Genomic DNA, 72089 nt, shown 5'->3' on the forward strand with positions numbered 1-72089 from the left:
AACGAAACAAAAAGACCTCTCTCCTAAGTTCATCCAAATGAGGCCCAAGAGAGTCGCCATCAAAAGTTCAAAACCATTCATAAATATGAAATATTTACAAGTTCTGGTCTTGTGATCACTTCATTTTAGTCCAATAAAGAAATCATTCAATTCTATGGAAAAAAAGGAGGAAAAGAAAGAAAGACAAGATTGAATGAAGTTAAAGGAACTGTTTGTTACTCCACAGTCCACGGTCCTCTTTAGAAACAAACAAAAGAACATACAAGGCTGGAGATGTCGATGGAGAGTGGAGAGGTTAGAAGGGGTTTAGGTTTAGAAGGAAAAAATAAGAAAAAAAAAAGCACAATACTTACAAGGGGGGGGGGATGTCGCTGGTGGGGGTGGATGCTCGAGATGGGGGTGTCGGTGGAAAGGAGAGGTTAGAAGTTAGAACTTAAAAAGGGGAAAGGGGTTTATATTTTAGAAGGAAAAAGGGAAAAAAACACACGATACTTACAATTAGCCTAGCCGGACGCCGGTGGAGGATGGAGACTGAGAGGGAGGACTGAGAACTTGAGAAGGAGTCGAAGGACTGACGTCTGAGCTCTGACAGAGTCGCTGCAAGTCGCCACCTTGCCGAACGCCTGTGGAGGATGGGGACCGAGAGGGAGGACTAAGAAGGAGTCGAAGCCTTGAAGGACTGAGGTCTGAGCTGAGCTCTGTCGGAGTCGATGTAAGTCGCCGCTACAGTGCTTCCTTTCTCTTTCATTTTTTTTCTTTTTGATTTTGGTATGTCCCGCGAAGATGATTAGGTGAATCAAGTTTGGCATTGGTATTTAGGTTTTGGTTTTTTTTTAAAAAAGTTTAACATATGATTCCATACTTCTCACAGCATGGAACCAAAAATGTACAATCAATGACATATTTTCAATTAGAATAACTTAAAGTACATAAAAAAAGTTAAAAAACAAAAATATAAAAAAAAACACCAAAAAGCGACTGCCTTGCTCACAAGGCATCCTAAGGCGTCGCCTAGGAGACGCCTTGGTGACCAAGGCAGTTGCTTTTCTTACATGCCATAAGGCGCCCCATCGCCATACCCTTAGATTTCCGCCTGGACGCCTTGATAACTATGGGCAGAATTAGGGTTTTGAGGTTAAATTCTAGGGTTAGGTATGGGGGAATGGGGTAATGTATATCTGATTTTAATAGGCGGGCTTAGAGGAAGCTATTAAAATAGATTTTAATAAGTTTTGAATCAAAATTCAAATTTCAGAATTTTAGGGTTAGGGTTTGGGTTTGAGGTTTTAGGATCTAAGTTGAAAACTAGAGTTTAGGATGGGATTTTTGGACTGGGACTGAGGTCGAGTTTTACTGGCAAGGGGAACAAGGTTCGATCAAAGTTTAGGCCAATTCTGATGGTTAGAATAGGCTGTACAGGTTTTAGACTATTTTAGGATTTTGGGATTTTAATGGTGGTAGGGGAAACTAGGGTTTTGACTGATCAAATTGGGCTGCAGGTCTGGTCGAGTGGAGGGGTTGGTATAAGGAGGTTGTGGTCTGATTTTTATGAAAACAGATGAAGGATGAAGGCTGGACTCTAGGGTCTCGCAGAGACAATGTCAGATTATGGTTTATGGGGGAAATCAAATAAAAATAAAGGGGGAATCGATTGGGGAGGGAGGATGAATGGAAAACAAAAATTAAGATCCAAACTTACAGCAGAACTCCACTGGCAGCAAGTCTGAATAAGGGATGAAGGATAGAGCCACCTTCAAAGAGAGAACCTCCCAGCCGTCACGGTGTAAGGAGTCACAAGAGATCCACCTGTCCTTCTTCCTTGATAGATCCATAAGGCAACACTCCAAGGAGCAAGAGCAACAGCAGCAGCAATCGGCAGCCAGCAAACAGTCTTTCTTTTTTTCAAATTTTCAATTGTGGGGGAGGATCCACGATTTACTTTATTTATAATATGGCTTTATGCCAAATCCTAATACAACTTAATGACTTCTCCTTCACAAAATCATGGATGGTGGAGGTTTAAATCTAAACTAATTAATTAAAACAGAAAATGACCAAGATACTCGTAAAACTTAAAATAAAAGAATCTAACTTAAAACAACTGATTTAAAAGAGGATTCCCTACTAGCCAATAGGATTTAAGAACCTATTAGCCAATAGGAGCACTTTACTTAAATTAGACCAATTGAACCAATTGGATGCAACCAATTTAAACCGGTTCAATTTAAAAAACAGAAAATAAACTATGAAAAATGCAAGCAAAATTAACCTAACCTATGGCTCCCTAATTAAATCCTAAGTTCAGGACGACTTCTTCTTCTTCCTAGTTGGTGTTGCATTACCTCCTCATGAAGATCACCATACAAGAAGGTATTTTTAATATCCAACTGAAACAAGGGCCAATCAAAATTAATTGCCGTAGAAATAAGTAGGTGAATAGAATTCAGCCTAGCAACAGGAGAGAAGGCCTCAAAGTAGTCCACACCAGAAGTCTGTGCATACCCTTTGGCAACCAGACGGGCTTTAAGCCTCTCAACAGAACCATCCGGAAGGTATTTGATTGCGTAAACCCAACGACACTTAACAAGTTCCTTTCCAGGAGGCAGATCTACCAAATTCTAAGTGTGACGAGATAAGAGAGCATCCATTTCCACATCCATGGCCTTCTTCCAACCAAGAAGATGAAGAGTCTCAGTATGATTTTTGGCAATAGGGTTGGAAGACAAGGACAAGGCAAAAGTATGAATAGAAGATAATAAGTCAGAACGAGACACATACTTATCAATAGAATATAAAGCAGTAAACTTTTGAGTGCACGAGCGAGTACCTTTACACAAGGAAATAGGTAAGTCACCAGTTGAAGAAGAAGGTGGAGCTTCACTAGACGAAGAGGTTGGCAAAGGTAGTGAAATAGGTAGAGCCGTTGGAACCTCTTCCTATGGTACTGTCCTGTCACGCCGTTGATAAAACTGCTATGGAGGTGTAGGGAATGGGGCAAGAGTAGGAACAGGAGGAGTATCAACAAGTCACTCATCCTCAGAGACAGGAGGAGGAAGAAAAATAAGAACTGTCCCCAAAGAAAGTGACATCAGCACTCACAAAATACCTATGGGTGACAGGGTCATAACACTTGTACCCTTTCTGGGTACAAGAATATCCAAGAAAAACACACTTAGTGGATCGGGGAGAGAGTTTATCGGAATGAGCATGTAGATTGTGAACAAAACAAATACACCCAAAAACACGAGGTAAATGAAAACTGGGTTGACCAGGAAAAACAATGGAAAAGAGGGACTTGACGGCAAGAATAGAAGAAGGCATTTGATTAATCAGGTAATAGGCAGTAAGCACCCGAGGAGGTAAATGAAAACTGGGATGACCAGGAAAAACAATGGAAAAGAGGGACTTGACGGCAAGAATAGAAGAAGCCATTTGATTAATCAGGTACTAGGAAGTAAGCACCCCTTCACACCAAAATTGCTTTGGGACATGCATATGCAACCTTAAATAAATGTCTATTCTTTCGTTCTATCACCCCATTTTATTGTGGAGTGTAGGAAAAGCTAGTTTGGTGAATCATTCTATAAGAAACACAAAAGCAGAAATATCATGCTAAACATACTCCAAAGCATTATCAAAACGAAAAATTTTAATAGGCAAACCAAACTGAGTTTTTATTTCATTATAACAATTTTAGAATACAAAGATAAACTCGGAACGATCCTTCAAGAGGTATAACCATGTGAGACGGGAATGATCGTCCACAAAAGTGACAAAATACATGAAACCACTCCGATTCTTAGCACAACAAGGACCCCAAATATCAAGACTAAAGAATATAAAGACGAACTACGAGCCATAGTACGAGAAGGGAAAGAGGCATAGTGATGTTTTCCCAACTCACAAGCTTCACACTCTAACCGAGACACAAACTTAAAAGAAGGAAATAACAACTTTATCTTAACTAAAGACAAATGACCTAAACAACGGTGCCACTGGAATGGAGACCCCCCACCAACAGAAGCAGTAGCGGCAGACGAGGCAAAAGCACCATGGTCAAGGTAGTAGAGGCCATCTTTTTCACACCCTCCACCAATCTTCTTCCTCGTGTGAAGATCCTGAAAAACACAATAAGAAGGAAAGAAAGTCACAAAACAATGTAAAGCTTTAGTTATTTGACTGACAGAAAGAAGATTCAACGGTAACTGAAGGACATGTAACACAGATGAGAGACTCATGGAAGGAGTGGGTGAGATGGTATCATGCCCGGAAATTGGAGTAGAAGAACCATTTGTAAGAATAACAGATGAAGAGGAATGTGTATGTGAATAAGTAGTAAATAAAGATGACTCACCTGTCATATGAGCAGAAGCCCCAGAGTCATTAATCTAAGATGGAGTAGTAGTAATAAGAAGAGTAGGTGTACCTGCATGAGCTAGAGTTGCAGAAGAAGATGAGGGACCGGTTGATGTAAGACTGGATGTCTCCAAGTGTTGTAAAGGCCGCAATATCTGGGAGAGATCATCACAATGAGGAGTTGTAGTAGAACCACTCCATGGTAGGGAAACCTGTGGAGAATCACTATGGGCAGCACCATCACTACCTCCTTCAGACGCTGCATGATTGGCAGATTGAGGTTCCCAATCGGGTTTGCCATGCTTGTCCCAACAAAAATCAACCGTGTGACCAGTTTTGCCACAATGAGTACACTTCCGAAAAGGCTTATCACCTGACTGACCACCAGTGCCACAACCACCACCACCACCACGTCCTCCCCCTGAATTACGTCCATGACCAGCCACAAAGGCAGAATTTTCCTTAGGAGTAGAGTCTGTTTTTCAAGGAGAAGAGATATGATGTAGGCGGGAGAACGTGTCAGCAAGAGTAGGAACAGTTTCTCCAGCAAGAATATGTCCCTTGACAGACTCCAAATCAGAATCTAGTCCAGCCAGAAATTTAGACACACAAAATTCATTCCGCTGGGCTTTTAATTTGTCAATATCAGTGGTGAAGGGCTGAAAAACATTTAATTCCTCAACAAGGCCTTTAAAAGTGTTGTAGTAGTCTTGGAGCTGAAAAAGTTTCTCATATAAGTCATAGACTCTATTCATATTTTTCTCCTGTGAATAGATATCCTTCAAATCATCCCTCACCTTTAGCAGTGGTGTAAAACATCACGTTTGCAGCAATCTCTGGTTCCATGCTGTTCCATAACCAAATCAAAATAACGGAATGTCTTGCATCCAATCCTCATAATCTTTTGAATCAAAGGTAGGTGTATCGGGGGTAAGATATTTGAGTTTTTTCTTGGCCATAATGTACACCTTCACAGTTTGAGCCCATAAAAAAAAATTCGAACTCCCTTTCAGCTTGATAGAGGTAATAGTGACATTTACATTGTCAGTTTGAGATGTAACCACTGGATTATTTTTATTCTCTCTCATAGCACCAAAAAAGGGAAAAAATAAAACTAGCCAAATAAAAGTACCACAAGGGAACAGCTAGCCAACAAAGGGGACAGCAACCACACACAAACAAGTCACCAACTGTTGCAGAATTCCAGAGTAATAGGCAGCAGAGAAAATAAAAATAAAGGAGGACGCCCAATCTCAAGCGGGGTTTCTGCCTGGAACCAGCAGAACCATCCAAACAGAAGAACAATAAAAATAAAAATAAAAACAGGGCACTTCCGGCAGTAATAGGAGAGATTTTTCAGAACTTATAACCAGCAGGGTGAAAAAGCCTGAAAAAGAGATCGAAGCTAGTACCTGGATAGGGGAATGAAATCCCAAAAAATCAGCCTGAGCAAACCAGTGAAACAGACACAGGGCAGCCAACTGTATGGCTTGGAAGTGCTTAGAAAACAGAGCATCCACAGGTGTGAAGAAGAAACCCAGAAGCACTCGATCAATTCACCAGAACTGGATAAAAAAAACAGGTCGAGTCTTCCTCTAGGTGCGTACAGGCAGCCCTCAAAAAATCAAAACCGGAAGTTACACAAATCTGAAAGAAAATCTCTTGTTTTTATTTTCTGAAAATAGAAACATAACCAGGAATTCCAGAAAATAGTAACTTTCCATCCTTCAATTGAAACTTCAAGGGATGTTCTCTAAATCACCAACTACTATCACAACTAAACACTCCATTCATGTGTATATGGAGTCTTCAATCCATCAACAAAAATAGAAGCAGCAATAGGTGGCTGCACACCAGAGAACCAAAACCGAGAGAGAGATCAGCAGAAGAAGATGAAAGAAGATCCTTCAGCTGATCAGTATAGCTCTGATACCATGTTAGAAATCAGAACTAACTACCAGCAGAAGATTGAAGAAGAAGAAGAGAATAGAGGAAGAGAAGCACACTGCCGAGAGAAGAAAACAGCAGCCTGCGATGAAGAAGATAACTGCTATCACAGGCTTGGGTTCTATTAATAATGAAGTCAAACTAATTAAGGTAAGCTGGTTAGGGGTTTATTAGAAACTTACCCCTAAGTCCTCACCTATTACATCTTAACAAATAAAGACTTAAAAGATAGAAAATTATATAGAACCCCAAAGACCCAAAATAGCAATGACAAAACTACCCCTAATTCTCAATAGACTCAACTAAAACACAACCTTAACTCCTATTTGCTGTTAGTGATTCTAACAATACAAGGATTAAAAAAAATAATAAATAAATAAAAGAAAACAAATTACGTCATTATCTCTAATTAACCGTACGCCTAACTGCATCACCTTGACAACTATGATCATCATTTATCATTTTTAATCCTTGTAATTGCAAATTTTTTGAGTCATAGATTGTAAAATTTCCTGTAATTTCATATTGCAGTTGGTGTCATATCTTTACTGTGCTGCTTGAACATATTCTCATTCTTGATTCTTTGCTTGGTGTTGTTTCCTCATATGCAAATGAATTGGCTTTTGTGGAACAACAATGCATCTTTTGATTTCAATGTATGCTTGAAACTAGGCAGTCAGGATTTAAATTACATTTCTTGACCTTGAAAAGAAATTCTCTTGGCATTTCAAGATAATTGGCATCTGACAGGAAATCTAACTCTTACAATTCGAATATAGGTCTACAATACAATGGACTAGATGTCCCATCTTTTATCTACAAATACTTTCTTCTTGGCGGCATGATTCCTTGGTTCTTCAGCTCAATACAGATCACTTTTTAGATTCCAATGTTTTTATTTCTACCCCTACAGCACTGACTGCTTAGTAATTGACCAGGCCTGCCAATTAAATATGTGAATAGTCTGTATGGACAAACAGTTACAAAGTGTGCCCATAGTCTCTAATTGGTTTTATCTAAATTTGAGGTCCTTCTTCTCCAGTGGGCTATAGAAGATGGCAGATACTGAGGACATTCAGCCTCTCGTTTGTGACAATGGGACTGGAATGGTCAAGGTACCAAGTCAGAATATTCTTCGTAAATTCTGTTATTCATATTCTGTTAATTTTTAGATGTACCTGATTATGTGTTTAGTAACTGTGAGCAGCTGTTTGACTTTGATTTTGGAACTTTCATTTTACCTTATTTGAATGAACTTTGGTAATTAGGCTGGATTTGCTGGAGATGATGCTCCGAGAGCTGTGTTCCCTAGCATTGTGGGTCGCCCACGGCACACAGGTGTCATGGTTGGTATGGGCCAGAAAGATGCTTATGTTGGGGATGAGGCTCAGTCAAAGCGTGGTATTTTAACTCTAAAATATCCAATTGAACATGGAATTGTAAGTAACTGGGATGACATGGAGAAGATCTGGCATCACACTTTCTACAATGAGCTCCGTGTGGCCCCTGAAGAGCATCCAGTTCTCCTCACTGAAGCACCTCTCAACCCCAAGGCTAATCGTGAGAAGATGACCCAAATAATGTTTGAGACCTTCAATGCTCCGGCCATGTATGTTGCAATCCAGGCTGTTCTTTCCCTTTATGCCAGTGGTCGTACAACTGGTAAGCAAATCTGTTGCAGGCTAAATCTCTCTCTCTCTCTCTCTCTCTCCAATGTTTTATTACGTTGAAAATCATTAATATATTCTTCTGGGTGTTGGCATGAATACTACTATCAAATGCTTATGAACAGAAAATGAGTGTTGGGTTCTAAATCCTTGATCCCAAGTGGTTGAATTAGTTGAATGTTCAGCAGTAATAAATACTTGATCCTCCAGATTCGATGATGAGGATGAGTATGTGTGGGTGCTCATGTGTTTAAACCTTTTCTCAAGGTAATGGTAATGTTATAGTCTGTCAATGCATCATTTTTGTTTGTTAGGAATTGTTCTGGATTCTGGGGATGGTGTCAGCCACACGGTTCCAATCTATGAAGGTTATGCTCTCCCACATGCCATCTTCCGTCTGGGACCTGGCAGGCCGTGATCTCACAGATGCCCTCATGAAAATCTTGACCGAGCGTGGCTACTCTTTCACCACCACTGCAGAGCGTGAAATTGTGAGGGACATGAAGGAGAAGCTGGCTTACATTGCCCTGGACTATGAACAAGAGCTAGAAACAGCCAAGACCGGCTCTTCTGTGGAGAAGAGCTACGAGTTGCCTGATGGGCAGGTCATCACCATCGGAGCTGAACGTTTCCGATGCCCAGAGGTCCTCTTCCAGCCATCAATGATTGGTATGGAAGCTGCTGGCATACATGAGACCACCTACAATTCCATCATGAAATGTGATGTCGATATCCGGAAGGATCTGTATGGCAACATTGTCCTCAGTGGTGGCTCCACAATGTTCCCTGGCATTGCTGACAGAATGAGCAAGGAGATCACAGCTCTAGCACCCAGCAGCATGAAGATCAAGATGGTGGCCCCACCAGAAAGGAAGTACAGTGTTTGGATTGGAGGCTCCATCTTGGCATCTCTCAGCACTTTCCAGCAGGTAAATTCTCTTATGCAATCATCCAATATACTTTTCAAATATAGGGCCCTTGAAATTGAATAAAAGTTATTGTTCAGTACCCTACATTACTGATAGATATAACCCTTCGCTTCTTGCTGTAGATGTGGATTGCAAAGGCTGAGTATGATGAATCTGGGCCATCAATCGTGCACAGGAAATGTTTCTGATCACACAATACCAGGGCATATGTTGAGGAAGAGAAGTAAGCCAAATCATGGAAATGCGTCTGATTGAGCACATCTTGAGAAATGCTGCTTTCTTATTTTCTTTATTTCCCATTTCTTCTCTCTTTGTTTCTCTCAATTTAATGAAGAACTTGGTAAGGGCGAGAATTTTTCACGCCTGGGAGTCCCAATTTTTATTTTTGTTTCATCGTAAAAGTTGTGCATTAATGTGATTAATATGTTGGACTTGTATCAAGGGGTATGCCATTACTTCATTAGAGGTCCTTTTGATTTTTTTAAACCAATAAATATATCTTCCTTGTTAAATCATCTATGTAACACTTGACTGACTGGATTTCTACTCATCATAAATCAAACATGTTTTCATTTCTAAATGTTTGAATGACCTCAAATCAATAGTTGAGAACCTTGTGTATTGATCTCGTAATTTTAATGAGCCAGTATTGTCTTTCTTGGTTTGCACTGGAATGAAGAAAGTCTTCATGGTAGACGCAGGAAATGTGCCTTTCTGGTCAGCCGATTGCTGCTTCTGCCAAATTTACACCCTGTAGCATAGGCTGGATTGCCTGAACACCACTTATCATTCCTGTGAAACTTATTCTGAGCTGTACTGACTAGATTTAAGACAAATGTTGGGCATCTTTCGGCTGACCCCATTTAGTTGGGATAAGGCTTGGGTGTTGTTCTTGAAGATGCTTGGCTTAGTCAGATGGACAGAATTAGAGCAGCGGAAGATAGATTAAAACTATAAAATAGGTAAGAAGGAAATCTAATAGATGTATCATCTAACTAATTGTATGTCAATTATACAATGTTTACATCAAAGTTTGTTTGACAAGACGTAATTACAATATTCCCAAAATATACATTAATGACAAAAAGGAAAGTATAACATCAATGTATCTGAAATGAAGGTCAAGCTCTCAATTAGCATGCCCCGCAGGCACAATCATCGCGCATGCATTCAGCCTCGTGTCGATTGGGGTTTGATGCCCACCAATCATCACTAAGGTCCGCCACTAAAGGAATCTCATTAGTGCTACCCAGCTTAGGTACACCAAGATCATCACAATCTAAAAGGGGGGGGGTATCCATGTGGAATGAGCTTCACTAAGTCTAATGAGGAGTCAAAACATACAAACACACACATAATCCATGAAGACAACCACATGATGCATGAATGAGTTCATTTTATTACTTCCACTTAAGAAACAAATTCTAAGTCTGGGTAAAGTACTACTATAACACCTTAGGCAGCTTTCCTGGTCCCGAAAATGGTGGACCCCAATAATGTCAAACCCGGGTTTCGAATTGAAGCCTGCGGAACTGGACTCTACATGAGTTGACTTCAAAACCCAAACAACCCCGTCCTGGCGTTCGGTCCCGAAATACAGTCGAAACCCGAACTCACTCCGCATCCGAAAGAACTCTCATTGTACCACGGACTGGGATACCCCAGCTAATCATAATTGGGCCTACCCCATGGGTTGTCCAACACCTAACCCCCTATCAGCAAGGGGTCGTAGCACTGGGTCATATATCATCCTGTTAGCAAGACAAAAATTAAGAGAATGGCTTGAGTGAAAATCTTAACACAGCCCCTTCATTTATAACATTCACTTATAAGGCAGAATTACAATTTTGTCCCTGTATAGCCGACTATGCTTATAACAGGAAATAAATAAAGAAAAAAACCCCCAAAATACCCTTATCGGGTTACATAACTCAACACTCCCCCTCAAGTTGGTGCATAGATATCACACATGCCCAACTTGACTAGACTAGGATGAAATAATTTTTCACTTAACCCCTGCAAGTTGATCATTTGAGTTCACAAAAGGTATATAAATCTGCCCACTTTCTAACTTCTCCTTGATGAAGTGTCTGTCGATCTCCACATGCTTGGTACGATCATATTGTACTGGATTGTAAGCAATGTTGATCGCTGCTTTGTTGTCACAGTACAACATCATTGGATTATGAACAGAACCACCAATATCCTGGAGTAAGCTCTGAAGCCACAATAGCTCACATATGCCTTGGGTCATGGAACAAAATTCTGCTTCAGCACTGGACCTAGCCACCACATTTTGCTTTTTTACTTTGCCATGTGACGAGGTTACCTCCTACAAAGGTACAATAACCTGAAGTAGATTTCCTATCAGAGTTACCATCCTAATCAGCATCTGTGTAAGCCTCAATGCGAAGATGATCATGTGGAGATAAGAGAATCCCTTTCCCTGGAGCTGACTTCAAGTAGTGGCGAATACGAAGAACATCAGCCATATGGATGAAGTAGGGATCATGCTTGAACTAATTGACCAAACTAACTGCAAATGCAATGTCTGGTCTAATGTGGGAGAGATGGATTAGTTTTGCCACCGACCATTGATAGCACCCCTTATCAATAGGATCACCATCCTTCTATTGTAGAAGAGTAGTAGCCTCCAAAGGGGTGTCACATGGATGACTTCCTAACAAACCAGTCTTTGAGAGTAAGTCCAGAACATATTTCCTTTGGGAGAGTAAAATGCCTTTGGGAGAATGGGCAACTTCAATCCCAAGGAAGTATCCTAGATCTTTTATTTCAAATTCTCGTCCCAAGCAAGTCTTCAGGTGAGAAACTTCATCTGCATCATTGCCAGTCCCTACTATGTCATTGACATAGACTATGAGAAGAGTGACCTTATCTCCATTTCGCTTGATGAACAAGGTGTGATCAGCATTGCTCTGTTTTTATCCTACAGAGATCATTGCTTTATGAAACCTGCCAAACCAAGCCCTAGGAGATTGTTTCAGCCCATATAGTGCCCTCTTCAGTTTGTAAACCTTCCCATGAGTCTTGTCACAAGAAAAACCTGGAGGAACCTCCATATAAACTTCCTCCTCCAGTTCTGCATGAAGGAATGCATTTTTCATATCCAATTGTTGCAAATCCCAGCCAAGATTGACAACATATGACAGCAAGACCCGAACAATATTCAATTTCGCCACTGGGGCAAATGTTTCCTGATAATCAATCCCATAGATCTGAGTAAAGCCCTTGGCCACCAGCTTGGCCTTATATCTGTCCACTATTCCATCAGGCTTCTGTTTGACAACAAACACCCTTTTACAACCCACTATTTTCTTGGCCGAAGGAAGAACCACCAGCTCCCACGTCTCATTTTTAGATAAGGCTGTTATCTCTTCTAACATAGTTGCTTTCCACTTTGGATCTGCCATTGCCTCCTACCATTTTTAAGGAATAGAAACAGAGGAAAGAGAGGACACAAATGCATGATAGGAAGGAGACAAAGCATCATAGGAAACAAAATTGGTGATGGCATATTGGGTGCAAGATCTAATGCCTTTATGGGCAACAATAGGTAAATCAAGAGAGGGATCCTTACCAGGTAATGCAGCGGAATCTGGATCTGGATCAAGTTCTGACGGTTGGAGAAGTGGTACAGTAGTGGTTGTCTCAACTTGCTCTTTGTGCATCCGGGTGTAGACTTGATCACCAAGAATTTGACTCACAGGTTCTCGCACCCCCTGAATAGGAAGTAAACTAGAGACTAAAGTTGGAGGCTCTGGAGTTGAAGGCTTTCCCTGAATAGGAGCCAGTAGAAAAGCAGACACATTTTCAAGCACTGGATCATGCTCCCCTTGAAGAGGCGGCTGAGAATAATATGCCAGGGACTCATGGAAGACAATATCCATGGTAACAAATGTACGCTGAGAGGGTGGGTGATAACACTTGTATCCTTTCTGGGTGGCGGAGTAGCATAAAAAGATACACCGAACACTCCGAGGATTGAGTTTGCCATGAAGATGATGGTTGCGAGCATAGCAAACACAACCAAATATTTTAGGGGGACCACAAAAGAACCATGAAGAAGTTCAACAGGGGCACTTCCTTCAAGGACAGGGGTAGGCATACGGTTGATGAGGTAGGCAGCAGTGAGGATAGAATCATTCCAATATAGAAAAGGAACCTGCCGTGCAAACATAATCGCCCGAGCCACTTCCAAAAGGTGCCAATTTTTTCTTTCAACCACTCCATTCTGGTTTGGGGTATCTACACAGCTGGTCTGATGAAGGATGCCATTGTCAGCTAAGTAATTTTGGAACTGGCCTTCCATGTACTCCCTGCCATTATCACTCATAGAATTTTTAAGGTGGCATTGAATTGGGTCTGAACCCTACGATGAAATAGCTGAAAGAACAAAAAAACCTCACTCTTATGTTGTATAATATATTCCCAAGTGGTCCTAGTAAAGCAATCAATAAAGGAAGCAAACCATCTATGGCCAGAAATAGAAACACAACAGGCAGGGCCCCACACATCAGTATGAACTAAAGCAAAGGGAGAAGAAATTCTTTTATTTAATGGAGAATAAGTGAAATGAGTTTGTTTAGCTTGAACACAGGTTTCACATAAAAACTCATCCTTTTTACAATCTTTAATTAATTAAGGAAATAAAATAACTAAAGTTTGAAGAGGAAGGTGACCAAGTCGACAATGCCATAGATGGTGATTTGAAGAAGTGGCTGAAGAGAACTGATGAGGCTGAGGCGAAGCTGTTGATGAATAAGTTTGACCCATGTCAAGTATCTAGAGACCACCATGTACCTTATCACCCCCAATCGTGTTCCCCTTCACCAGATCCTGGATAACACAATGAGAGGGAAAGAAGGCTATTTTGCAGTTCAAATCTTTTGTTAGACTACTAACGGAAAGAAGATTGGTAAAAAATGAAGGAACATGCAAAAAAGAATTCAATGCAAGGGTAGGAGAGCAGCGAATGGAGCCCTTTCCATTAATAGGGGAAAGAGAACCATTAGCTACTCGAACACTATCTTTGCCAGAGTAGAGAAAATACTGGTGGAACGCATGGGAAGAACCAGTCATATGGTTAATGGCATTGGAGTCTATAATCCAAGGAACTGAGACAACCGATGCACAATGACTACTGATTGGAGTACCTGAGGCAAAGTGAGAACCATAAGAGGTAGCATGTGCAAAAGTCGTGGTAGGTGCAGCGGAAGAGACCTGTAGCATGCGACGGAAAGCCAGGAGTTCATCTTAAGTAAACCCAAGGTCCGCAGATGGGGCAACAACAGTAGAAGACTCCGCAAGATTTGCCTTGGGTTTGGATTTCACATGACCCCTTTTGACCTCAAAATCAACAGGCTTCCCATGTAACTTCCAGCATTGAGCCTTGATGTGATAAAGCTTGTTGCAATGTTCACACTTGATAGGCTCCTTGGAGGCAGCAGTACCACCATCAGTAATGGTAATGGGAGTGGGGCTGGAAGTAGTCTGTAGGGCAGATCTAGCAACAGTAGGAGCATGTAATGTTAAATCCGTGCCCAAAACCTGGGTTTAAAACCCAGTCTGACCACCAGTCTGGTTTGAATCTTTTGTGTAGAACCAGGAGCGGAGTATGCTCGTGAACTGTGGGCCATGATACTCAAGCCATCCCACAAGATTGTTGATCATGACTCAGAAAAAGTCATCGAGGATAGAAACATCGACAGAGATAGAGGAAAGTTTGTCTTCGAGGGTGCATTCTTAGAATTTCCTCATTTCGAGGATCCACATGGCCTGCACCCAGTATACCCGTTCCCACGTACAGATGATTAGGAGTAAGTTAATATCCTAATAACTCATAAGTATAGATACTAGAATGGGCTTAGGACTTTATAATCCTTCTAATCATATTATGGGCCTAGTAGTATAATGGGCCCAATAACTTAAAATAGACCTAAATACCTAAGACAACCAAACATGACCTAAGACTAAAGTGAGGTAAAGAAGGGTCAAACCACTATTCACCTCACAATAGAAACCCTAAATCGTGGAGAGGAAAGGAAAGAAGGAAAGAAAGAAGAAGAAGAAGAAGAAGAAGAAGGAAGGAGAGAGATGGAACTCAAGCTTACTCTCCTACCTTGGTGAGCATTCTCTCTCTCTCTCTCTTCTCTCTCTCTCTCTCTCTCTCTCATTTCCTAATTTATAGAGCTAGGGTTTGGATTATGATCAAGCTATAGATGCTTCACCTACCTAATGGAAAGGCCATTAATGACTAATCTTTGAAGCTTAGTTATAAAGACACCTAATCCTACTTTGAACCCCATTCACCCTTCTTCATTTATGAACTCTAAGTTGGGGATTCACCTCCATTTATAGGTTTCACCAACCCTCATGGAAGACCATAGATGTGTGATTTGTGGGTTGTTAAATAATATTGATTAAAGACACTTCCAAACCCCAATACCCAAACCCATGAGTTTCCTTCCCATATGTATTTTAATGGAGAAAAACCCAATCAATCATTGGGTTTACAAACCCATGTTGGGTGTGTGGTATGACACCTTGAATGGAGTTGTTCTCATGGCCAAAGAGACCACTAAAAACCCCTAAGAATATCCCATTTTAGTCCAACACTTTGGGGCTACAAAACCATTCTCGAAATAGCATGAACAACAAGACCGGCACATGGACAAGCACATGTTGTATGTGTCGGTCCTAAAATGTTGCAGGTGTCATGGCTACTGTCAGGGGACAAGCACATGCAAGTGCCGGTCCCTGAGACACTATTTCTATCAATGGAGTTTCTCGAGAGGGTTAGGCACATGGACAGGCAGATGACATCTACCGGTCCTAGCCTTGCTGTATGTGCCGGTCCCCTGTTTTCAACCTTGTTTGGTAACTTATGGGGCCCAAATCTTCTGGCCCTAAGACACTAACCTCTTCCCACATTGTACACCCTCTTTAGGTTGACTCACCTGACTCGGGGGCGTATTAGTGCATGGGATGGTGTGCTTGGCATCGATCGTCGATTTGAAGAATTTGGTATTGACAACTGACTGAGAATCAAGGTTAGTGAGTTAAGGAAACGTCTTAATTTATGGATTGTTTGTGTGTCTTGTTTTACGGATGCCATTCATGCATGTGTGTTATATTATATAATTATCGTTAAGATGTAGGACGATATACATGTTTAGATGTTGATAGGACTTTACATTCTTGTCTTGCGATATTATTTATTCTATTGCATTATGGTGCGAATGGTATTAGATCTAGTTATGGGACTCGGGCACCGGTTAGTGCTGGACCTGGGGTTTCCATAATGTGGATTCACTCATGGCATGTAGATCTAGGGCTTCGGAAGTGGGATCCAAGTGCCAGTTGGTGCTGGGCTTGGGATTGCCGTACTTGTAGTTGCATTAGAGTTATCCTTTGCATTAGGTGGAAACGGGATGGTGACCGACCGACTGCCTTCGATATTCACATCTCGTACTTGTATCCGTACGTATGGGCTAGAGGGGCAAGAGGATAGCCGTCCGACCGTATTTCGGTACCTATGGACTTGGCCTCTGGCCTATGCACATGTGTACCTTTTATAATAGGTGAATGCTGGCTAGGATAAATGTTTACCCAGTACTATGACCCTTACCGACAGGGGGTTAGCTGTCGGTCAAATCCGTGGGTTTCAACCATCATTCGGGTAATATCCACTTGGGAAGTTCGGGCATCGACCGTATTTTGGGTCGAACGCCAGGACGGGATTTGACTTAGGGGTTTACGTATATCTCTTGGTGGAGACCGGTACGGCAGGCTTCCAGCGTAACTCGGGTTTGTCATCGCCGATATACCATCCGTTTATGGTACCGATGTCGGGGATGCTACCTAAGGTGTTGCTATAGTACTATACCTGACTTAGTTGTACTGTTAGGTGGATAACCATAAAACTATACATCATTATTCATTCATGTAGCATGATTGTAAATTGCATGTGATGTACGGTCTACCTTGGTGGTATGGGACACCTTGGTTTCCGTCCATCATGTATGGTTTGCAGTTAACCCCATTCATTATTATTGTGCTTGCTTATGTGGTTTAATCACTCATTTGGCTCAGTGGAACTCACTCCTTGAGGAAACATATTTTTAGATGATGCAGGTACATTCGAGTAGGGTGGCGTGGAGTATGAGACTCCTGAGGCTGATTACGTTGGTTGGTGGACTCCGGAGATCGTGGAGCACGGACCGGAGTGCTACTGTGATGTGTGTTCCTTGGCAGGACAGTGATTTATGGTCGGTGGTCATCTTTTGATACACTTGATTATTCCTGTTTGATTTACAGGTGTATTCTTTTGATTCCTTTTATGATAGATGTATTATTATATAGTAGGTAATACATAGGTCCTGATTGGATTGATTTGTGATGGGAGGGTAACTTAAACAAACATTATATAAGTTATCACGTAGATTCTATAAACTCTGATATTACTATTTTAACCTGTTTTGATTTTCTGTGGTCGTGTGTATGGGTTAATCTTGTATACTACATCTGTGATCTTGGCGGTTTGGGAGCGTATTGGTACACTCTGGTTGCATTCCCCATGGTTTAGGAATAGAGGTGTAACAGCTTGGTATCAGAGCGTGATGCTCTACCATGGGACTAACTCGAGATTCACACGACCTGATTTACTCTTTATTAGGATTGTGTAATAAAAGTCTTATCAACACATAAGATGTAATAACCCAAATGGGACATTTCTACAAGCATATTACATGCTTACCCTATGTCTATACATTTTACGATCAAATAAGAGGGTCATTGTACAAGAACCCTCACAATCGAAGTATATTGTTCAACTAGACTTAAATCTATGAGAAATTACACCAAACACCAAGCAACCATTGAGCCCATCTTTCACATTTCAAAAAAAAAAAAAAAAAAAACCCAATTTCTAAGACTTAGGACTACAGAGAAATAAGATAAATACACTAGCTATCTAATATAAGCTTATGATGGAAACAGGCAAAGCAGCATTGCATTGTTTTGTTTTTTTTTTTGGTGTTTCACCAAACACGCATCACTTGTGCTTATCTATTCTATGCATACTGTCATTTAATTAGGTATCGTTTTATTTGTATGTAACTACACAGGATTGTACACATGTACTTAAACAGTAACTATACATTAAGCATAGAAGTTGTATTGAATATAACTCATCACATCTTAGTATTGTATACAGTTTCAGTTTCAGCATGTTTGCAAGCATTGATGGAGCATGCCCATCACACAATACAAAAATCCCAAACCCCAAAACCCATAATTGTTAGAAGTGAAAGAAGGTTAAAGATGAAGAGAGGAAGAAGAAGACACCATGACCAAGCAACCACTAAGCCCATCCTTCACATTTCAAAAAAAAAAAGAAAAGAAAACCTAATTTTCTAAGACTTAGAACTATAGAGAAATAAAATAGATAAATTGTCTATCTAATGTGGGTTTATGATGGAAACAACCAAAAACAGCAAGCATTGGTGGGACATGCTCATCACATAATACCAAGAATCCCAAATCCCAAACCCTACCAAGGAGGAATCGATGATGGCATAGGAAAAGAGAGAGTGCTAGGTGGAGAACCGAATGCCCAAGAACACCTTCTAACCCTTGCAAAAAAAAAAAAATAATAAAAATTTGATGGGAAGACTTACCTGGATCGAGTTGGATTGGATGAATGAGTCTTGGAGTGGCTTGAACTAGCTAGGAACACCTCCTCTAGTCGTGGATGAGAGCCTCTCCCAAGTTGGATTCTTTTGAAAAGAAAGGAATAGAATCCGTGGGGGTTTTAATATTTAAAATCAGGACTGGCAGGAACAGGCCCATCGGGACCGGCACATGCAAGTGCATGTTCCTGAGGACCTATTCATGCCGGTGGAAACCCGAGAGGGATAGGCACTTGTGACCGGCAGCAACTACTAGGACACCTTCCTGCCGGTCATGGCCATGACCCATCTGCCGATCAGGAAAAAAAAGAAAGAAGGAATAAGCTAATGTAAAATAAAATAAAATATAATATATAGAAAAATAATAATAATACTAATAATAATAATAAAATAAAATAAAATAAATATGTATTTATAAATATAATAATAATAGTAATAGCATAAAGTTAAAAAAAAAAAGTTTTACTTTAGTTTATTATTATTAGTTTAATTGTTGTTCTTATTTTATTTTATTTTATTTTATTTATTACTTTTATTTACCTTATTTTGTTAGTTATACCCTTGTGGGACCCACCCGCCATACCATGACATGTATGTATGCAGTGTTTTAATCATGTGTGATTTATACGTGTAATATGATGATTTTTAATTGATTTATGTATTATTCTAATAGTTTGAAAAATTATGACTATGCTTAGGGATTCGAGATGGTTCAAACTCGGCAACAACAAGCCGGGATCCCGCTGCGATGGGCAATGAGATTGTCATGACCCCTGACTTGAGTGATCCACCCCCTCCTCTGCCTCCAGCTGCCAGTCATGCCGCTGCGGGAACTTCAGGCATTTCCATTCCTCCTCCTCCATGGCCAGGAGTCTCGGTTCACGAGGTCACCACACTTGTGGGTGACAATCTTAGAGACTTTCGGGAGGAACAAAGACAATATATGGAGACCATGATGATGCAATCGGAGCAGCGTCAAGAGCGTCTCTTGGCCCGAATTGGGAACCAATTTCAGACTGCCGCTGCCGGTCAAGCACCTCAAGTCCGAGCTGCTCCTCCATTACTTGTGGTTCACGCAGGGGTCGCTATACCACCTCCCTTGGTATATCACCCACCTCCCTTAGGGTAGCAGGCTCTACCTTTTGTGAATCCAATGATTCCAATAGTTGAACGATTCCAAAAGCTCAAACGTTGCACCTTCGCCGGACTCAACAATGATTTGCTCCTTCCCTCTAAGTGGGTTCAACAAATGGAAAAGATCTTTGATTTCCTGGGCTACACGGACGAGCAAAGAATAGCTTGTGCCGACTTTCAACTTGAGGGAAATGCCGAGGCGTGATGGAAAAGTACTCGACCCAATCTCATGGCTCTTCATCCCAGCCTCACTTGGGACCAATTCAAGATCGCCTTTTACGAGAACTACTTCCCTAGGAACTTCCGAGAAAAGAAGGAAGCTGAGTTTATGTCACTTGTTCAAGGGTCGAAGTAGGTACAAGAATACCAACAGAAATATGAGGAATTACACCACTTTGCTCCTCCTTACCTTAGAGATGACCAAGGGAAGGCGAGCAGATTTGAGAGGCTTGAGAAACACTGTTGGGGCCATAGTGTTGAGTCATAACCTCCAGCGGTATGCCGCAGTGGTTCAAATGGCGAAGTCCATCGAGGATTGACAGAATGAAACTTCTCACCCGCAATCCAGTATCGGAAAGAGGTCTGCATCTTCGCAGAGCACTCAAGGGCCTAGCAAATATCCTCGGCCATATTATGTAAACCCTGCACCATTTCAGTACAGGAAGCCGGAGGCACCTCAGCCCACCAAATCTGGACAAGCTTCATCTGCACCCCAGTCATCTATTCCCTGTGCTCGTTGTTACAACTGCAACCAGTATGGTCATTTCTTTAAGTCTTATCTGGGCAAGAAATCGAAGTTATCACATCCTCCAGCTCGACCACCTATGCCCCATCATTTTAGTCGTGCAATTCAGCCTTACACTAGTAATAGGTTGCCCGAACAGGTGTATGCTGTCACCAAGGAAGATGCGGAAAGCGCACCAGGAGTAGTGACAGGTATGACAGCTATCTCGTCAATAATAGCTTTTACTTGTCTTTTCTCTAACCATGCATGCATGCCATGAAGTAAATCGTATCATGTGTCAGGTACTTTAATAATTTCTATTTCACCCACACATGTGTTGTTTGATTCGGGGGCATCCTACTCCTTCGTATCCCCTGCTTTTACAAAAGAGATGCACGTCTTCCCAAAGAACTTAACTCAGGGGGTAGCAGTCAGTACACCTACAGGCAGTGTTGTGTAATTAGACATAGTTTACGAGCTCTGTATGATGGAAGTATGTGGTCGAAAAATAATGGCATGTCTCATCGAACTTGACATGACCAACTTCGATGTTATCCTCGGTATGGATTGGTTGGTGGAGTACCAAGCAAATGTGGTGTGCTCCAAGAAGAATATAGTTTTCAAACCCAAAGGAGAGAAGAAATTCACATTTGTCGGGCACCAAGGGAGGCATAAGAAAACAATCATTTTCGCTCCCCAAGCATGGAAATTGATGAATTTGGGCTGTCAGGGCTACCTTGCCTCAGTATTGGATACAGAAGCTAAGACCAGGAGGCCTTTGACCTAGATTGCGGTGGTAAGGGAGTATCCGGATGTGTTCCCAGAGGATCTGATAGATCTACCTCCCGATCGAGAAACAGAGTTCATGATAGATCTAACCCCAGGGGCAGCACCAGTGTCTAGGGCTCCATACAGGATGGCCCCTACGGAATTGAAGGAGCTTCAAACCCAGTTGCAGGACTTATTAAAGAAGGGTTTTATCCGATCCAGCGTGTCCCCTTGGGGTGCACCGGTCCTTTTTGTTAAGAAGCAGGACGACAGCATGAGAATGTGTATAGATTACCGAGAGCTTAATAGACTAATCATTAAGAATCAGTATCCGTTGCCAAGGATAGATGACCTGTTTGACTAGTTACAAGGTGCAAAGGTCTTTTCCAAGATTGATTTGAGGTCGGGTTATCACCAGCTCAAGATCAAGGAAAGTGACATAAGCAAGACGGCTTTTAGGTCCCGATATGGACATTATGAGTTCTTGGTAATATCGTTCGGACTGACCAATGCTCCAGCTACCTTTATGGAATTAATGAACTGAGTGTTTCAAGACGTATTGGATAAGTTTGTCAATATCTTCATTGATGACATTTTGATTTATTTCAAGAATGCAGAGGAACACTCCCAACACCTGAGGATGGTACTACAGAGACTAAGAGAAAAGAAACTATACGCCAAATTTAGTAAGTGTGAGTTTTGGCTACCACAGGTGGCATTTCTGGGGCATATAGTTTCAGAGAAAGGCATTGAAGTGGACCCTGGTAAGGTGAAGCCTGTACTAGAATGGGAAGCGCCAAAGAATGTCGACGAAATTCAAAGTTTCCTAGGGTTAGCAGGATACTATCGAAGGTTCATTGAGAACTTTTCTCGCATATCAGCCCCGATGACTAAGTTGACCCGAAAGGGCGTGAAGTATGAATGGTCTGAGGAATGTGAAAAGAGCTTTCAAGAGTTGAAACATAAACTAGTCACTGCCCCAGTTTTGACACTCCCATCGGGTACCGATGGTATGACAATGTACAGTGATGCATCGAGACTAGGGCTTGGCTGTGTCTTAATGCAGAATGGTAAGGTAGTGGCGTACGATTCTAGACTGCTGAAGGACTATGAAAAGAACTACTCTACTCATGATCTTGAGTTGGCGGTGGTAGTATTCACACTGAAAATTTGGCATCATTACCTATATGGCGAGAAAAGTGAAATCTTTAGCGATCACAAAAGCCTGAAGTACTTCTTCATTCAGAAGGAGTTAAATATGAGGTAGAGGCAATGGTTAGAACTGATAAAAGATTATGACTGTACTATCCAATACCATCCAGGCAAAGCCAATGTGGTGGCAGATGCACTCAGTAGGAAATCACAAACCCTTTCCTTGGCAGCTTTAACAGTCAATGGGCAGCTTATAGAGGAAGCCAAAAGAATGGAGTTGGAAGTGTTGATTGGTGATGCTACTATGTTACTCGCTGCCCTGACAGTACAACTCTCATTAGTAGAGAAGATCAAAGCAGCCCAACCTACTGATGTAGAATTTCAAAAATTGATGGATGGCATTCGAAAAGAGATGTAGGAGGAATCAGATTTTACTTTGTCCGAAAATGACACCCTTCGATTCAGGGGTAGGTTGTGTGTACCCAATGATGAGAAGTTGAGGGAAGAAATTATGAGCGAAGCCCATTGTTCTTCATATTTGGTACATCCTGGCAGCACCAAGATGTACAAAGATTTGAAGCTACACTTTTGGTGGATAGGCATGAAAGCTGATGTGGCAACATTTGTATCAAAATGCCTCACCTGTCAGAAGGTTAAGGTGGAGAGACATCGACCCTACGGATTACTACAGTCACTTCCCATCCCATAGTGGAAGTGGGAGCACATCACTATGGACTTTGTCACAGGGTTACCTTGCACAGTTAGGGGTATTGATGCCATATGGGTGATTATGGATCGGCTCACCAAGATCGCACACTTCATTCCGATTAAGGTAACTTACCCAATGGAAAAGCTAGCAAAGCTGTACATGGACAATGTTGTTTGCCTGCATAGGGTTCCAGTAAGCATCATCTACGATCGTGATCCTAGGTTCACATCCAGATTTTGGGGTGGTTTCCAAAAGGCTATGGGCACATTGTTGAACTTTAGTACGGCCTTTCACCCACAGACCGATGGTCAGTTAGAGAGGACCATACAGACACTGGAAGACATGCTCAGGGCTTGTGCCATTGATTTGAAGGGTAGCTGGGACGAACATATTTCACTTATTGAATTTGCTTACAATAATAGTTACCAAGCTACATTGGTATGACACCATTCGAAGCACAGTATGGCAGAAAGTGTAGGACACCATTGTACTGGGATGAGGTTGGTGAGCGAAGGATTTTGGGGCCCGAATTGATACAAGCCACATGCGAAAAGGTAGATTTGATTAGAGGCCGAATCAAGGCGGCGCAGTCAAGGCAGAAAAGCTATGCTGACTTGAAGAGAAAGGACCTTAAGTTAACTATAGGTGATAAGGTGTTCCTTTGGTTATCGCCAACGAAAGGTGTGCTGCGATTCGGTAAGAAGGGGAAACTGAGCCCTAGGTACATTAGATCATATGAAATCTTGTCAGGGATTGGACCAGTAGCATACAGGCTGGCACTACCCCCATCATTAGTCGGTATTCATGATGTATTTCACATATCTATGTTGAGGAAGTACATTACGGATCCGGCCCACGTGTTAACCCAAGAATTACCTGAGCTCTCTGAGGACCTGACTTACGTCGAGGAGCCTGTGAAGATTCTTGAGAGGAATGAGCATAATCTCCAAAATCGTATCGTCTCTTATGTTAAGGTACGATGGAGAAACCATTATGACGAGGAGGCATCTTGGGAGTCGAGAGAGAGATTCGAGCAACGCATCCCATTTGTTCAACATGATAGGTACGTCTTAATTTCGAGGATGAAATTCTTATAAGGTGGAGAGGATGTTAAATTCGTGCCCCAAACCTGGTTTAAAACCCGGTCTGACCACCGGTCTGGTTTGAACCTTTTGTGTAGAACTGGGAGCGGAGTACGCTCGTGAACTGTGGGCCATGATACTCAAGCCATCCCATAAGATTTTTTATCGTGACTTAGGAAAAGTCGTCGAGGTAGGTACATCAACAAAGATAGGGGAAAGTTTGTCTTCGAGGGTGCATTCCTAGAATTTTCTCATTCCGAGGATCCACACGGCCCGCGCCCGGTGTACCTGTTCCCACTTATAGATCATTGAGAGTAAGTTAATATCCTAATAACTCATAAGTATAGATACTAAAACAGGCTTAGGACTTTATAACCCTTCTAATCATATTATGGGCCTAGTAGTATAATGGGCCCAATAACTTAAAATGGACCTAAAGACCTAAGACAACCAAACATGACGTAAGACTACAGTGAGGTAAATAAGGGTCAAACCACTATTCACCTCACAATAGAAACCCTAAATCGTGGAGAGGAAAGGAGAGAAGGAAAGAAAGAAGAAGAAGAAGAAGGAAGGAGAGAGAGGTGGAACTCAAGCTTGCTCTCCTACCTTGGTGAGCATTCTCTCTCTCTCTCTCTCTCATTTCCTAATTTATAGAGCTAGGGTTTGGGTTATGATCAAGCTATAAATGCTTCACCTACCTAATGGAAAGGCCATTGATGGCTAATCTTTGAAGCTTAGTTATAAAAACACCAAATCCTACTTTGAACCCCATTCACCCTTTTTCGTTTATGAACCCTAAGTTGGGGATTCACCTCCATTTATAGGTTTCACGAACCTTCATGGAAGACCATAGATGTATGGTTTGTGGGTTGTTAAATAACATTGATTAAAGACCCTTCCAAACCCCAACACCCAAACCCATGAGTTTCCTTCCCATATGTATTTTAATGGAGGAACTAATCGATCATTGGGTTTACCAACCCATGTTGGGTGTGTGGTATGGCACCTTGATTGGAGTTGTTCTCATGGCCAAAGAGACCCCTAAAAACCCCTAAGAATACCCTATTTTAGCCTAAGACTTTAGGGTTACAAAACCATTCTCGAAATAGCATGAACAGCAAGACTGGCATATGGACAGGCACATGCTGTATGTGCTGGTCTTGAAATGTTGCAGGTGTCATAGCTACTGTCAAGGGATAGGCACATGGACAGGCACATGCAAGTACCGGTCCCTGTGATACTATTTCTCCCGGTGGAGTTTCCCGAGAGGGACAGGCACATAGACAGGCAGATGACATCTGCCGGTCCTAGCCTTGCTGTATGTGCCGGTCCCCTATTTTCAGCCTTGTTTGGTAACTTATGAGGCCCAACTCTTTTGGCCCTAAGACACTAACCTCTCCCCACATTGTACACCCTCTTTAGGTTGACTCACCCGACTCGGGGGCGTATTAGTACGTGGGACGGTGTGCTTGGCATCGATCACCGACTTGAAGAATTCGGTATTGATGATTGATTGAGAATCAAGATGAGTGAGTTAAACAAATGTCTTAATTTATGGATTGTTTGTGTGTCTTGTCTTGCGGATGCCATTCATGCATGTGTGCTATATTATATAATTATCGTTAAGATGTAGGATGATATACATGTTTAGATGTTGATAGGACTTTACATTCTTATCTTGCGATATTATTTATTCTATTACACTATGGTGCGAATGGTATTAGATCTAGTTATGGGACTCGGGTACCGGTTAGTGCTAGACCTGGGGTTTCCATAATATGGATTCACTCATGGCATGTAGACCTAGGGCTTCGAAATCGGGATCCAAGTGCTGATTGGTGCTGGGCTTGGGATTGTCGTAGTTGTATTAGAGTTGTCCTTTGCATTAGGAGAAAACGGGATGGTGACCGATCGACTGCCTTCGGTATTCACATCTCGTACTTGTATGCGTACATATGGGCTAGAGGGGCGAGAGGATAGCCAACCGATCGTATTTCAGTATCTATGGATTTGGCCTCTGGCCTATGCACATGCATATCTGACTCATACAATAGGTGAATGATAGCTAGGATAAATGTTTACCTAGTACTATAACCCTTACCGACAGGGGGTTAGGTGTCGATCAAATCCGTGGGTTCCGACCGTCATTCAGGTATACCCACCCGGGAAGTTCAAGCCGAACGTTAGGACGGGATTTGACTTAGGGGTTTGCGTATATCTCTTGGTGGAGACCGGTATGACAGGCTTCTAGCGTAACTCAGGTTTGTCATCGCCGGTATACCATCCGTTTATGGTACCGATGTCGGGGATGCTGCCTAAGGTGTTGCTATAGTACTATACCTGACTTAGTTGTGTTGTTAGGTAGATAACCATAAAACTATACATCATCATTCATTCATGTAGCATGATTGTAAATTGTATGTGATGTACAATCTATCTTGGTGGTATGGGATACCTTGGTATCCGTCCATCATGTAGGGTTTGCAATCAACCCCATTCATTATTATTGTGCTTGCTTGTGTGGTTTAATCACTCATTGGGCTCAGTGGAGATCACTCCTCGAGGAAACATATTTTTAGATGATGTGGGTACATTCGAGTAGGGTGGCACAGAGTAAGGGACTCTTGAGGCTGGTTATGTTGATTGGTGGACTCGGGAGATCGTGGAGCATGGATCGGAGTGCTGTTGTGATGTGTATTCCTTGGCGGGACAGTGATTTATGGCCGGTGGCCATCTTTTGATACACTTGATTATTCTTTTTTGATTTATAGGTGTATTCTTTTAATTCCTTTCATGATAGATGTATTATTTATACAATAGGTAATACGTAGGTCCTTATTGGATTGATTTGTAATGGGAGGGTAACTTAAACAAACATATATAAATTATCACGTAGATTCTGTAAACTCTGATATTACTATTTTAACCTATTTTGATCTTCTATGGTCGTGTGTATGGGTTAATCCTGTATACTGCATCTATGATCTTAAGGGTTTGGGAGCGTATTGGTACACTTTGGTTGCATTCCCCGTGGTTCAGGAATGGGGGTGTAACATGTAACACCGCAGCTCGACGAGTCTCCTCTGTATGAACCATAGCAAATGACTGCTCTACTGTAGGAAAAGGAGACTGGTTCAACACTTGCATTCGAATAGGGTCATACTCCACATTGACCTGCCAAGAAATCATACACACGGATACTCTCGACGTATTTATAGGTAGCAATATTAGTAGGTGTAGAGGGCTGATAGTCGGAGTAATGATCCAATTGCTGCCTCAAGCTTTTAAGGGCAGCATAGTACGCAGAGACAAACAACTCGTTCTGAGTGAGGTCATGGGCCTTCCTGTGGATCTCATACACCTGAGCAGCATTCCCAACACGTCCATAAGTCTACTTGGCAGCACTCCAGATCTGATGGGTTGTCTCCAGAAGTAAGAAATCATCGGATAAATCTGGTTGCATAGAGTGGAGCAAATAAGGCATCACCATAGCATCATGTGACATCCACTTATCTTACGGAGAACCAGTTTCAACTGGCATGGTGTTAGTACGAAGGATATAGCCACTAAGGCCACAACCAGCAATGGTTAAGTAGGTAGTCCGAGACTACTTGAGGTAATTTGTGCCATCGAACTTGATAGGAGCAGCAAGGGGAAGGAACTCTGTCCGGGACTATCCATCAAGCTCATAAGTTCAGAAGAGGAGTCTGAACCTGCCATGATGATGCAAAGAATGCTCCAACAAAAGGCACCAACACAAGAAAGTAATTGCTGAAAAAGGTAACAACAAGAACTCCAAGAAATCTCCAATGAAATAGGCTGAAAACTTGATCGAGTACTCTTCAATAATAATTGAAGAAGTCCTAAAAAATTCATACCAATCAGAGAAGGAGAACTATAAGAGCCAATTCTTCAAACACCAGTTGAGCACCCTTGTATGCTGAAATCGATAGCTGAGATGTGAGATGCCTTGAAAGGGTGAACAACCAATGGCTGAAACTGAGGTCGAGGGAAGTTCGTGAGGGTAGTAAATAGCTCAAAAAAAGGTAGCACCAATAGGCAGCCCAGCAGTCCAAACCCAAAAATCGATTGGAGGTAGTTTTTGAACAAACAAAAACTGAAAAGAAGGTCGATTAGAGGTTAAGATCTGTAAAGAAGAGATGGGAAATGTTGATAGTTGCTGGCTAGGGCTGCAAAGGAAGCTCTAATCGAGAGAAGATCATCCTACAACAGGTATCAAGGCTGAATCTTCAAAACCTAGAAAACTTCAAGACCGTAAAGAGAAGGGCATCAACTATCGGGCATATATGTGGCTTATGTCATGAGGAAGATGAGGTGGTTTGAAGGGCAGCAACTAGATTGTAAGATCACCTCATTAGTGCTACCCTAAGGTGAAGGGAAAGAACTAAGAATAAGAGTAGAAAGAAGAACGAAGAAAGGAGGGAAGAAGGGAAAAATGATGGAGGGAAGGAGCTGGGTTTTTGGCCTTAGATCAGAATAGGGTTGTAGAGTCCTACTCTAATACCATGTTAGCAAGATAGAAACTAAGAGAATGGCTTGAGTGAAAATCTTCACACTCAGCCCCTTCATTTATAACATTCACTTATAAGATAGAATTACAATATTGTCCCTGTATAGCCAACTATGCTTATAACAGGGAATAAACAAAGAAAAAAAATATCCAAAATACCCTTATCGGGTTACATAACTCAAAACGTCCTAACCAACATGCATCTACATGGGTGATGGCGCATGGATATGCATATACCAGAGGCCGGGGCCATAGTACTTGATTCCCCTTTGGCCACACTATCCACCCGTCTCCTCTAGTATACACACCCACACACAAATAGTATGACAAATATAATACCAGCTATCTCCTCGATCACACCGCAACCCAATTCCCGACCAAATGCATCAATCATCTCTAATGCAACAAGTATATCGAAATAAAATACAACAGTGAGTACGGCGATACGACAATGGAATTCACACCGGCCATTCCGTACCTCGTTTCCAAGGCCTACTCTATATGCATGTATCCTACTTAACAAATGGCAATCCTGAGACTGGCAAGCCCTTTGGCGCTCGGATCCCATAATCACATCATCATCTCATTCATCACAATAATCATAATTCAAAAGATCCTAGCATCTAACAACATATACATAAATATAATAGCAAGTCTAGTAATTACAACTAACCGCAACTCGTCTTCCAAACAATCCACCCCCGCTCACCTCTTCCAATTCCCACCCACCAATCTATTCTTTGCGAATTTGGAAAACACTTTGGTCACTAAAAATCCATCCAAAATTCAAACTGTTTTGTTGGAAACTTTTCCAAAATGGAATTGGGACTAGATCTTCCATTTCGAGATTCATTCAAATTGATGATACATGTGTTCTTTGTGGTAACTCAGCTGAAACTTTATGGCACATTTTTCTCTCGAGTCATGTCTCCAAGCATGTTTGGTAGTCTGGACCTCTTGGTCTTCGGTTTGAATTCCTTCAAGCCGATTCAATTCTCCAGCTTTGTAATTCACTTCTATCTGATCTGCCTTGGCCCTCCTTCGACATTAAAGCTGTGGTGTCAATTTTTTCAATCACATGTTACTTCATTTGGACTGAAAGAAATTGGTGTTGGGTATCTCATAATTAGCCCAATCCACTTGCGATTCTACAAAATGTTAATCGATGGGTCCAAGAAATGCAAATCTTATATGATCCCACATCCGAATTGAATCCCAATCCTACATCCTCACCAACTGTGCTAAGTAAAAATGATTTTATTACCTTCATCCGGACTCACTAATCATGATCAGTGATGGTAGTTTTCTGGTAGAAACAGGGGAAGCAGAGGCTGGGCAGCAATTCTTTTCCAAATAATAACTTAATATGTGCGTACTCAAACTTTGGTTATACAGGAACAACACAAGAAGCAGAAGCACAAGGATTTCTCCTCAGACTACGGCAATTAGGAGACTGGCGAGGAGAGCATCTCAACATTTGCATTGATTGCAAGGACTTGGTCCAATAGCTCAATCAATCTACCAAAGAATGGCCTTGGGGAATGTTCACTCTTCTTTGGGACATTAAGCATATTTTGGGATCCTTCAAAACTCTTATTTATGTAAACACGACAGATCTTTTGTGTTTCTAGCTCATAAACTAGCAGTACAAGCCAAATGTAATAGGTCTAGTGTATGTATTTTAGACTTTTCTTCCCTTTAATTATATTTTCATTTATCAAAAGAAAAAAAAAAAAAAAAACTACAACTGACCTAAACTAACAAGCATAGTGAACATTATAGAAAGCAATTCTAACATTCACAATAGATCAAACAAGTATCAAATAATTATGCATGAATGCTCATCAACATCGCATGACCAAACACTCCGCAAATTAAGTCGAGGATCCAACACACTCACCTTCGGTACATAGGTGATTCGATGCACTCGAGTGTGTATCTTCGATTCGACCTCATTGGGACCTTGTTTAAGACCTATTCCATGTGTAGAATATTAGGCACCGTTTGATAACGTTACATGTGTTTCTGTGTCGTTTCTGCCCAAAAATGTTATTTGGTGTTTTTGTTTGCAGAATAACGTTTTTGGGTTGCAAAATGGTGTCTGATATATCCAGAACACTTTTGTAATGTAAAGGTGTTTGATAAAACCTGTTTCTGCAACAATTTTGTAATGTTTACTATAAATTACTGAAATACCATTAATACTATAATCCATATAAAGTAAATGATATTATGACATTAAAAATTATTAAAAATCCAAATGAAATGTATATTAAACAAAAAATAAAGACAAAGATGCACTAATAGGTTACTATAAATTACAATAATGCCATTAACACTAATACATATAAAGCGAATGATGTTAGGACATTAAAAGTTATTACAAATCCTCAACAATGGGTATACTAAAAAAATATAGAGAGAGAGATGCACAAAAAGGGTCTTGGGAAGCACACATTGTATGATGCTCATGATTGTCTCCTATGACCAGTTGAATAAAAAGGGTCTTGGTGGAAAGTACAGTGAAATACATTTTTTTTTAATTAAATATTCGAATACACATATTATAAGCGAACTAACTAAGGTCTTGACCACCATGGTTGTCTCACAACCTAGTCAGCCTGAGTTGAACAAAGCCCTCTCACGAACTACGATGGCTTCTCAGCCTAGTCAGCACGAGGCATGAAGACCTCAGTCCTGACCACCATGGTTGTCCCACAACCTAGTCAACCTATGTTGAACGAAGCCCTCTCACTGACTACGATGGCTTCTCAACCTTGTCAACTCGAGGCATGAAGACCTCAGTCCTGACCACCATGGTTGTCCCACAACCTAGTCAACCTGAGTTGAACGAAGCCCTCTCACTGACTACAATGGCTTCGCAGTCTAGTCAGGACGAGGCATGAAGACCTCAGTACTGATCGCCATGGTTGTCTCACAACCTAGCCAACGTGAGTTGAATGAAGCCATCTCACTGACTACGATGGATTCTTAGTCTAGTCAACACAAGGCATGAAGACCTCAATCCTGACCACCATAGTGGTCTCATAACCTAGTTAGCCTAAGTTGAATGAAGCCCTCTCACTGATCGGTGAATGGTCATATGAGAATTTGGATCATGTACCATTTTGGAAATGGTTTGCAAAACTTATTTCCACATACAATGATAGATGATATGTATGCTTTGATAAAAAATGCTTAATCGTGTTTTGCAAATTCCAATCACATACACAGATGCTCAGATATGGACATGTACTATGGAATGGAGTTTGGCAGTATTTATATACATGCCCTAGATTCCATAATGATGATGTTGATTAGTGGAGGGTGATGCATAATAAGTTGTTATTATGTAAGGGTAATTTTGGGATTTGCTAATTAAATAATTGATTTATTAATTTAATTGAAATGATGTTCTACTTCTTCACTAATTATAAGCACACTGGGAGAGAATCTTGGGATACAAGTCAACTTGAGGAGAGAGGTGTCAAACTCTCACAAGGAATACAAGTGGGGCTCTCAACTATTCAAACCACAAAAAAGAGGGGGAGTCGGCCAAGCATCTTGGAGAATTTTCTCTCCCCTCCCCTGTATGAAATTCTCTCTCTCTCTCTCTCTCCTCTTGATTCTCTTGCTCACTTTTGGGTTTTGAGATTTGGGGTTTTTGAAAAACCCTGATTCTTGGAAAAGATTGGATCTTTTCTTGGAGATGATTGTTGTGTTGGCTTGAGGAACCTTGGTTGCATCAAGATGGTTCAAGAATATCTTTCTTGGTGTGCTCGTTGGGAAAAGAACCATTATCTGGAGGAGGAGCAATAATTGAGACTCTACAGGTTAGCACATTTAATTTCTTTTTGTTAACAATTTTATTGTTTAATATTCATAGGATGCGAAAAAAAATCGAATCGATCACTTTCCGTTGCGCATTCGGGTATGGAATGTTTTTCTTTTTCCATAGAGATGGAAAGAGATTCTTTTTTCTTCTTGTTTTTTCTTAATTCTTATAGGAGAAGAAAAGAGACGGGTTTAGTATTTTTTATACCAAACCAGAAATTTCCTATGATCCATCTCCCATAGCTCTAACACAAGAAACACAATATTTCCCTTGGAAGAGTAGTATACATAAAAATAAGGATGCAAACGGATCGAACTCGGTTGGATAGATAATGGCATTACCATATCCGTATCTGATTATATTCGGATGGATTTGGATAATATCCTATCAGTTTTCGGACTGATTCAGATAGTTTCCGGATAGTGATTTTTCGAATACAGATTCTTCTAAATAGATATGAATGTGGATTGAATATAAATTTTCGACTACCCGTTGACATCCTTACCATTTTGTTGAGGGTTAGGGTTGAGACTTAAAAGTTCAGCAACACTGTTTCTTCTACTCTTCTTAGTCTTTGATTTTCTTACGTTTTTTTACTTTTGATTTTATCTTGTATTATTTTAATAGATATGTGATTCCATGTATCAGAGTGCATACAAAATATATATAAACCAATTGAAAACTACAAAAAAAAATCACATTATCTTAACTTGTAAAATAAGAAAACACAATCCAATAAAGTAACTTAATCGGATAGACGGACACAAAGATATATTTTAGAGATTTTATTAGCGTCAGATTGCTAAACGAATGGATAATAATCAGACCGACCGAAGGATTATCATATTCGTATCCGAATTTGGAAATGAACGTGGATTGAATATGAAACATCCTTACATAAAAATAGTGTGAACCAAAGAAATGAAAACAATATTAAACTTGGAAGAGCAGTATAAAATAAAGTGTCAACCATTTGTAGTAGGCTTTGCTGACCTAAACTATTTTCGGGGGACCATTGCTGCTGGCCTGTAACTCGCTGATTTATTAGCTTTCATAATCATGGGTGGGAATGGAGGAAACATTAATGGTAAAGGTCCAGATTCAGGCCCGCACCCTTGTCACAGCTATGCTCATGCTTTAGACTATTTGAACGAAAACATTCATAGTCAGATTTTTGTGTAGTTTTGCCCTTGCTCATTCTCTTTGAATGAGGACTTCAGTCCATCTGACTAAGCCAAGTATCTTCAAGGATGCACAACATATCCTTATCCCAACTAAATGGGGTCAGCTCAGAGATGCCCAACATTTGTCTTAAATCTAGTCAGTACAGCTCAGAATAAGTGTCACACGAATGATAAGTGGTGTTTAGGCAATCCAGCCAATGCTACAGGGTGTAAATTTGGCAAAAGCAGCTCGTCATCCGAGCAGAACGGCACATTTCCTGCATCTACCATGAAGACTTTTTTCATTCCAGTGCAAACCAATAAAGACAATACTGGCTCACTAAAATTATGAGATCAATACACAAGGTTCTCAACTATTCATTTGAGGTCATTCAAACATTTAAAAATGAAACCATGTTTGATTTATGATGAGTAGAAATCCAGTCAGTTTAACCAAATTAATGCACAACTTTTAAGATGAAACAAAACTAAAAATTGGGATTCCCTGGCATGAAAATTCTCACCCCTACCAAGTTCTTCAATAAATTTAGAGGAACAAAGAGAGAAGAAATGGGAAATAAAGAAAGAAAGCAGCATTTCTCAAGATCAGTCGGACACATTTCTGTGATTTGGCTTGCTTCGCTTCATCAACATATGCCCTGCTATTGTGTGATCAGAAGCATTTCCTGTGCACGATTGATGGCCCAGATTCATCATACTCAGCCTTTGCAATCCACATCTGCAGTAAAAGGCAAAGGGTTATATCTATCAGTAGAAGGGTGCTGAACAATAACGTTCTCAATTTCAAGGGCCCTATATTTGAAAAGCATATTGGATGGATATGTAAATCAGAATGCTTGCATAAGAGAATTTACCTGCTGGAAAGTGCTGAGAGATGCCAAGATGGAGCCTCCAATCCAAACACTGTACTTCCTTTCTGGTGGGGCCACCACCTTGATCTTCATGCTGCTGGGTGCTAGAGCTGTGATCTCCTTGCTCATTCTGTCAGCAATGCCAGGGAACATTGTGGAACCACCACTGAGGACAATGTTGCCATACAGATCCTTCCTGATATCGACATCACATTTCATGATGGAATTGTAGGTTGTCTCATGTATGCCAGCAGCTTCCATACCAATCATTGATGGCTGGAAGAGGACCTCTGGGCATCGGAAACGTTCAGCTCCGATGGTGATGACCTGCCCATCAGGCAACTCGTAGCTCTTCTCCACAGAAGAGCTGGTCTTGGCTGTTTCTAGCTCTTGTTCATAGTCCAGGGCAATGTAAGCCAGCTTCTCCTTCATGTCCCTCACAATTTCACGCTCTGCAGTGGTGGTGAAAGAGTAGCCACGCTCGGTCAAGATTTTCATAAGGGCATCTGTGAGATCACGGCCTGCCAGGTCCAGACGCAAGATGGCATGCGGGAGAGCATAACCTTCATAGATTGGAACTGTGTGGCTGACACCATCCCCAGAATCCAGAACAATACCTACGTAACAAATAAAGATGATGCATTGACAGACTATTAACATTACCACTACATTGAGAAAAGGTTTAAACACGAGCACCCAGACATACTCATCTTCATCCTGGAGTCTGGAGGATCAAGTATTTGTTACTGCCGAACATTCAACTAATCCAACCACTTGGGATCAACAATTTAGACCCCAACAATGATTTTCTGTTCATAAGTATTATTTGATAATAGTATTCATGCCAACCCCCAAAAGAATATATTAATGATTTTCAATGTAATAAAACACTGGAGAAAAAGATTTAGCCTGTAAAAGATTTGCTTACCAGTTGTACGACCACTGGCATAAAGCGAAAGAACAGCCTGGATTGCAACATACATGGCTGGAGCATTGAAGGTCTCAAACATTATTTGGGTCATCTTCTCACGATTAGCCTTGGGGTTGAGAGGTGCTTCAGTGAGGAGAACTGGATGCTCTTCAGGGGCCACACGGAGCTCATTGTAGAAAGTATGATGCCAGATCTTCTCCATGTCATCCCAGTTACTTACAATTCCGTGCTCAATTGGATATTTTAGAGTTAAAATACCACGCTTTGACTGAGCCTCATCCCCAACATAAGCATCTTTCTGGCCCATACCAACCATGACACCAGTGTGCCGTGGGCGACCCACAATGCTAGGGAACACAGCTCTCGGAGCATCATCTCCAGCAAAACCAGCCTAATTATTAAAGTTCATTCAAATAAGGTTAAATGTAAGTTCCAAAATCAAAGTCAAACAGCGGCTCACAGTTACTAAAGAACATAATTAGGGACATCTAAAATTAACAGAATATGAATAACAGAATTTACGAAGAATATTCAGACTTGGTACCTTAACCATTCCAGTCCCATTGTCACAAACGAGAGGCTGAATGTCCTCGCTATCTGCCATCTTCTATAGCCCACTGGATAAGAAGGACCTCAAATTTAGATAAAACCAATTAGAGACTATGGGCACACTTTGCAACTGTTTGTCCATACAGACTATTCGCATATTTAATTTGCAGGCCTGGTCAATTACTTAGCAGTCAATGCTGTATGGGTAGAATAAAAACATTGGAATCTAATAAGTAATCTGTATTGAGCTGAAGAACCAAGGAATCATGCCTCTAGGAAGAAAGTATTTGTAGCTAAAAGATGGGACATCGAGTCCATTGTATTGCAGACCTATATTCGAATTGTAAGAGTTAGATTTCCTGCCAGATGCCAATTATCTTGAAATGCCATGAGAATTTCTTTTCCAGGTCATGAAATGTAATTTAAATCCTCAACTGCCTAGTTTCTAGCATACATTGAAATCAAAAGATGCATTGTTGTTCCACAAAAGCCAATTCATTTGCATATGAGGAACCAACACCAAGCAAAGAATCAAGAAGAATGAGAATATGTTCAAGCAATACAGTAAAGATACGACACCAAGTGCAATATGAAATTACAAGAAATTTTACAATCTATAACTCAAAAACTTGCAATACAAGGATTTAAACTGATAAATGATGATCATAGTTGTCAAGGTGATGCAGTTCATGGTACAAGAACTCGCGAGATCTAGCCAATATCTTGCCATTTCAAAATGTGGAGACGAGATGAAGGTCGAATTGGAAAGTTACAATGTCTTGGCCGAGATCTCGGTGGTTTTGGTCATCCCGGTGGGAAATCTTGATATATAGACATCTATTTTTGCAAGCCTTGGTATACAAACACTTATTTATGCCAGAAACCAGGACATATACTTATTTATGCCTAATATCATTTAAGTAAATGTTTTTGTATTTCATTTACTTAAGATATTATTCATAAATAAGCAAACACCCCCCTAATTGAATCCAATAAAAATAGTTAAAAAATCAAATTCCAAAAGGATAAAAAGTCAACGTCCCAGTTCAAAAACAAAAATGGGATTTTTTATGGCAGGTGTAATTTTCAACTTTCTAATGCTAGGGTTTTTCTCAAATCTAAAAATTCCATAAATCTTAATATGGTAAAACATTGCTAAAAACCAAAAATGCGGTAAAATATTCATTTTTTTTATGCCCAAAAAAATAATTTCATTCAAAGCGATTTTGGCAACATTCGAACACACCAAATTATGGTTGACTGGTACATAACTCCTTCAATATAAACTAAATTCTCTTCGTCAAGGTTATTTGTCAGTTATGGAGTATATGGAGCAATTCGATTCTCTCTCCTCTCGTACGGGGATTAGGTCATTGGGGTTACGGATATGGTAAATGTTACAGACTGTTTTGAGAAAGCTCTATGTGCTGAAGAGTTATTGGCATCCACAAACAAGAGGTTTGGGTATCAAGCTAGGGAGAATAGGAGGAATTTTCCAGCACCTAAACCTTCTACAACAACCCGTACTCAACGGGACAACGGTAAGGCTCTTATGACTAGTGGCACCAAGGCAGAATGTTTCCATTGTCAAGAGATTGAACATTACGCTAAGAATTGTCCACATCATCAAAAAAATTAAAGTTGTTGCAGAAGTTGAAAGTGCACCCGATGAAGAAGATCCTGATCTATTTCCATACCCACTCGAAGATGATGACTATGGTAGGGCTGAATATGATGAGGATGATGCCAACAATGACGGTACCTATGGCATTCATGTAGTCAGACGTATTTTTATGGCTGAAACCAAGGGAGAGGACTGGCGACGCAGCTTTATTTTCTACAGCCGCATGCGATCCGAAGATAACATTGCTTTGGTGATAGTTGACAGCGGCAGCTGCGTCAACGTTACTTCAGATAATTTTGTAGAGGAGAATCTGAAGGTGGAGAAGTATCCTCAACCTTATAAGGTATCCTTGTTGAACGATAACACCATAGAGGTAAACCAGCGTTGTTCAGTACCACTGAAACTTCAGAAGTATGAGGAATAAGTATGGTGTGATGTAATTCCTATGCGACTCACTACATCCGTAAAGTTTTAGACCAGTTGGAGTCCATATGAGAGAGTTACACCACTTGAATTCGATTTGGCTTCCTTAGGCTCATGTTTTGTCGTGAGATAAAAGAAGACATATTTTTTTTTAAAAAAACTAAAGGGTGAACCCAGTGCACAAGGCTCCCGCCACTGCGGGGTTTGGGGAGGATCATAATGTACACAACCTTACCCCCACTTCACGGAGAGGCTGTTTTCAGAGACTTTAACCCGTGACCCAGAGGTTGTTTCCAACCTTACCGTGACCAATTGTTTCCAGAGGCTGTTTCCAACCTTACCATTGCACCAACGTCCACCCTAAAACAAACAGAACATACCACTTATTTGCACAAAGATCCTTCTTAAGTTGTTTCAAGTTTCAACTTTATCCCCTCTTGTCTTAAATTTCAGAATCACACTGCTCTTTGAAATCTATTTATGCTTCTATCCTAATTATTGTTTACTCTTTCCAATAGAGTTCTGAATTTCCATTTAATTATGAAATTGCCACTATTTTCTGGTTGAGTTGTTTATTGATTCAAATATCAACCCAAATTTAAGGGTTATCGAACCCAGGTTGACATCAATTGGTATCAGAGCCAAATTTCTGGCAGTTACTAACCATCACAGGTCACATCACCAACCCTGAGTTGCACAAGTTATATTGAGTACTGATTGAGAATCAACAGAAGACTAAGTCTAGTCTTGAGAGGAATGAGGCCAATCTTGACAAGTTCATGGGAGAAACTCAAGGTGCTCTTACTGAGATTCTTGTCATTATGAAGAGACCAGAAAAGCGAGATGATGTTGGACCATCTACACTAGCTCCTCATGTTCATACTTTATGAATCAAAGATACACCTCAGAGGCAGAAACCATAGATGTCAAGGCGTCGCCTAGGCGTGGCGTCCAGGCGTCATCTCGCTGTAATCTCTCTATAATAGCAAACAGAAACTTGGGTATGTGAGTGATGAAATGCATATGGATGGTTATGTATATGATGTGATTGATAGCATTGTTATTATAGCATCACTCACTAGGCTTTTAAGCTCACCACTTTATTGTTGTGAACTTTTTCTACAGATGATGGAAAGTCCGATAAAGGCAAGGGCATTGCTAGAACGGATGATGCATGATGACTTACTGTGTTCTTATTTTGAAAGATTTTGGAACAAGTTTATGCTTTGATATGAACATGATACAGTGTCAAGCTTGAAGAAGATCCTTCATGCTGTTTTGGTCTATATCAGAACTAGACCCAAACCGCAGGGCCAAGAACCAGCCCCAATTAAGCCCAGCCGTGGGTTAAGCTGGCCAGGGTTAGTCCCTGCGATATTATTGCTGGTGGGGCACATGAAGTCGACTCCAAAGAGCCACACGACCAGAGTTTAATTTTCTCAAAGTTTTTTTTAATATTCTAATGTGTCTTTTCATTTTCCTAGGCTTAGTTAATGAGTTGATTTCTTTTTCTAGGTGCTTTAATTAGACTTTTTCAGTTTTCAAGTGGGTCTTTTAAGTTTTCTATGTAAGAATCCAAAAGTTTGTGTTAAATAATTAAATTTATTTTACTTGGTATTAGTTTCTAAGTAATTTAATGCTTTATTGGAGATAGCTTCTCGATGATTAATGCTGGACTCCAAGAGTCAATTTTTATTTTCTTTATATACTCATGTAATCAAACAATTAAAGCAAGATTTGAAGAATGAATTGAATATTGGATTTCATTGGAAATCAGCAGGTGTCTTTGATCACCTTCTATCCCTTCCCCTCTCCTCAAACATCTTCTCTTTTTTCTCTCCCCCTCTCAATCTCATCTCTTCTCCTCTCTCTCACGATACTCCCTCTCAACCCCCCCCCCGTCTCTTCTTCTCTCTTCATCAAGACCAGAATCTGATCTTGAAACCTCGTCTTCTCCCTTTATCCTATCCCTAATCTCCTTATAAATTAGATCTGATCTCTCTATTACAGATGTGAACCTTCTGCCTGCGTCAGAACATTTGACCAAGAGATCTTTTTTTGTATAAACTTAGAAGTTTGGCCATGTGAAGGATGAATGTAATTAAGTAACAGCATGTTCTTACACCCATGTGAATGCATAATTCAAAAACTCGTATGTCGAAAATCTCGACAAGGACGCAACGAAATGGTACCTCGAATCAAAAAATACCAAATCTCGGTCGAGATTTCGCTTTTCTCATAATATCTTGAGATATTGGTACATCTCGCGAGATATCGAGATTCCCTTTTTAAATCACTTAGTACAAAAGGCAGAAACTCGTTAGTCTCGGTCGGAATTTCGACCTTCGAATCTACGCCAGAACCACTTGGAGAACACAAGATTCAAACTTCTTAGCCCATCTGTGAATCCTTTCCACTATTTCAGGTAAAACCATTTTCTCTAAAATTGTTTTTTTGAAAAATGCATAATCAATACATGTTTGTTTGTGATGAAATTAATATGTTAGACACTGGAGGCTGATCTACAACTTCACGGTGTCGAAATTTTTTTTGGGTACATATATTATTTTTTTATTTTTCTGCTTCAAAATTTTGATTTTCCTACAACAAAAATCTAAAAATAATAGGGGTTATGAACATTGTATGGTGATCAATTAAATATATGTTAGACACCATTGGCCGATCTACAGCCTCACGGTGTCGAAGATATTTTTCTGCTAATAATTAATATTTTAATTTTTAAAAATTATTTAAAAATTCAAAAATAGGGAAGAAATAGGGGAAAATATGAGGTTTTTGATTTAAAATTAATGAAATATATGACAGTAAATTCTACATGTATTTTAATTGCTGCCCATTGCATATTATTTTGGTTTTGTTGTGTTAGGCCAATATTTATTTGAAAAATATTTTAAAAAATTATTTTTAAATATGAGAAAAATATGAGGGTTAGCGAAAAAATACTAAATAACCATATACTTGTTTTAGTGCTCTCAAACTAAAGGAATTGATGTGCTTCAATGATTAATGAATTGTCTTTTATTCATGCAATAGTAAACAAGTCCTATTATGGCGGACCGTGATAGACGACATAACCAGAGGCAGGGGAAGCAGAGCCAAGTAGCCCAGGCCAGGGGGAGCAAAGACCACCCAGGCGCACTAGGAGTGACATTGCATGGTTGCACAACACTCCAATTGATGGGGATACAAGAAAAACACAATGCAATTACTGTCACCAGAAGTTTTTGGGAGGTGGGGCCACTAGACTCGAACAACATCTGGTTCGGAATTCTCCTGGAGTGGTCTCATGTCATATGGTCCCTGTTGAGGTATCTAGGGCCATCAATGAGTACATGAAGGGGGGGGAGTAAGAGGAAGGCTCAGAGGGAGAAGGCAAGGGTAGACCTTGAGGATGCAGTGAGGAGTACAGCAGGAGGCTATGATGATGTTGCTTATGATGATGATGATGGTGATAGTGATGATCCTGTCTATGTTCCTGATGATATAGAGACTGAGCAAGAGGATAGGGATTGGAGACGAGTGACAGGGTTGAGCAGAGGCACTTATTAGAGGAGTAAGAGAGACAGAGAGTAGGTGGTAGTGGAGGAGCTGCTACCTCTAGAGCAGGTGCTAGTGGTAGTGGAGGAGCAGGTACATCTAGAGCAGGTGGTAGGCAGCTTGGGGTGCCTAATCACTTTAGGAGATCACAAAGTACGAGGGCAGTTCCGCCTCCACCACCTCCAGTAGTACCACCATGAATTGACCCCACACCAAAAAGAAAAGCAATAAGCAACCAAAAATCAAGGGAGGATGGAAAAATCTGAAGGGGATGGTGAAGAAATCTATAGCTAAGTGGATGTTATACAATACCATCCCAGCAAACACTGCACAAGGCCCCTTTTATCAGACTATGATAGATTCCATTGCTGAGGCTGGCCTAGGGTATAAGGGGCCCACCCCACATGACATCATGGATGTGTATTTGCCCCCAACAGAAGAGAGAGCTTCAAGAATATATCAATGAAATGAGAGGGATGTGGAAGAGCTATGGGATGACCATAACGTGTGATGGTTGGATTGGTCCTACAAGAAAGTCCATCATCAACTTTATGGTGTATTGTGATGGGAGGACAGTCTTTCTTAAGTTTGTGGATGCATCCAAGGAGAAAAATGATGCAAAGTATATCTACAAACTGTTGAAGGACGTGGTAGATGATGTTAGAGTGGGGAATGTTGTCCAGGTTATAACGGACAACGGAAGCAACTACAAGAAGACCGGTGAGAAGTTTATGCATAACAGTATCGGCTGTTTTGGACTCCTTGTGCTGCCCATTGTATAGACCTCATGTTGAAGGATATGAGAAAGATCAAATTGGTACAACATGTTGTAGAAAAAGCAAGACAAATGACCAACTTTGTCTACAACCACGGGTTTGCATTAAACCTCTTGAGGGAGAAGTGTGGGGGTGGCTTAGTGAGGCCGGGCATAACTAGATTCTCCACCAACTACATTGTACTCAAGAGTATTGAGACCAAGAAGTTCAGTCTTAGATCTATGTTACCTTCTAAAGGTTGGTTTAACTGGAATAGGTCCAATACCCATGGTGGTAAGGAAGCAAAAGTTATCATTGCATCAGATGACTTTTGGTCAAAGCTGCATAAAGTGGTACATCTTTTGGACCCAATGGTCAAGGTTTTGCACATAGTTGATTCTGCTCTCAAGGGACCAACCATGCCACATCTATATGTTGCCATAGACTTGAAGAATGATGATGTTTACAATGCGAACCCACAAGATAGTAAACACTTTCTCAAAATTATCAAGGAGCGTTGGAAAAATCAACTTATGCATCTACTGCATAAGGCCGGTGAGTATATATTTTTTTTTTTATGCAATTACAAATTTTACATAGGCTTGGGTTGAATAGTAGTCTTATTGAAGCAGTAAAGCAAGTAGTTGCCAAGTTGGAGCCTAATAGTAAAGTACAGCTATATGCAACAATGAGGTGAGTCCTATAGTTCATTTGGAATTACCTCTGTAAATATTAAATAGTAATGAGTCATCACTAGTCTATTAAATATTTTCCACATGATTATAGTTGAAGACTTTTAGGGATGCATTGGGGAGTTTTGGAACCAATGCTGCAGAGCAAGGTCGAACACGCGATGATGCCGGTACTCATTCGTCATTAATCATTACTCAATTCAATATCTTATTCTTCTACCATTGTATGTATTGAAATTTTTTAAATGAACATAACGTGTCTCTTTTGTTGTAATGCAACTGAATGCTGGGTCTTGTATGGGGGTTTAGCAGAGAATTTGAGGAAAATAGCAATTAAGGTTCTCTCCTGGACATGTTCCGCATCTGGCTGTGAATGGAATTGGAGTACATTTTCTCTCATCCACTCCAAGAGAAGAAATAGATTGGGTTCCGAACGTCTATCTGACTTGATGTATGTGCATTACAATTTAAGGTTGAAGATGTAACACATACACATGGGACAAGAGGATATTAGGGAAAATATCGATCTTGCCGACATTTTCCAGGTGGAGTCAAATGATGATCCTATTGTTGATTGGTGAGGGATACAGGTGAGCCAGTGTTAGATCAGCCTGGAGGTAGGTCTGACCCCATGATAGCCGAACATATAGAAGCTGATGTGGATGAGTTCATGGCTGAAGAGGGTGAGGTACACGCATGGGACGCATCATCCATACCGTTCTAGCCTACTGATGGCAATATTGATACGGAAGAAGATTGGTCTGTGTCCTCCGGTGGCGGTGGTGGGACTCAGACTCAGAATCAGGCTCAGACTCGGACTCGTACATATGATGATGGTAGTGATGGTGGAGATGGTGGAGATGGTGATGATGGAGGTGATGGTGGTCAAGCATATGAAGGGACTCGAGTCCCATATGTAGTAGGAGAGCATGAGCCGGTCCGATTCACCAGAGAAACACAGTTTGATCATACCACACAAGATACAGACCACAGTGCACGTGCCTCCACACTGACCATACCGGCCGCTTCGACCTACTCGAGACAGCGTCGTGGCCAGTCCCGTCCTCGTGGTACTAGTAGGCAGGCTGTTTTCTGATCTTATGGGCATTGATACCTTATCTGGCTCTGTTGGTGGATTGAGTTTTGGCGATAGGGACAACAGATCGAGGGGGCATTTCCATGCCCCATCTTTTCAGATAGAGAGCAGTCCATCTCCAACACAGTCAGAGTATAGTTCATCTCATTCACATCCATATGGCCAAGGACAGTTGACTTGGGTGGGGGGGGAGCATATATCTCTCCATTCATTCCCAGTTTTGAGTACGACTCCCACTCACAAAGACATAGTGGATCATCTTTCGTGGATGACATCTTTTCCTATCCAACCCACTAGCCGTACCCGTACATGCTCCCAAAAGCATCTTATCATAGTGGATCAGTGGGTAGTACTTCTTCACAGTTTGGTGACCCATATTTTAGGATAGGTTACCTTCAGCATGTTGATGATGCAATTTACATGACCACTGTGGATGACTATACTCATTTCTTCTCCCAAACTATGACATGGCATTCATATGTCCTATAGTCGGAGAACAATGCACGTCAGCTCCATCGGACTATGAGTGGGGTCGATCTTAGACGGAGGAGTAATTATTATTAGAATATTTGAGTTCCTTAATGACTACTTGACTTGTATTGGACTATTGGGGATATTGTCATATTGATATCATCTTCTTAAGTTGTTATTGACTTATTGACTTATTGTACTTAATATTATGAGTTAAATTATGAGTCATACACTTTATGTTTCCAACTTCCAAGTGAATTTACTTGTTTAAATTGTTCATTAATTATTATGTCCTCCAGTACTTAAAGTCTTAAGCAATGTTTATGTGTAATTAACTAAGTTATACATTAGGATTCGACCGTATATTGCCAATCAATGGTGCAAATCCAAAACACCACTTTGGGTGACTATTTTTGCAATTTGAACATTTACATGTGTTTATATAGCCTAAAATAGGGTTGCCATGAAGGTTCCTTGGTGTACACTTTTTGCTACTGATATTGTTTTAGTGGATGAAACAAAAGCAAATATTAAACGCCAAGTTAGAGTTATGGAGATCAACCTTGGAATCAAGAGATTTAAAGATAAATAGAACGAAGAAGTATACAGTGTGTAACTTTGGTTATACTAGGACGGATAGTGAGGTGGTGAAAATTGATGAGGGAGATTCCGCAAAGTGATTATTTTAGGTATCTTAGCTCAATTATAAATAAAGAAGGTAATATAGAGGGTGATGTTTCACAGACAATTACAATACGATGGATGAAATGGAGAGGTGTGAACGGAGTATTGTGTGATTGGCATATTCATTTAAAACTTAAAGGAAAATTTTATAGGAAAATCATACAACCGGCTATGATGTATGATGCAAAATATTAGGTAGTTAAGAAGCATCATATAGATAAATTCAATGTAACGGAGATGAGGATGTTGAGATGGATGAGCGACAAAACTATGAAGGATAAAGTAAGGAATGGTCATATTAGAGCTGGTTTGGGAGTAGCTCCAATACATGATAAGCTAAAAGAAAGTCGTTTGAGGTGGCATGGTCATGTTCAACAGAGGCCTTTAGATGCTCCAATACGGAGGAGTGGTTTGATTCAGATTAAAGGAACTAAAAGAGCCAGGGACAAACCTAAAATGACCTTAAGGGAAGTAGTGAGGAAAGACATGCATAACTTAGGCCTTGTATGATGTATGACCTTGAATAAAGTAGATTGGCGGGCAAGGATCCATGTGGCCAACTCCATTTAATATTAGAGTTTATATGTAGTAGGGGTACTTTAGGAACTAGTTAGTTAACTAGTTGCCTTATATTGTATTTTTTCTGTTTTACCTTTTACCTCCTCAGGAAGGTGTACGTAATTTCTTTTAGCTCATTAGTGAAGTAATATAGGTCTGTTGGAGTCTATTCTCCAATACACAACATTGCACCATTTTCTCTTCTTCTCATTCTTCAACCTCCTACCTTCATCTTTCCTTTGTTCACTTGCTGTCTTCAACTGCCAACTTGGTATCAGAGCTTAATTTGTTGGTTTGAGAGTCGATTCACCTTCTTGTTCTGTTTCTATCCTCTCTTTGGAACCCTAGGTTACAAAGGGGTTCCAAGGAAGGAGTTATTATGTGAAAAGCTTAACGATATCTTACAAGAGGAATGAATGAAGACCATGGAGCCACAAAAGGAGGCGCTTACTTGAAGAAATAAGGGTTTGGAGCTCAATCTAGCTGTGCAACAAGTTACCTCCAACCATTTGGTAATTTCTCCTCATCTCCTTCATTCGGTTGTCCTTGGAGCTGAGTTATAGCTCATTTGAATCGCCCTAGGGTCTACTTGACCCCCCCCCCCATGGTCTCGGTTCATATCCTCAAGAGTAATTGCTTCAAAAATCATCTTCTTCTTGGATTTTAAGGTACCGCTAGGCTCTGTTTTCATCTGTGCTGCTGGTGTCGATGGATTATGCCGCTTCTTGCTATTTGGTTTAGATGATTTCTGTTGTTTGGGCTCTTTATGTTGATGGATGAGATCATTGTGCCTTGAGACATATATTTGGATTTTTTTTTTTTGGGGGTGGAAGTTTTGCCTGATTTGCTAGCTGAACTGTGGTTACCTATGTTTGATATCCTTTTTTTGGATTGAGCAATGACTCCCCATTTCCTTTGGTAAATAACTGGACCCTTAGAGGTCAAATCGATCAGGATTATTTTTTTGCCTGTAATAGTGATGAGCAGTGTTGTTTGAGCTTCTCTAGTGGTTGTGTGATGAAGATATGCCTTGACAGTCTTGATGAAGTTGCTTTTCTTTGAGATGATTATCTTGTTTGATTGCTGGACTGAAGTTACCAGTGTTTGAAAAGCTTTGTTTTTCATTTTTTTTTTAGCTTGTTTGGGTAGAGTGTGTACTCCCCATTGGATTGGGTATCATTCCTATTTCTTGTATATTCCTACATTATGTCAATTGTTAGAGGAAAAGGTCAATTTCCACCCCAAGCGAATGCCGGGAAAAGATTCAGTGGTGACACTGGGGGAAATATGGACACACTCAAGAGAGATGTTGGATACTTTATGGCTATTCCCTTGGTATGCATGCCAATAGGAGAGGGGGAGCTAGAACATCTTCTATAAGGCTTGAGGTTGAGCCTATGGGACTTCCATCTCGACTACAGACAAACACCATTCAGGATCATAATGCAGCCCTACATCGGATACTGCAGCCCCACCACTCTTCTACTATTCCTGTAGAGTTCAATTCTTCGGCCTCTGCCTTACTGGCTTCTACATCTTCCACCATTGGATCATTGACTCCGGTGCCACAAACCATACTAGGATGTCTCAGTGTTTTGATTCCTACTCTGGTAAAGATAAGGTTAGAATTGCTGACGGTTCTCATTCTTCTATCTCTGGTAAGGGTACTGTTCGAGTTACTTCTACTATTTCTCTTGACTCTGTTCTTCATGTTCCTAACCTTGCCACTAACCTGTTATCATAAAACATCTCACCAAATCTTAGAATTGTTGTATTACCTTCTTTCCTTCTCATTGTGTTTTTCAAGATTTGGTAACAAAGAGGATTATTAGCAATGGACGGGAGGAAAATGAACTCTACCTTCTTGATCCAGGATCATCACCCCCATCTACTGCTCAGTCCTACATATGTGGGCGTAGCAACAATAGTACTGTTGACTCTGTGATGTTGTGGCATCAACGGTTGGGTCACCCTTCTTTTAGTGTTATGAGGCAAAAAATGCCACATTTGTTTTCTTCCATTCCTTCTTCCCATGTATTTCAGTGTGAACCATGTCTATTTGCTAAACATTGTCGCTCTTCTTATCCTTACAGTGGCAATAGATCCACAGTTCCCTTCCATATTGTGCATACTGATGTTTAGGGACCTTCCCCTACTACCTCTTTATTTGGCTATTGTTACTTTGTGTCATTTGTTGATGATTTTTCTCGTGCTACTTGGACTGTTCTTATGAATCATAAAAGTGATGTTTTTTATGCATTTCATAATTTTTATCAGATGATTCTTACTCAATTTGATACTCGTATCAAAATTGTTCGGTATGATAAAGCAGGAGAATACATGTTTAGTAGCCTCCAAGCCTTCTTTACTTATAATGGCATTATCCATCAGCTTGTGTGTGTTGACACACCCCAACAAAATGGGGTTACTGAGAGGAAAATCGTCATTTATTAGAGGTCACCCGTAGTCTCTTGTTTGGCATGCATATTCCCAAGACCTTCTGGTCTACAGCTCTTCTCACTACTTCCATTCTTATTAATCGCATGCCTACCAAACTTCTTGATTTCAACTCTCCCTTAGACATTTTATCTCCACAGGTTTCTACTTTCTCTCTCCCTCCTACAGTCTTTGGCTGTGTTTGTTATGTGCATATTAACAAACCCCATCGTACTCATAGTACTATATCTCGCGATATATCGGTATCTCGGGCCTACCGAGATATCCAAAATATCCGAAATTTGGCGAAATTTCGCCGAAATATTGCATTTTTTTTGCAATATTTCAGGAGTCCATCTCGGTGGGTATTTGGCCATATCTAGGCCTGATACTTCATGGACACCCTTATTTAAGCTAAATAAACACATTTAAACCTTCATATTGCAAAAAAAATGAACTCAAAGTGGCGTTTTGGGTTTGCACCCTTGATTGACTGTATATGGTCGGACCATGTTGTATAAAATAGTTAAATACATATTGTTTAAGTACTAAAAGACATAATAAGAAATTTACACAAACTTATGCAACAAAAATAAAGTCAAATGTAGCCTTTAGTTTAAACTCATAAAGTCGTAAGTGCATAAGTCATAACTCATAAACTTCATAATAGTCAATAGTTCAATACTCAATACACAAAGTATTTCTATGAAATGTACCGAAATATACTGCTCAATACACAGTATTTCTACGAAATATACCAAAATTTCGCCGAAATTTGAACTTTTTCATTTCGGAAGCCCATCTCGTCTCGGTAGTGTCGAAATTACCGAAATTTACTGAAATTTCGGCAATATATCGTGAAATTTTGTACCATGATCGTACTAAACTTGATCCCAATGCTCTCAAGTGTCTCTTTCTTGGGTACTCTTCTACTACCAAGGGTTACAAGTGATATCACCCCTTTTCTCACAAGTGCCTAATCTCCAAAGATGTCACCTTCCTTGAGTTTGTCCCTTTCTTTACTCCTCATCATCCTCTTCAGGGGGAGAATTGTTGAAGTGAACAGGCTGCGGATTTCCTTCATTATCCTCTACTTATCTCTCCCTTTATGCTTGACATTGGAAAGCACAGGATTGTGGATGTCGATGGAAATACAGAATTGGTTGTTGAAAGTGGTTCTAGTAAGGAGAAGGATTACCATATTAAATACAAATGGTGTGAAGGCTTGTATAATGAAGGAAAAAAGACCTGCCGAGAGTTCCCTTTGGATCCAGATCCACATCCTGAGATTCATTCTCCTTAATCAGGTGACATCCCTTCTCCTCCATCTGATTTAGATCTTCCTATTGCTGTTAGAAAAGGGAAAAGAGCTTATACTAATCCTATAGCCCAGTTTGTTTCCTATGATGCTCTTTCTCCTACAGGTCTTGCGTTTAATGCTACTCTCTCTACTGCTTCTATTCCCAGGAATGTTACTGATGCTATATCTGACTCAAAGTGGAGACAAGCTATGTTTGAGGAGATGATGGCCCTTGACAAGAATGGTGCTTGGCAATTGGTGAATCTTCCCAAGGGATGTGTTCCAGTTGGATGCAGATGGGTCTACACAATCAAGTATAAATCTGATGGTACTATTGAGAGATACAAAGCAAGGTTGGTGGCCAAGGGGCACAGTCAAGTCTATGGGATTGAGTATCAGGAGACATTTACTCCTGTAGCCGAGCACAACTCTATAAGAGTTCTTTTATCATTAGCTGTCAGTAAAGATTGACCATTAGATCAGTTAGAGGTGAAGAATGTCTTTCTTCATGATGACTTGGAAGAGGAAGTGCACATGCAAACCCCACCAAGCTTCAAAATACCTACAGCTGAGGGGAAAGTGTGTCTCCTCAAGAAGGCACTATACGGACTCAAATAGTCACCAGAGGCATGGTTTGAGCGCTTTTGACAAGCTATTCTGAAGAATGAATATTCCCAGATTCAAGCTGACCACACTCTCTTTACCAAGCGGGGCAATGGTACCATCACAGCCCTCATTGTCTAAGTTGATGATATTATAGTCACTACAGATGAAATGGCTGAGATAGATAAACTGAAAATCTACTTGGCTCAACACTTTGAAATCAAAGATCTAGGTCTCTTAAAGTATTTCTTAGGCATTGAAGTATCAAGAACCAATAGAGGAATCAACATATGTCAACGGAAGTTTGTTCTTGATTTGTAGACAGAGACAGGGATGTTAGACTGCAAGCCGGCAAGTTCTCCTATTGAGCAAAATCAAAAACTGGGAGAAGATTGTGGTCCCTCTCTTGTTGATGTGGGGAAGTACCAAAGATTAGTGGGGAAACTCATCTACCTATCTATAACTCGCCCAGATATTTCTTATGCAATGGGAGTTGTGAGTTAACTTATGCATGCCCCCAAGAGTGGGCACTTGGATGCTGTATACCGTATCCTTAGATACTTAAAGTCCTCCTAGGGAAATGACTATTTTATGCCAGACATGATCACCTGAGGATAGAGGGCTTCACCGATGCTGACTGGGTAGGATCCATCTCAGGCAGAAGATCTACATCTGGCTATTGCACATTTGTTGGTGGTAATTTAGTCACATGGAGAAGCAAGAAACAATTTGATGTAGTTAGATCCAGTGCAGAGGCAAAGTTTAGGACAATGGTTTATGGAGTTTGTGAACTTATATGGTTGAAATGATTGATTCAAGAGTTGGGGTTTGATACTAATAATCCTATGCGGCTCTATTGTGATAACAAGGCAGCCATAAGTATTGCTCACAATCCGATGCAACACGACAGAACGAAGCACATCGAAGTAGACAGGTACTTCATCAAGGAGAAAATAGATTCTGGTTGCATTTGTGCCCCTTTTGTGAAAACTGGTGATCAATTGGCAGACATCTTTACTAAAGGGTTTTCTTCTCTTCAGTCATAGTTCTAAAACTCATCTTGACTCGGCGAGATCTCGGCGAGTTTCTCGATTTTCTGAGAAACGAGTTTCTCGATTTTCTGAGAAACCGAGACGAGATGGCATAAGGTACATAAAAGTGCAATATCTCGCCGAGATCTCGGGTTAACCCATGGAAATGACCCTTCTACTATGTATTTACTTACCTAACTCGACAGAACTCAACATAATGTAGTCCTAGAATAGGAATTAATCCCACTAGGAACCAAGTAGAACCAAGCTTCGGGTAAGCCTGCTGTTTAGGGCTGATTAGGGGCTGTTTTAGGGCAAAATTAGGGTTTAGGATGAGAATTTGGGAATGGGGTTTATAGGGTTTTAATCTGCGCAGGTTTAGAGGGTCATTATGATATAAAAATATCTGGATTTGGTTAGGTTTCAAAATTCTGCAGATTTAGGGTTAGGGTTTCGGGTTTTGTAATGAGGAAAACAACTAAAATTATGGTTTAAAGTAGGATTTAGGGGCAGGGGTTAAGGATCGTTAGAGGGGCTAGGGGAAGATTCGGTTGCAATATGGAAGGTTTCGATGGCTGAATGTGTCCCAAGAGAAAATTAGGGTTTTTAGGGTCAATGGAGAAGAGGGATCTTAGGGTTTGGATGGACAGAATGGGCAGCAGCTAGGGTCAGTGGAGATGGTGATGAGGGGAAGTTATGGTCCAAATCTGATCGATTCCAATGGAGGAGCAGATCTGAATCGAGTTTAGAGTCTTCTAGGGTTTATGAAAATAGGACGTAAGAGAAAAGGAATTGATTGGGGAAGGGAAGAAAGGATAAACAGAAAATAATAAATTCAAACTCACTCTCGAATCCTCTAACAATGAGTTTGAATGGTTGAAGGATGAAGCCACCTTCAAGAAAAATCCTCCCAGCCGTCCGGCGTAAAGAGTCGCAGGATTCCACCCACCCTTCCACCTTGATAGAACCACAAGGATGCATAAACTCTTGAGAGCAAGGAGCAGCAGCAGAACCAGCCACGAAATCGAGTGTTTTTAATTCAAATCTATTGTGGGGGCCTCCCACGATATTCTTATTTATAATAAAAGCCTAAGGCCAAATCCTATTACAACTTAAAGGCCTCTCCTTCACAAAATCGTGGAAGGGAGAGGTTTAAATCTAATTGGACTAATTTAAAACTTAAAATGTCCTAACTACCCCTACTTAACTTAAATTAAAAGACTCTAACTTAAACAATTAATTTAAAAGAAGATTCCCCATTAGCCAATAGGATATAAGAACCTATTAGCCAATAGGAGCTCTTCACTTAAATTAAACCCATTGGACCCATTGAACCAATTGGATGCAACCAATTTCAACCCGGTTCAATCTAAAAAACATAAAAATAAACTAAGTATGAAAATATAACTCCTAGGCTACGGCTCCCTATTCAAACCCTAAGTTCAGGGTTTCTTCTTCTGCTTCTTCCTTCTTGGAGCTGCATCACAACATATCTCGGCGAGATCTCGGATCTCGGGTTGACCAATGGAAATGACCAATCTACTATATATTTACTTACCTAACTCGACAGAACTCTTATATGCTTATTGTGGAGCACTATATGCAACATTACAACAACACTATGTCATGGGAAGACTATGTGACACTAAAGGGGACCAATACTTGATTCAAAGTCATTTTATGTGATGATAGTTGTAACACTGTTAAACAGTTTGATGCATCACTTTAACATTTCTAGTTCTTATTTAAATTGTTTAGCTATTAATTGAATGTTTCACTTGCTTTCTATTACTAAATTATGTGTAAGTAGGGTATTTTAGTACGTCATCGCCTACCAACCTATGGTTTGAATTGAAACTCATATTTGGACTTTACTTTTGCAACATCTGATAGTGCAATTGTGTTTAAATGGCCTAATAGGCTAAATACCAAGTTTTAGATCCAAACTAGGTCTAAAACCCACCAAGTTAAGGCTTCGAGTCGAAGAAAAAAAAAAATGCACCAACTTGGCGAGATCTCAACTCGACTCGATTTTTCCAGGGGCTAAGTTGGTACCGAGACCCGAGTTTTAGTACCTTGTCTTCAGTTTGGTACCCTATTATGCAAGACGGGAATGCATGATATTTATTCTTCAGCTTGAGGGGACATGTTAGAGTTTATATGTTGTAGGGGTACTTAAGGAACTAGTTAGTTAACAAGTTGTCTTATATTGTATTTTTACTGTTTTACCTTTTACCTCCCTAGGGAGGTGTATGTTATTTCTTTTAGCTCATTAGTGAAGTAATATATGTGCGTTGGAACCTATTCTCCAATACACAACATTGCACCATTTTCTCTTCTTCTCTTTTTCTCTCATTCTTCTTCTCCTTCTTCAACCTCCTACGTTCATCTTTCCTTTGTTCACTTGCTGTCTTTAATTTCCAACTTTTAATTGGCATAAGGCTGAGTTGTTGTTTGTTTGTTTGTTTGTTTGACAGATTCATAGAACATCTTGCAACTCTACACTTATGCATTATTGAATCATTAAATCAGCTAATGCATCACAAACCCCCACAATAAACTCACGTGCATCATAATCCCCATGCAAACACAATGGGTGGCACAAAGGACTGGGTGAGTCCACCAACACCCATTCTTTAACTCACAAAATTTAATAATGGTAAACATAACAAAACTATATATATATATATATATATATACAGTAAACAACTGAGTCTTCAAAGATAGCAATGTTGACGGGTTTTGTTTTTTTTTTTTGCAGTCATTTTCCCCCCTACTGGTGGCAATTTCCATTTGTGTCAGGAAAACTGTAACAAGCAATTAACTCCAATGACACTGGGGGAAAACCAAAAAATATACTAACCATGCCAAAATCATTCTGAGGCATCCTCTATTCGAATCAAAATCATGAATCCTATGAATCTTGTAACTATAAACCCCAACTAAAGCCTGCCTCACGCCTTCGACACTCAAAGAAACACGTTTTGCAGAAGGCTGAAGAATAAAATCCTATAACTCGTAACCAAATTCCCCAATTCAGTTGCATCGAAGGATAAAAGCTTCAAGTAATCCTGAAAATTTAATGCTAATTCTCCGTCCGGGAGGATACAGAGAGAAACCTACAACTTAAACACAAAACCTTCAGACTACGGATTATATAAAACCCTAACCAAAGTCCAACAAGATCTCCGAAACTTTCCGCCATCACCACAGACCAAATTTTGAAAACCACACAACCGATCCAACATCTAAACGCCTTTGCACCACCACCAACCCCCTCAAAAAAAATCCTAATAACCCTAACAGCAACCACCACAGATTGAAAATTCGAAAAAGAAAAGAATATTCTCACCCTATTCAAAACGACATACCATTCACCAGAAAAACAGAGCAGAAGAAAACGGTCGATTTAATTTTTAAGAACTAGAGAGAGAGAAACTAACTACTTACAGAAGATTCGATGGATAAGATTGTCGTTCGTCTATAGGGATCGGAAGGAGAAAGCGGTTTGCAGAGATCGCTTAAGCGCTCGAATCAAGAACGGATGGGGAAATTGATTGGTAATTTGGCGCTTCCTCTCTCGTTATCGTTATATTGTTTCTCTTGTTTTCTTTTGTTTTTTTTTGTTATTTTTTGTTATTCTCTCGGCCTGAAGCCAAGTTAAATCCGAATTAATTGAACTTTGGAGTCCGCCGATTACTCAAAATAGGGGGCTCTCCTCTTGGAGTCCGCACCGTATGGGAAAATCACAAGTATAAGTTGTTAAAATCCCGCGTATTTTGTTCGCCGTTGTATGAAATCCAAGTTTCTTGGGAAATTTCATGTACCTCCCCTTGTGGGTAGCACATAATTAAAAAAATATCCTTCAGTTTTGAAAAATCCTACGTGCCCCGTAGGTTCTTAAAAGTTAATGCATACTACCATTCCACTAGTATAGGACTAACAACTTAAAAATAAGGGTTGAACCGACAAAAATATCCTTGCAAAAAAAAAAAAAATCCTGTAACTCATTTGAGGAAGATGAGTTGCAGGTATCCTTAGAGAGTGAAAAAGAAATATTAAGACAACAATTCAATTCCAAAAACCAATCCGCTACAACGAGTTTAGATTAAACACACTGGATTCCCAACAAACCCCAATTAGGTATACAGAATAAGGACGAACATCGATCACAAGAAATTCAATCGAAGCCACTATCATTCTACTATTGTCAATCGCTCGATCGATCGGAATTCAGCAACAGAAATAGAGGAAAATGGATGTCTGGACATGGGCAAGTAGTAAACATACATTTGTTGCAAGCGGCGACAATATTATTCATGCCACGGTGTTGAGGAAGCTCAAGGGCTTGGGTTCTATTGATGTGGAAACTCTGCAACACAGAGGGGTCTTTAAAGAGATTGCAGAGGCACTAGAGTTGAGTGTTCACAACTTGCCTAAGAAGGGTACAGCAAGAAGCCGGTGGATTCGTGGAGTTGAGGTAAGCCTCGTATGACACCAAATCCGCCGTACACGAATTGCTTTGTCCCTCAAACAATCGTGTCATCCCCGCTACCATCGATAGGCTTTATTTATCTCTCCGGCCTCTGATCGAACTGCAAAGCTGTAATACCAAAAATATAACCTCCCAATGGGATCATGCCACGTCACCAAGGAACAAGAATTTGAGATCTAGTGGATCACACCCAAGATCCAGATTCATGAAGAAAACACCAGGCATAGCCTCAGGGGCCACATAACCCTCCATTCCCGTATGGAAACTACTAAAGAAGAAATCGAGATAAAGGAAAGAGAGGATCTCGCTCTTAAAGAGATCTCACTTAGAGATATTCTCAAAGAATAGAAACTACTATATTGGGACTCACATAAGAACCGCCTATCATCCAGATAAACGCTATATATACTCAGGTATAGCCCCTTACAAACCATCTTCACTATTCTCAATTGTTGCTAAGAGAGATCTGACTTAGGCATCAGAGAGTTCCCCGCTAGGTGAAAACCGGCTCTCTGATATCCATCTTGTTCTCTTGTGCAGGTCCAAGTCCAGGACAACTCTTGGTGGAGATTTCTTGATGCAACAGTTTGTCACCATCTGTGGGAATTAATCATCAGACATCTAACCCACTCGAAAACTTTGTTGGAACAATGGCAAGATCAACTCATGCTACTCACAGCACGAGGAGGAATTCACCACCACCGAAAAGCTCTCGTAGAGGAAAAAGAAGGGGTCTGGGAGGAAAATCTCAACCTCCCCGGGAGAAAACGCCCGACGCGCATTCCTGTCGTCATCAGGAGAGCGCTCCATTTCCAACAACACCATCAGAAACGATGCCTCAAGACACAACTGCGGGAAGATAGGCCACTTGAGGAACAGCTCTCGCCTCCACCGCTGGCACCCCAGTTCCAAGACCCCAACGCAATGGTCACGAACACCCAATTCAGGGACCTACAGCTCCAGATGTTAAAAACCAATGAACTGGTCAAGGGACTCGCCCGGAAGTAGGTGGCAGCGACATTGCCTCCATCGCAGAACTACATACCACCACCTAGAGCGCAAACCCACCCAGAAGAGACAAACCAGGACCAATCATGATGGTCGTCCATGGTCGAAAGAGCGAAAGTCATACAGAATCGTCCCACCCTCGCCCACATAAATCAATCACTGTTCCCAGAGCAGAGATTAGACGTTCTCCAGGAAAGACCCGAGGGAGGCCACACGATCGCGGCAAACCTATTCGGATCTCCTCCGAAAGGACCAGAACTTACCATAGTGAAAGGAGCACCAACCGGTCCAGAATTCAAACCTGTCAGTCAGTACGAAGCGAGATGCAAGCAACCGAAAAGCATCAACGAACGATCAAAAGGAGGGACAAAACGAATTGAACCTGTCGAACCGTTGGGGGATTCCCACCTAGGCCAGATGGAGTTCGAAAGCGAGACTCGAGCAAGTCTTCAAACACACAGACCAAAGGCAGGGGACCCACCTGGCCTGTACTCACCCAGCAGCCCACAGAGCAACAGGGGACAAAACACGAACTCACGAACGACTTCAAAAAGAAACTTAAGGAGATCGCCAAAAAGCTTAAAAGCCTAGACCATGGATCCGCTGCAAAGGCAACGCTGATTCCGAGAGGCTACCCCTACTCCATGACAATCATGAACGCGGAACTTCCCCCAAGCTTCAAACCTTCAAGCTTTGATAGGTACGATGGCAAGTCAGACCCACACGATCACATCAGTTACGTCAACACCATGATGACGATGTACGAAGGATCAGAGGTGATAATCTGTCAAGTGTTCCCTAGCACTCTAAAAGGGGCAGCAATGGCCTGGTTCTCTGGACTTAAACCAGGATCAATTAATACTCTGGCAGAATTGTACGCCGCCTTCATCGCCCGGTTTTAGAGTAGCATCAACCAGAGGAAGACAACAGCCAACTTGCTCACGGTAAAACAACGAAGTGATGAATCCATCCAAGAATACCTCACGAGATTCGTGCAAGAGTCGCTCAATATCAAGGATCTAGACGAAGCCATAGCTTACAACGCCTTATACGGAGGGGTATCTGACCATGACCTGGTAGTGTCTATGGCCCTAGATCCCCCAACCAACATGGGAAAATTAATGGAGCGATGCAACCAGTTCACCAACATAAAGGAAGTGCTGAAGGCTTGGAAGGCAGCCGAGCAAAAGGCCCCAGAGCAGAAGAAAAGATCCTCCCACATTCGAGATGACCGAAGGGAAAAAGACAAAAAGCCCAAAGTAGAACGCCATACAAACCGAGATCCCAGCCCAGTATATACTCCCCTGAACACCACCAGGACCAATATTCTCATGCAAATACATGACTAGGAACTCCTTTGGCCCCCCAGGCCGATGATCTCATAGCCTGAAGATCAGAACCAAAAGAAGTATTGCTGATATGATAAGAATACTGGGCATGACACTGAGAACTATCGCCAACTGAAGAGAGAAATCGAGGACTTGATAAAGATGGGGTGGCTATACCATTACGTAAAAGGCGAAGGAAACAAAAGGAACAACAGAGGAGAAGGCCCAAGGGGAGACTATTCTGATCGACAAGAGGGAAGACAACGAAGAAATGAGGAGCATGCCAGAAAGAACGGTCACCAAACCCTCCAAGGAACGAACGGCGAGAACAGGCAGCAGAAGGCATCCAACCTGCTGGCCCAGCCATCCTCACTATCTTCGAGGGGCCAAACCAGGAATCAGGGAGAAAAGAGAAGGCCCATGCCAGGTTTGTAGGAATAGCGGAAGCTAAAAGAAAGAAAACAAAGACCGCCCCCACAATCTCCTTCGACGACAATGACATGGAGGGAATCAGTTGGCCGCATGACGACGCGGTTGTAATTGAAGCCATTGTAGGAAACAAAGAGATGCATCAAATCCTCATTGACATAGGGGCATCTATGGACATGTTATCATACAACGCCTACAAGAAATTGGGTCTCCCGGACGATGAGCTACAATATGAGTGGACCTCGCTGTATAGTTCTCCAGAGCGTCAGCACCCATCGAAGGGTCGATCAGACTAACCGTTACGATTGGAAAGAGCCTATGCACCACCATGATACTGGTCGACTTTATGGTGGTGAAGGTGGCATCAGCTTTCAATGCCATCCTAGGGCGTACGAGTCTCAACGAAATTGGAGCAGTAGTGTCGACGAAGCATCTCAAAATGAAGTTCCCTACGGAAAAAGGAATTGGAGAATGTTGCACAGAGCAAAAAAGGTCTCGGGAATGCCATATTACCTTCGTTAAGCAAGCAAAGGTCAACTGTCAACGACTAGCACTACCAGTAGAAATACATGACCATCGGGATGAAACGAAGGATTGTAGGGGAGAGCCCGTAGAAGACCTCACGGAAATATGCCTAGACGACGGAATCCCTCTCGCACGGTCAAGATAGGTACCCTACTAGAAAAGGTTCAACGAGAGAAGTTGATCGCCTTTCTAAGAGGAAATACAGACGTATTCGCCTAGTCGGTAGTTGACATGCCAAGTATCCCCAGGCACATCGCAGAACACGCGTTGCACATTGATCCCACTCGCAAGCCTATACAACAAAAGAGAAGAAACTTTGCAACCGATCGGCAAGGAGCCATAGGGGAAGAAGTGGACAAGCTCAAGCGATCAAGTTTCGTCAGAGAGGAACGATTCCCCACTTGGCTAGCGAACGTTGTAATGCTCCCCAAGTCGAAGAACAAATGGAGGATGTGCATTGACTACACCGATCTCAACAAAGCCTGCCCAAAAGAAGAGTACCCACTCCCTTACATTAATCTTCTAATAGACGCAACTGTAGGTCATAAAATGCTAAGCTTCATGGATGCTTATTCCTGTTATAATCAGATCTTCATAAAAAAAAAAAGGAGACGAGTCCTACACGGTGTTCATGATCGATAAGGAAAACTACTGCTACTTGATGATGTCGTTCAGTTTGAAGAACGCCGGAGCCACCAACCAGAGAATGGTAAATAGGATGTTCAAACATCTAATCGGGAGAAATATGGAGGTCTATGTGGATGATATGCTGATCAAAAGTATCAAAGCCAAACATCACATCATAGACCTTTATGAAGTCTTCCAAGTTCTCTGAACAAACCAGATGAAGCTTAATCCTACCAAGTGCGCCTTTGGGGTCACCTCGGGGAAGTTCTTAGGATACATGGTCTCGAAAAGAGGGATTGAAGCTAACCCAAAAAAAGTGCAAGCCCTAAGAAATATGGAAGCTCCCCACATAGTCAGAGAAGTACAGAAGCTGAACGCATGGATAGTGGCCCAAACAAGGTTCATGTCTCACGCGGGGGACAAGTGCCTACCATTCTTCAAGACTCTAAAAAACCTGAGAAACCCTAAAGACTTCACTTGGATCGAAGAGTGCCAGGAAGCTTTCAAAGAATTAAAGATATACCTAGAAAAACCACCCCTGCTGGTAAGACCAGATCCGAACGATGTGCTACTACTATATATGGCAACATCGACAGTAGCGGTAAGCATAAACTATTGAAAGAAAAGGAGAAGCAACAATAACCCATCTACTATGTCAGTCATGTACTGCTAGAAGTAGAAACAAGGTACCGAGAGGTTGAGAAACTTGCCCTACCATTGTTCATAGCCGCAAGAAAACTCAGACCCTACTTCCAAGTGCATAGTATCGTGGTATTGACAGGCCAACGCATAAAGAAGATTTTGCACAAACCGGATACGTCCAGATGACTTGTAACTTTGGCAGTTGAACTCAGTTAATACAGCATCGAGTTCAAGCCTCATGCGACAATCAAGGGATAGGCACTTGCTGACTTTGTCGTAGAATGTACTCGTGCAAAAAGCGAGCCAGAGGAGGGAGCGAACCCAGGGGAGCATAACCAAACTCCATTGACTTTGTTTGTAGATGGGTCAAGCAGGTTAGCAGGGGGAGGAGCAGGGCTCATTTTGACATGCCCCAAAGGATTCAAGATATAATATGCTCTTCAATTTCCTAGTATCAAACAATGAGGCAGAATATGAGGCATTATTAGCTGGGATACGAGTAGTCTGTTTGGTACAAGTAAAAAAAGTCACGGTTCAAGGAGACTCGTAGCTGGTGGTCAATCAGCTGAATAGGGAGTACAAAGCCAAAGATGACCGAATGGCAGCCTACCTGATGAAAGTGAAAGAGCTAATTAAGAGGTTTAGTAGCTTCAAAATACAAAGAGTACCCCGTATGGAGAACACTGTTGCAGACGCACTCTCTAGACTATCTACAACAGAACTCTCGTAACTGGATCAAGTTGTTTATATGGAGACACTAAACACGCCTACTTACAAGGAAGCAATGATAGCCCACGTAGAGGAAGAAGAGCGATGCTGGATAGATCCAATCAAGAACTACCTAGAGAACGGAGAAGTCCTTGAAGATCGCACAAAGGCTCAAAAACTAAAGGTACGGGCGGCAAAATATACCATGGTCGACGGGGTATTATACAAGAGATCAATCTCTGCCCCACTCCTCAGATGCCTAGGGCCAAGAAGAGCACAATACGCTCTAGCAGAGGTGCACAAAGGAATATGCGGTAGCCATATGGGTGACAAGGCTCTTGCTTACAAAGTGCTCAGACAAGGATTCTACTGGCCCTGGATGTAAGAAGAAGCAATCCAGTATGTCAAAAAATGCGAACAATGCCAACTGTTTGCTCTACTACACCACCAGCCAGCAACACCCCTCATGTCCATACTAAGCCCCATACCCTTTGCAATGTGGGGAATGGATATTTTGGGAGACTTCATATCAGCATCAGGGAATAGCAAATACGTAGTGGTTGCGATCGACTACTTCACCAAATGGGCAGAAGCAGAACCCCTGGCCACTATAACTGAGAAACAGATGGAAAAGTTCTTTAGGGACAAGATAATATATTGGTTCGGACTACCCACACATCTTGGTCACAGACAATGACAAGTAGTTCAATAACCCAGCCTTCGAAGAATTCTGTAATAAATACCACATAAACCACCGTTCGGCAACGGTGGTATACCCTCAAGCGAATGGACAAGTAGAAATCATCAAAAGAACCCTCCTCAGTGGGATAAAGAAGAGGTTAGAAGAGGCAAAAGGAAGATGGGTCGAGGAGCTACTCAACGTCCTTTGGGCATATAGAACCACCGTGTCAACCCAAATAGGTAAAAGTCCCTTTAGGTTGGTGGACGGAACGGAAGCCCTGGCACCTGTTGAGGTCCTAGCATCATCACATAGGGTACTCACATTCAACAAAAAGACTTATGAGGATGGGCTCAAGGCAAATCTGGACTTCTTAGACGAAGTGTGCGAAGATGCCTTGATGAGGAACATAGCATACAAAAAGAGAGTTGAGCAGTAATACAACAAACGGGTTAAAGAAAGGATATTAAGGACGGGTGATTTGGTACTCAAGAAGGCCAGTGCATCACAGCCAAAGAAGCAGGGCAAGCTCGCCCCCAACTGGGAACGCTCGTAAATAGTCTCCAAGTAGATCCGCCCAGGAATATACCACTTGAAGACTCCAAGGGGCAAGAAGATACCTTGCCCATGGAATTCAGAAAATCTAAAAAAATTCTACCAATAAGGATCACTCACCGAGCGGTATCCAGAATTTTAATTTTATCGAGAAAGATGTACTCTCAACCGAATGGTATCGATGACTCTAGTTGTTATCATTGTCCAACCGTTTGTTTCCAATCAAATTTACTTAAGTCAGGAACTTTGTGATTGATCCTTACTTTGCAAGCTCCTTACAGCGAAAAGCCCTCATCCGAGAGGCAAAAAGACCTCATCCATGAGGTAAAAAGCCCTCATCTGTGAGGCAAAAAGACCTCATCTGTGAGGCAAATAGCCCTAATTTGTGAGGTGAAAAGACCTCATCTGTGAGGCGAAAAGCCCTCATCTAAGTGGCAAAAAGACCTCATCCGTGAGGTGAAAAGCCCTCATCTGTGAGGCAAAAAGGCCTCATCCATGAGGCGAAAAGCCCTCATCTGTGAGGTGAAAAGACCTCATCTGTGAGGTGAAAAGCCCTTATCCAAGAGGTAAAAAGACCTCATCCGTGAGGCAAAAAGCCTCATCCGTGAAGCAAAAAGACCTCATCCATGAGGCGAAAAGCCCTCATCCGTGAGGCAAAAAGCCCTCATCCGTGAGGAAAAAAGACCTTATCCGTGAGGCAAAAAGACCTCATCCGTGAGGCAAAAAGCCCTCCTCCATGAGGCAAAAAGCCCTCATCCATAAGGCACGAAAAACCCTAAAAAATAAAGCCTCACCAAAACCTCCGAACGAACGAAACAAAGGACTAAAGAGAGTAGAAAAGACAACGAAAGAAGAAAAATAAGTACTTATCATTTATTAAGCAAATTTACAACATAGAAATGAGATAAAAGGATATGAGAGCCAACAAATGACATAATTTACAACATAGAAATGGGATACAAAAAGTAGAGCCAACGGACAGCTTGATTTACAACATAGAAATGGGATCTTAAAGTCTCCGTTGAATGAAGGCCCAAAAATAGTAAACATGTTTGGCTCCCATTGAACACCTCCCTCGCGCTGCACATAAGGAAGAGCAGAAGAAGATAGTGCGCCTAGATCACAAGCTCGCATGGAACCTCAACTGACAAGTAGTGTGCTGGAGAACCAAGACTCATGAGAATGAGAACCCCGAAGTGTGAAACAGGATTAGCCATAAGTCAAAGGCATAGACTGAATCGAACCAAAGAGTACCCGAGGGAACCCCACTCCTAAATGAAAGTAAGGGTGCGAGGCCCCTAGAACACGCAAGGCCTCGGTTCGATCAACCCAGACATACAACAGAGGCCCACCGAATAAAAGCTTAGAGGCTCCACGAAGAGCCTGTAGAGGAGTTGACCGAATATAAACAAGCTATGACACATCTTAAGGAGGCCGTTTGCCAACTAGGAATCACCATACGAAGACCACAAGCTCCTGTGAAGATGGAATGGGTCCCAGTGATGAATTCCCACCCCCTAAGAGAAGAGGATGTGGAAGCACACAAGCGAATAACTAGGTTTTGGTTCTCCATCGCACTACTTGTACAAAACTTCCTTCCCTCGAATCTTGAAGAGGTAAGGGGAGAAAGGAGAAAATCGTCTCAAGATTCTCCACCTCTTTGTAGCAATATGTGAATGCCAAGCATCAAGATAAGCATACTGCACACAGAGGCAACCCCAAGTTTAGGGACAATAAGCAACAGTGCGTGTCGTCTGAAGACCACGACTACAAGGGTATTATCGTCTGAAGATCAAGACTGAAAACAAAAAAGATTGTTTCAAAGACATCTCAATCAGAGAAATAGCACCCGCAATAACCACGAAAGCAATGGCAGTTGTAGCACCAAAGCAACAAGAGCACATAAAGGGAAGAATAGGGATAAAGCCAACCAAGGATATCCATGATCTTACAGTAAGAGAAAAACCACAATAAGAAGGAGAAGACAAAAGCCCTATTTATACTGAACCAAAGGCCCAGATCAAAGCAAGATTCAAACGGTCAAGATTAAGAAGTTAAGAAGAGCACCAGCCAAGTGCCATTTGGCACACCAACATTGGTAGGGATATCTCGCTCTTTCACTCCCAAAGATCTTTGATGAAACCTCAAAAAGATGCGATGACTTAGTTCATATGTCATGAACATGGAAAATGAAAAAGTGACGTTTGAACGTCACCATTAATACTTCAAACGAGGCGTCGTACGACATAAAGACTATCAAGAACAAATTCAAAAAGCCAAGACATTGCCATTCCATAAATACTCTCCTGTACAAAGAGAAACCTAAAATGAAAAAGGGAGGGGGACAGTCATGAAATCAAAGTCCGGACAGTTATATCGAACCAAGTGGTGCAGATGCTTAACACCCTTGAGGCACTGGGCACGATATAGGAGGTCCGTAGAACTTTCATACCACGTGATCGCACACTCCACAACTTCCTTCTTCTCCTTTTCAACCCAGTCCCGTATGTTCTCATTAATCTCGTGCGCCTGTTCTAACCGTGTGGTAAAAGATCATTTATGTTAGCTCGTGCCTCCTGCAGCTCCTTTTTCAACAGGCCAATTCCCTCTTCCAAAGACTCCGCTGATTGGACCCCCGTACGGACCCTAGCATTAGTCAACATGGAACGAACCTGCTCAAGTTCTTGCTCCAACTTCTTGGCCCACTTTTATGTGCTAGAAAGGTCCATCTTTAGGTCGTTAATTTCCTATTCCAAACTCTGGGCATGTTGTATCTTTGCGCAGGCATTGGAGTCCTCCAAAAGCGACATAACATTATCAAAGTCTCGCTCTACCCTTCCAACTTGGTCCCTAAGGGAAGCATTAAGGCTAGCCAGAGGATCATAGTGCATCTGAAGAGCTTCCGATTCATATTCTAACTGTGCCGTCCGCACGGTAGGATCTTTTAATATAGCATAGGTATTTATTGACCATGCGGACGACCTCAGATGAATCTGTGGCCATGAGACAAAAATTATCACAGAGGAAGTACATAAAATTAAAGCATCGCTATGAAAGTACATAAGCCCCCTCCCAACAAAAAAAAGAAAAAAAGGATAGGAGGAGGGGGACGAGAAGAAAAAGAAGAAAAAGATACATGTCTCAAAGAACAACCTCTTGATCTTGCTGACCTACTGTGCCTTCCAAAGCAACTTCAGATCCGTCCGGGGAAACCCCCGTCTGGCCACCACATCTTGCATTCTCGCTAGCCCTTCCTACGCCCCGACTCGCGCTCCATGCCGTATGACCTCAGATTCAGTTTGCACACCGATCGCAACTACGACGTCCCCACCACCAGAAGAAGGATCCAAGTCGGCGCACATAGTAGTACAACTGAGGTAAGGAAAATCTGGATACAAACTTAGAGCATACTCTTGCGACTGAACCCCAACCGTGAAGTACATCTCTACCCCTATGTTGGCACAAGCATCTTCAAAATCTTTGGAGTTCTTATACTCCTCAACTGCCTTAGAAGCAATATCAAATTTTGCCTCGTCGGCAGCCTTCAGAAGCTCCTCAAGGCGCTCTGCATGCTCCTTCTCCAGCTTTGTCTTTACCTCCTCAGCCCAGAACGCTCCAATACCAGATGAGACTCTAGTTCCTTAACTTGAGAATCCAACCCTCTCGCGCATACCACTCCGTCACACCCTAAATCCACCCCTAGGAGGAATGAGCGGGTGACCCGGATATCCTACGATTTCCGTCAATCCACCAATATCCAGAAGTAGTACTTACATGTCACAAACCACACCAAAAGAGGTATATAGACAAATAAAGTATAACAGAGTGCAACGAAAGACAAACTACCCAAAAGATGGATAATATTAATTACAGTAAAATCCCAAGTACCTATGTCATACTATATACATATCCATTTATGATCAAAAGTATAGTACAGAAGATGATTACGCTTCCAAAAGAATGGAAGTTATAAAACTACAAAATCTTCACGGGGCAGCAAAGTACGAAAGTTCTACAGTTTCATCAACAACTTCATCATGCATTTGTAAGTGAATAGGTATCTGCAAAATGATCTAAAAGAAAATATTTCCCAAGGGATGAGCTCCATTGAACCCAACAAATGAATAATAGGTCATGCATGCAGATGCAACACATCATCATGAATCTATATTCTTGGTTCAATTTTATTACTCTAGTCCACCTAGCAACACAACTAAGTCACTAGGTTGATGTTACTTGCAATGACTTGGGCAACAATCTCTGTGGCTTCACTTTCTCACTTTAGTTATGGCCTCAATCATTGCGAATGGAACCCATATTGGATTAGGAGCACCAACTCCCTCCCTTGGTAGACCCCGAGATAACTATGACAACCTATCCCGGATTCTATAACTCCTCGGCTTTCAGGAGGCCATGATCACCCAAGGTGTAAGAGCTGTAGCATAAGGGTATGTTCAACCCAACCATATGATCTACATAGTAAGTAAGACTTGAGCGGTGTCAACCATATCCCATTCTACGGGCTATCACACTCCCTATTTCCAAGTATGAAGTGTATAATGCTCCCATAGCCCATACTACGGCTCACCATAAAATTCATTTCCAATCCGACTACGACATCTAGTCTAGCAGTTCAATATCATGCATTTCAGTATAATTCAACACTTCAATCATAACATAATCATTTCCACATTTAAATCATTGATTTCATAATTTCATAGCAATTTAAAAGAAAGAAAAACATTTAATTATCTTTACACTATTTAGCAGCATTACATCTACAAGAATGATTCAGATCCACTCACTTTGGCTAAGATCTACTTGTTCGAAAGATTGCCGGTTCTTAAAAGCACTCCGATACGCGTCGCCGGGCAAGTTGTTATAGCCTAAGGTTAATTAAATCAAAAGCAAACATTATTAGATGTTTAAATGGCCATGGAGTCTAGGGGTACCCTTGGTTTAGGTTTTAAACCAAGGCCAAACTCAAATCTAGGCGGACAACAATAGTGGTCGTTCCAAGTGGTCGATCCAATCGACTTGTGGGGATCGACCAATAGTGCTGGCAACAGCAAAACTGAAAAGGGTTTGTGGATTTGAACATGGCTTCCCACCACGGGGCTTTCAAGTGAGGTTCTAAGTATTCCTCATAGTTTGGTCAAGTTTTTTTAATCAAGGATCAGTACTGGTTGATCCAATCAACCCGAGTGAATCCACCTGTCACCCAAAGGTAGCAGCAGGGCGTGGTTTCCTATTTGGTTTACATAAATGGCCTCCCATATGATGTTTTAGGCCATGGGGTTGATCAGGTTCAGATCTGGTTCAAGTTTTTGGTAATGGTCAATTGGTACTGGTCCATCCATTCGACCAGTGACTGTACAGCTTGAGAAATCTAAAAATTTTCACTGTATAGGCTTGGTTCTACTGATCTATGGCTACTAAGGATGATCAGGGAGCATAGGTAGGTTATTTCTGTGGTAAACATCACATTCCAAAAGAAAAATTAAACAAGCATAGGGTTTTGGGATCTATGGCTCACATAGCCAACATGCATGGGGTTTCTTACACAAGGCTCAGCAGAATTCATATATGGGAGGGTTTAAATTACTCTATAACAGTTCTGTTACAAATAACAGGCCTTGGATTCAACATGCATTCAAGATAATACCAGCTCTACTTAACAAGACTAAGATTTAACCCATTTTCTAACGTGCTAGGTAGTCCTACATAGGTTAAATAGGAATCTACAGAAGTTTGAGCATATAAGAGTACTTATACAAATTCTAGAAGGATAGACTCACACATGCATGTTAAGATCCTAGCCCCCACACAAAGAAAACATGGAATGACCTCAAGTAACATGATAGTCCATAGGTTGTATAACAAAATCAGAAATGAACATGCTCAAATCCTAGGAGCAGCTAGGGAACTAAGGAATAATCGATGGGGGAGGGGTTTACCTTGATGATCTCAAGTACAAGGAGGGATCCAAGCTTCCTCCTTCTTCTTTCTCTTCTCTTTCTCTCCTTCTTCCTCTCCTCTTTCTCTCCTTCTTCTCCAATGAAATGAACAGGGTTAATTTCTAAGGTTTAAGTTACCTTATATAGGGGTTAGGCTTAGAGTCTGTTTGGCTAGTGTAGGTTTTATGAAAAATACATTCTAGAGCTTATTTTATAGCATATAGGGCTATAAGTGGGCCCCACAAGGTCACATTGCCATGGCAATATTTCCACGGGCTAGTTGGAGTGTAGGGAGATGATTTGGGGTGCGAAACACTAGGCCCCATACAACAGAATTGGAAATTACATGGATCAGCAATACTGGTTGATCCGAATCGACTAGTGTGGATCAACCCGAGACAACAACAGTAGGAAAGTTTGGATTTGAAGTGGAATTTTAGCTCACTTGGAGGGAGAATTGGAAAATGGTTTCTTCTAACAAAACGAAGCCCTATGAGTCTATTTTCTAACAAATCAAGAATCAAGGCAATCGAGGTTCGTATGGTTGAGTTATGTCATTTTAACAGAACAGGGGTCAATTTGCCAGAATAGAAGAATTCAATCCAACTTGAAGTGAAATTCCAGATCACCTGGAGATAGAATTGGACAATGGTTCATTCTAATAAAATAGATCTCTACAAATCTAGTTTCTAACAAAATTGTAATCAAAGCAAATGAGGTTCAGATGGTAAAGTTATGTCATCTTAATTAAACAGGGGTCAATCTGCTAAAGTAGCAGAATTTAACATTTGAGTTGGGATTTAACATACATGTATGGAATTGAGTTCTCATCGTCAAATCAACATGCAAGCTGATATTTGGTTTGGAAATGCTTTAATTCAAGCATTCAAGGTAATGAAGGTCAACATTAGTTTAACCTAGAATTAGGATTAGGTCCTATGGTTGGGTCTAAGCATGCATGCAAAGGAATTGGATTCCAATCCCATAGATTATAAGTTAAATCACATGCTGGCATGTTAGGCAGTAATTTCATGGCTTTAAATCTAAAATAAATCTTAGTCCTAAGTTAAGTACAGAAAAATGAAGTGGAAGGAAGGAATCTGCTAGGTTAAAGCTTTACCATGAAAATGGAAAGTAATTTGATGAGTTCCTCAACTTGTATTTCACTTATACAAACTCAATTGGCAGCCCAAGCCACAACTCCTCCATCCTCTCCTTCTTCTTTTATTTGCTTTGGCTGTACATTTGATGGTGAACTGTACAATTGCAAGGAGTTGGTGTTAGCCTTCTTAACGGTATGTAGGTCTTCACCAACGGGCTTACGTCCTTTATCTTGACCACTCGGTCAATGCTCCACAAGGTACTGGTAGCTATGACCTCGGGTTTCAGACTTACAACCAAAAAGTCAAATTAGCCTGGATTTTCGGGCACGAATATAACAAAAACTCTGCCACAACCTTCTCAGAAACAACCCCAACCTGTGCCACCAACTTCCCCCTCTCAGTTTCGAAAGTAGCTAGCTCGAGCTAAAGGGCATTCTTCTCGCCCCCCAATTTTTGGAGAGACTCTTTCAAGTTCTTCACCTCTTGTAAAAGGGTAGTGTACTTGCCATCATAGTTGTCAAGCGCATCGCAGGCTTGAGCAAGTGTAGCTGTGAGCTGTGAATGGGAGACAGGAAAATTTTAAAAATATATATAAACAGGAAGGAAGAATTGAGGAACAAGAAGGAAGACTGACCCGAACAGAATAAATTCTCACCTGCCTGGCTATAACTCGGAGGGTCTCCCCCTTCAAGTACCGGCGGTTAGCCGGAAGGATGCAACCCTTCAACCACTTAACTACCGTGTCACCACCATGGTCAAAAACATTGTCCTCTACGGTAAACTCCCAATCAGGAATAGCATGAGCTACTGCCTCCACCACCTCGAGCGACTGGTCATCACCAAGAGGAACGTTACCACCAGAAACTTCCTCGTTGGTAGGAATCACCAAAGAATATCACTGCCCAAAGGTAAAACCCCGCCCCCAACCCCCACTTGATTCTCAGCCAAGTTAACCATGACCATCCGGGGAGGGGAAGAAACACGGTCAGCATTCACAGACGCACGAACGTTCCTTTGGGAAGAGGCATTGCCCCCTTTTCTATTCTTAGAAGAACCTGCCTTGGGCGGAGCAGGAGGGAAAGATAAGGTAACTTGACCAGCGCCCTCAGTGGGCGCAACACCCTGAGGAGTATGATGTGCATGGTGCCTGGCCAAAGCAGCTTGGATTCTATCGTTACCAATCGGCACTACAAAAAATTTCTTTTTCATCAACCACAAATCAAGCACCAAGGGGAACTGTAAAACTCAAAAGCTCACCTGGTCAATCCAGGCTAAGAAAGCCTCAGTAAGATCCGAAACATTGAAGGGTTGGGCTGCCTTCATCAAGAGAAGGGTCTCAGAATCTTCCTGACTGAGAAAAACTCTTGAATATACCCGCCTGATATTGGGCTAACACTAATGGTTCCCAATAGGAAGACCCCCAAGCTAGAAGCAAAAAAGAAACGATTCTTCTAGCCTTTAACCAAAGAATCCCATCCTTTAATGAATGTGTAATTGGTACGCTGGGTAAGGCTATACCAACCCTTCCCTTGATTTGACAGAAGGTAATAGATGTGGTGAAAGACAGCAATTGACAACAGACGGTCAAGGCTTATAGAAAAAACCATAAAACCAAGGATACTCTTCCAGGAGTTGGGGAGGAGTTGGGCGGGAGCTATCTGGAAATGATCAAACAGCTCACCTATGAACCCCCAAACGACTTCGGACATGGGAAACTGAAAGCTACCGGACAGGGCATCCGCCGTAAGGAAAATTTCACCCTCGAACGGAGTACAGGAAAACTCATCACTTCTAGGAATTCTAATAACAACCTTGGTAGGAATGTGATACTCCCTTCAAAATTCTACCATGGCTTCTACCTCAAGATGGTTAATATAATCCAGAGAAGCCCAACGGACAAAAGAAGCAAGGCCTAACCCCCTGGCGACACTAGGATCCACCGTGTTACGCGATGACATTTCATGTGGGGGGAAGATATCCCAAATATTAGGGATGGTAGCCTCGGGATCCGGGGAGGAATCATACCCCCCAAGAAACAACTCTCAGTTAGCAAAAATCAGCACAACAGAAGAAGAAACAAGATTTACATTGAGGAATCGACAAGAAGAAGAAGAAGCAGAATGTGATGGAGAAGCCATTAACAGAAAACCCAAAAATTTAAAAGAAAGATGCTTACTAATTGAAAGTGTGCAAGAAGAGGAGTAACGCCAGGAGCTTAAACTCATAGCTTGAAAGAACCTGAGAAATACTAGAAACACAGACTTACAAAACAAATATGGAAAAGAAGAACACAGAGAATCAAGAGCAACCTTATTGAGCATGTGAATGAATGAACAGGATCAAAGCGAAGAAGCAGAGCACCATAAAAACCGCCCAAGAAAGAAGAGAATGCTATAGAAACTAGAAAAGAAGAAATCAAAAAAGAAAGTGACTTAAATCAAAGAAGGGAACCAAGGAGCAATGAGCATGGCTCATTAAATACACCATGAAAATTGCACCAGCGAAATGAACCGACGCACATTTGAAATGTCAAGATTCAAAAATTTGAATAGGAAACCCTTCACTCCCTCACATTGAGTGGCACGCCCGATGATGTGGAGCATCCTCGTAGGCCTAGCCAAAACCCTCAAAACCCCTTACGATGGCTGTGAGGACAACGACATGGCGGGGGATCACCGCATGTCCTCCACCTCATCCCTCTTTGTGGAGGAGAGAGAGAGAGAGAGGTGAATTGGATGTT

General features: G+C 41.3%; 1 protein-coding gene and 1 pseudogene across 1 annotated transcript; one reads left to right on the forward strand and one right to left on the reverse strand.

The window, feature by feature from the left end:
- The first annotated feature begins 1139 nt into the window (after window positions 1–1139).
- LOC122642377 lies at window positions 1140–9283 on the forward strand (annotated as a pseudogene).
- Window positions 9284–34159: 24876 nt separating this feature from the next.
- On the reverse strand, window positions 34160–36136 carry LOC122642102 (actin-like). The gene is made up of 4 exons (XM_043835515.1): window positions 36058–36136; window positions 35511–35904; window positions 34586–35199; window positions 34160–34449 (listed from the first exon to the last, which is right to left on the reverse strand). The coding sequence occupies exons 1-4, from the start codon at window positions 36115–36117 to the stop codon at window positions 34384–34386; spliced, it is 1134 nt and encodes a 377-aa protein (XP_043691450.1). The 5' UTR covers window positions 36118–36136; the 3' UTR covers window positions 34160–34383.
- Window positions 36137–72089: the final 35953 nt, after the last annotated feature.

The sequence above is a fragment of the Telopea speciosissima genome, chromosome 10 (assembly GCF_018873765.1).
Source record: "Telopea speciosissima isolate NSW1024214 ecotype Mountain lineage chromosome 10, Tspe_v1, whole genome shotgun sequence".
Taxonomy (NCBI): domain Eukaryota; kingdom Viridiplantae; phylum Streptophyta; class Magnoliopsida; order Proteales; family Proteaceae; genus Telopea; species Telopea speciosissima.

Coding starts and splice junctions, on each gene's coding strand:
- LOC122642102 (XM_043835515.1), bottom strand. CDS start 36,117: ATGGCAGATAGCGAGGACATTCAGCCTCTCGTTTGTGACAATGGGACT. Junction 35,905..36,057: donor ATGGGACTGGAATGGTTAAG/GTACCAAGTCTG, acceptor TTTAATAATTAG/GCTGGTTTTGCTGGAGATGA. Junction 34,450..34,585: donor CTCTCAGCACTTTCCAGCAG/GTAAATTCTCTT, acceptor CTTTTACTGCAG/ATGTGGATTGCAAAGGCTGA.